Genomic DNA, 72,089 nt, shown 5'->3' with positions numbered 1-72,089 from the left:
GAAGGATATCTGCTGACCCGAGCTGTCCCCCCTCATGTTGTCAATCAGCTTCCATATTTGGAAAACACTACAGGCTACTCAGCCATTCAAACAGTCCACAGGTTCATCAACCTTTGTCCAGTATGGCGCAGGGTAGGATGTGTTTGCAAAGTAAAAAGCTTAATGAAAAGGCCCAGCAGCAGCAGCAACAACAACCTTGGCCTCTTGCTTGCTGCCTTTTGCCAAAGTCAACAACCATCGAAGAACTTGGAGAACGATATGCATGACTTTTTTTTTGTTTTGCTGTTGTTTTCTTTCCATTATATACAGGCAGCTATATATCTATAGCTGTCCTTTACACATAACTGTACCTGGAAACAGATATTTCATGTTATTACACAGCTCACACAAACTAAAGGGACACTTTTTATTCAGAGTAAATGCCTTGTACTTGTATGGCACTTTAATTAGTCTGATGACCCCAAAGCGCTTCACACTACAGTCAGTCATTTACCCATTCACACCCTGACGATGGTGAGCTATGTTTGTAGCCACAGCTGCCCTGGGGCAGACTGACAGAAGTGAGGCTGCCATACATCGACAGCACCGGGCCCTCTGACTACCGCTAGCAGGCAAATTGGGTGAAGTGTCTTGCCCAATGACACAACAAGTAAGACAGTCAGCGCAGGGGATCGAACCGGCAACCCATCAATAGCAGGACAAACTCCCTAACCACACTGCGCCACTGTATAATATCATATCAAGTCTGGAATAGTAGGTGTCAAAACTCATTCACAATAACTGAGGAACAGTCTGGTTGCTCTTGATTTAAGCTGTAGTACATATATTGCCATCACATGGATGGCTAATAATATGCACAGGTATTCTAGACTATTGATCAGGTCAGTTTAATATGAGAGGGGTGTTAATGAGTGTCGGCCATTCTGGTGTTAATGACATTAAAAACAGGGACACTAAAGCGGCAACAATGAGATGAGTCCAAAAAGACAGGTGGAGGCCACAGACATTATTTCCCTCCTCGTCGTTTGGCTGCTTTTTCAGTAGGCTTGGCACTGGTGCCTTGTTCTCTTCTGAGGCGCTGTGGAGCCGCGGACCAAGATGGCAGCTTAGGGAGAGAGCTCCTCACAACTTCACTAAAAAAGTCCTAGTTTACCAACTACCAACACTTCTGACTGACTCTAAAAGATGTCTAAACAAATGACGATTAAAGACTGTGAAAGCAGCTCCAGACCTCGCGGCTCTCAGAGACCAAGAACTAATGCGGCAGCCAATGATGCTAACGATGCAGCTAACCCAAAGAGCGACCTAGCTGCGGTACTTGATGAACTGCAGTCACTCCGTACGGCCATCACTGCGGTGAATACCAAGATAAGCAACCTGGGTGGCCTTGGGGAAAAACTCGATAGTGTGGAGAGACGAATAGCGGAGATAAATGGTTCTGTCGATGCTGTGCAGAAGCGTTTTGCGGACCTCCAAGGACATCGTTGCTAACGCTAACCGGCTCAAGGAGGCCGAAGGACGCATCGGAGACGCGGAAGATAGCCTGCAGAGTGTGCAAACACAGCTGACCAAAGCCGCTAAACGCGTTACTTTTTTGGAGTCTAAGACGGAAGACCTAGAGAACCGTGCACGGAGAAAGAACCTAAGGCTGGTAGGGCTCCCTGAAAATGCTAAAAAAAACCCAGCCTATGACTGATTACATCGAGCGTATGTTGCCGATTTGGCTGGGGGTCGATGCTGCTAAGTCGTTTACCTTGGAAAGAACGCATCGCACTTTGGCAAGACCAAGACCGGATCAGAGTAGAGTCGTAATCATTCGCTTCCTATGATTTCAAGACCGTGAGTTTGTCTTCAACACATCCAAACAACGCTCACTCACTCATGATGGGCACAAAATCTTCTTCACTCAAGATGTATCAGCGGAAACCATGAGGGCACGGAGCCCGTTCAATGCAGTGAGGAAAAACTTCATTGAAGCTGGAACCTTCCAGGGATTCACCCTACGTCCCTGCAAGATGAGGGCCCTGCACAACGGCAAGATAGTTATTTTCTCCACACCAGAAGAAGCTGAGGATTTTATCCTAAAATCCTGAATCTCTGAGTGCCGGGGAGTAAAGGTACCCATAGAAAGTCTCATATGGACAACATAGGTACGCAAGAGTTTGACATAGGTTCTGAGAAGTTGGATTATATATTTTATACTTTATAATTTAGCAGAGACATGCACAGAGCTACTACTACTGTTTGTGGTTTGTGTGACAGTTAAATACAGAAGTGTTAATGATGCTATGTTTATTTCTAGGATATATAAGTTTAAATGTTCAAATCTGGATGGGGGGTTGTGGGGGGGGGGGGGGGGGGGCACATGGGCTGCCTGAGAGAAGTGCCTACAGCTAAACCACTCCTCATTAGTGTTGTTGTGCAATTATACACTGTTTAAAGTTATTTAATGTTTCATAAATAACTCTCTGTTAAGTATTGTCTGGTAATGATCAGCTCTCAAGCTGATATCAAGACAACGGTTGAAAGGGATGAATTCGAGCACTAGCAATCTTTTAGCAGCAAAACCTACACACACGTAGAATAAAGGAGTGACAACTTCTTTTCAAGTTCAAGAATTTAATAACAGAAATAAAATGAACATCCAGAGAACATCACTATGTAATGCTGTTTATCCGAATTAACACCATATTTCGATGAGTAAATTCTCTCTACTAGGCTAGCGAAACTTAACTACTAAGCAAAGTGAAGATAAAAAAACTAAGCTAAGGAACTATTTACATGCAAAAACAAACAAAAGACAAACAAGAGTGGTTGATCATGATCAGAATAACTCAGTGAATCCTTGGAATGGAGTTAAAACATTTGCCATGTATTTCAATCCATTCACAATGCAAAGCCCAAGTTAAACAAAACATTATTTGTCGAAATAATATTCTGAGGTCCTATAAAATCATTTAAACCCTTACGACCGAGTTTCTTAATGCGATTCTCCCTCTGGGCATCTGGGTTCGCTGTAGCAGCTCGGTGGCTAAGAGGTTACAACATCAAGTTTTCAAAATTGCCTTTACCAACATTAATATTCGGTAGTGATGCGGGGATAAGACTCATAACACCGAGCAGAATAGTTACGCTTTATGCTTTAAAACAAACTCCTTTTGAAATGTCCAAAACCGGATGTTAGCAAGGCTAATAGCAGTTTGGCTAGGGCGAGCTACTTTTGTTCTAAACACCATGGTTTACAAACATTTCCCAATAAACCTTTTAACTTCATCCTCAGCTGGCTGCCCAACTTGTTGATGCCTTATGTGTGAGTTTTGTCCACTTTGGCCGTTCCAGGAAGAAGCGTTGAAGGAGGAAGTAGTTGGCTAGGGTTAGCAGGCTAGCGCTTGGCTCTGCTGCCATGTGGTCGGGTCGGAGGCCTGGTGTGAGCACGTTCTCTGAACCGGTTGCAGTCACGATTTAAGCAGATTTCTCCTCGGCATGGGGAAGGCTCCGCTGTCGGCGTTTCAGCTCTGCGTTTGCCTGGAAACCAACTCCGTCAGGGGTCCGCTAAGAAAGCAAAACAAAGCTGGCATAGACGGATTCCTTCACTTCGGCATCTGTTTTTAGCAGAAGTGAGAGACTTATCTTTGAATCGGCTGGCAGTTTCTCCCTATGCCAGGGAGGAACTGAGTTTCAGAAAGGTTCATTCTCACTCAGCTCGGGGCCTGTTCCAGCCCCCTGCATGGCTCCTGCAGGCTTCCAGTCACATGCACCCCCCTCTCTCTCTCTCTCCTTGAGAGCTGGTCCTCTGTTGATGGAAGAGTGTGTGGAGAAGAGAGCTGAAGAAGAGAAAGTCTGTGTCTGTGTTGTGACTTGTATCTGTAAGGAGGGGTCACAGCTGACCCCTGGTGAGAAGAAAGGCCGTCCAAGCCTTGAGGGTCTCATGTTGCAGTAGGACAGAATTCCTGTTAAACTCTTCCACTGTTCAGAATCCAATCCGAGATCAATTATTTATCATGGCGTTATTGCATAACAGTGTGGATTGGTACTTGCCCTCACATGTTTAGTCTAAGTAAGGGAAGGGGGTGGGGGGTGGGGGATTTCAAAGTTTAAGTGTGTGGTTTTTTTTATTTTCAACATGGACATTTATCTTATTGTATATGAACCAATATGGAAGGTCCAAAACTGTCTGACTTGAGGTTGACGAGCTGGACGTCAATGGACTCAATAAGTTTACTAAACTGAAACAAGTAATGAATAGACTTAAAAACTTACACTCGAAAAGAATCTTTCTTCAGGAAATTCATATCATGGCCACTGAAATTAAACAAATACAGCGTAGGTGGCCAGGACAAATTATACATGCCACATATAATAATTACGCTCAAGGGGTACTTATTCTCATCCATAAAACAATTCCTTTTGAACTTATTAATACTATTCGGGACCCTCAGGGAAGATTTGTAATTGCCCAGGGTAGGATACTGTCTCGTGCATAGAACTTAGTCAGCATATATGGCCCTAATGAAGACAACTCCAAATTTTTTGACGATTTCTTCTTAACCTTGTCTTCATTACATGGTCTAAATATTGTTGAAGGAGATTTCAATTGTACTTTGAACCCGTTGGTAGATCGCTCTACAAAACTTGATCCTCATAAAAAACAATCTAGAAAAACGATTTTGCAATATATCACAGACTTAAATTTATCTGAAATCTGGAGAAGACTTAATCCAGATAAATTAGAATACTCCTGATACTCAGGAATACATAAATCCAGGTCTCATATTGATTATTTTCTGGTGTCACAAGAATTGGTGTCCAGTATTAAGAATTGTTGGTACGACTGTATAGTTATTAGCGATCACTCCCCCATTTCTTTGTCCTTACAAATGGAAAAACTTCAGCAATTTCCCACCAACTGGCACTTTCAAGTAACCTGACTTCCGGCAGATGTATGTCGCTCCGCCTAGCTTCACACACATACATCTGGGACACCTCCATAGGAATTGCCTTTATTGAAGGTTGGGTCTTATCAAAAATCCTTGCATATGATTTAATAAGCCACTTGTCTGTCATCTTTATCGACGTGCTATTTCAACTACTCACACCGAAGCCAACCCATGACGCTGATGAGAGCTACGCAGGAAAAAATTATTATTATTTTTTTTTTTAATGTGTTTGCGGCTCTAGTGGCACGCGTTTTATTGACAGTGAGCTGACAGGAAGAGGGGGGAAGACAGGCGGCAAAGTGCCGCGGGTCGGAGTCGATCCCGGGCCGACCGCGTTGAAGACTAAAGGCCTCCTAATATGTTTAGCGCTAACAGCTCTGGTGAAGGTCACTAATGATATTCTCATGGCCTCAGATAATGGACTTGTGTCTATACTTGTCCTGTTAGATCTCAGTGCTGCATTTAATACAGTTGATCACAATATTCTCCTACAAAGACTTGAGCATACTGTAGGGATTAAGGGAAAAGCATTAGGCTGGTTTAAATCTTATCTGTCGGACAGATTCCAGTTTGTTCATGTTAATAATAAATCTTCCTCAAACTCTAGGGTCACTTGTGGAGTACCACAGGGTTCAGTCCTTGGACCAATTCTATTTACTATATATATGCTTCCGATTGGCAAAATTATCAGACAGCATGGGATTAATTTCCACTGTTATGCTGATGACACTCAGCTATATTTATCCATAAATCCTGATGAATCCAATCAATTACTTCGACTGCAGTCATGTCTTGATGACATCAAAAGCTGGATGACTTTAAATTTCCTGCATTTAAATTCTGACAAGACAGAAGTTGTAATCTTTGGGCCAGAGTCTTCAAAAAATAAAGTTCTTAATCAATCCCTTAATCTGGATGGCATTAACTTGGCCTCTGGTAATAAAGTTAAAAATCTTAATGTTGTTTTGGACCAAGACATGTCATTTAAATCCCATATTAAACAGGTTTCCAGAGTTTCCTTTTTTCACCTCCGGAATATCGCCAAAATTAGAAACATTCTGTCCAGGAGTGATGCTGAAAAACTAGTCCATGCATTTGTTACTTCAAGGCTGGACTATTGTAATTCTTTACTATCAGGAAGTCCACAAAATGCAGTTTGAAGTCTTCAGCTGATCCAAAATGCTGCAGCAAGAGTTCTGATGAAAATCAACAAGAGGGATCATATTTCTCCAATTTTAGCTTCCCTTCATTGGCTTCCTGTTAAATCAAGAATAGAATTTAAAATTCTCCTTCTAACGTATAAAGCCCTTAATAATCAAGGTCCATCATATATCAGAGCTCTGATTACCCCGTATGTTCCTAACAGAGCACTTCGCTCTCAGACTGCAGGTCTGCTGGTGGTTCCTAGAGTCTCTAAAAGTAGAATGGGAGGCAGATCCTTTAGCTATCAGGCTCCTCTCCTGTGGAACCAACTCCCAGTTTTGGTCCGTGAGGCAGACACCCTATCTATTTTTAAGACTAATGTTAAAACTTTCCTTTTGACAAAGCTTATAGTTAGAGTGGCTCATACCCTGAGCTATCTCTATAGTTGTGCTGTGATAGGCCTAGGCTGCTGGAGGACATCAGGGTCTAATTTTCTCACTCTACTGATTTCTACTGTTCTTCAGTCTACTGTTCTCCAGTTTTGGATTGTATTACATTGAAATGACTGTCGTCATTTCAGCTTTTAACTTTTTGCTCTCTCTCTTTTTCTTCATAGTAGGTACACCTGGTCTGGCGTTCTGTTAACTGTGACATCATCCAGAGAAGACGGCTCACCCGCTACTACCATCTAATGTAGAACAGATTACTAGATCAATGTGTGCTTCTGTGCTTGTTTGTCTGTCTTGTTGTGTCTCTGTTCTGTCTTCTGTAACCCCAGTCGGTCGAGGCAGATGACCGTTCATACTGAGCCCGGTTCTGCCGGAGGTTTTTCCTTCCCGTTAATGGGTGGTTTTTCTTCCCACTGTCGCTTCATGCTTGCTCAGTATGAGGGATTGCAGCAAAGCCATGTACAATGCAGATGACTCTCCCTGTGGCTCTACGGTTCCCCAGGAGTGACTGCTGCTTGTCGGGACTTTGATGCAATCAACTGGTTTCCTTATATAGGACATTTTTGACCAATCTGTATAATCTGACCCAATCTGTATAATATGATTGAACTTGACTTTGTAAAGTGCCTTGAGATGACATGTTTCATGATTTGGCGCTATATAAATAAATTGAATTGAATTGAATTAACCGCTAACCGCTCCGTGGGCACATCCGCGTCCTCTGTGGATGCGCCCCGGAAAACAAAACTTGCCAAATCCGGCAAAACAACAAACCTCTTCCTCAGAAACTCTGTAGATATATGGTTTAAGGCTCATAGACATATTGGTGATACTCCCCCCATCTCCCAGTTTTCACCTATTTGGAATAATGCATGGTTTACTCCTGCCAGGGCAGATGGCGGGTTTCAGATGTGGGCTGACAGGGGAAAAAAAAAAATTGGAGACTTATATGTACAGGGCACTTTAATAACATTTAATGACCTCTGTTTGAAATATTTAATTCCAAAAAAACATTTCTTTAAATACTTGCAACTGAAGCATTTTATCTCATCGATGCAGCACCAGGCTACGCATGAACCACCTCTGTCCTGCTTGGAAGACATTGTGCTGAAACACATCAATGGGAAACGACAAATATCTACACTATATACAGCACTTGTTTCGCATGATGAGGAGTCTAACCATGATAGGAGAGCATAGTGCTTAGATATTAAGGAAGAAATTGGTGAAGCTGAGTGGATGTCGGCTTGTTTAAAAGCTCAATCACAAACTATTAATACTCAAATGAAGTTACTACAACACAAGTGGCTAATGAGAACGCATATAGCCCCTGAGAAACTCAATAAATGGTCACCTGACGTTCCAGACTTGTGCGTGAAATGCTTGACTGAGAAAGGCACTTTGATCCATTGTGTATGGGAATGTCCTAAATTGATGGATTTTTGGAAAAGGGCAGTCTGCACTCTGAGTACAATCACAGGTACTCAGGTACCTTGCATAGCAAAACTCTGTATTTTAGGAGTGTACCCGGATCACTTTCATGTGAACTCTAGGTGTAAGACCCTGATCAACTTTGGCCTCCTACAGGCCAGGAGGAGGCCAAAGGAGGCTTGGAGAGAGTCTGAAATGCCCTCTACAAAATCCTGGATCAAAGAATTGTCGATGTGTGTCACATTAGAAAAGTTAACCTATATAGTCAGAGGACAAGAATTTGAAGAAATATGGACACCCTTAATGGACTTTCTTAAGCAACAGTAGATTGCGTTTATTTGTAAGGCTATTGAGTGTAGTAGTTTGATTTATTTGTTTTACTTATACATTTTATTTCTACATTATTATTTGCAATTGTAATTATTTTTATTGATTTACGTACGTATTTTGTAAAATCTTAATTTGAATTAATTTAAATCAATTATTTTTTTGTTTTATATATTTGTATGCAACCAGGTTGACCTGCTTTTCATTATGCAAACAATGTAACCCGTGTCAACATGTGTTTGTATACTCTTATTGGAAATTAATAAAAAACATTGTTAAAAAAAAAAAAAAAAAGCTCCAGGGGATTGATAATTTCCATCTTCATCAAATGTTCCCAATACATTACCCCTTTCCATGGCAGTACAACTGAGATCTGATGTGTTTTAAAAGTATACATTTAATTCTTTTTGAGCAGTGTATAACTCTGTACAATATAATAAGGCCAAAAATATGTTAATCTGTTCAGGATACACCCTGTTTCTCACTCCGCAGTAGCAAACTCTTGTTGCTAATAATACAAATTAGCAACAAGAAAATAACACAAATAAAATATTGACAAAGATCAAGAGGGATTATGCGAAGTCCCACAATTTCAAACAAAAGCACTCCCAAATAGTTATTTTGTCAAACGCCACACAACAGAATTTTCTAAATAAACTCAAAATGTATAAACAAGCTAACATGAGAACGCCTCTGATATTTTTCAGGAAGCCCACATCCAGGAAGATTGCACCTTCAGAGAGCAGATCTTAGCAGACGGGTACAACGTTTACACGTCTGATGGGCACGGAGCCCTCCTCAGTTTTGGAAACAATCAGCAAAGACTCCATGGCTTAGACCGTGGTGCTCCAGCCCTGGCTCGGTTTCTGCCAAGGCTAAACACCCTGCAACAGACCGTCCCCACTGGACTGGATATTCCCGATCAGATCATTCCAGAACAAGCAGAAGACACTGTGGACACAGTAGGCTCATTTGGAAAGCTCTCCCAGACAATTCACAGTCCTAGCTTCCAGAAGAGATGAAGTAGCAGGTCTAAGACAGCTGTGAAGGGATGTGTCCAGGAATGTCCAAGCACTACCCCCTGCATGTTTTAAATTCATGGACAGACACGAGGTCCAACTGGTCAGCCCAAAGAAAGGCATGCTGAGTGGAGCTTGTAAGGACTGTAACCCTCCATCCTGTATTTGCATCCACTGAACTAATGTGGAAGATGTTCATAATTTCTGTCCTTACAAAAGCCTTTTCCACATGGAGAAGAAGTTTGTTTGCTCTGACATAAGAACAAAGAAATTATTGAAGCGGACCGGTAAACTGGTGCATTAGCAGAAGGCAGGCAAAGGGAAGAAACTGCACAACATTTGTCTGATAGTCGTAGATTCAATGCAGCAAGTGAAAAGCTCAGCCACTGACGATAGAGAAACGTTTGGTGGCCCTTTAGATAAATGGCTCCCATGAACTGATCAGGACGACAAATACCTCTTTAGGGGTTTTGCGCCTCTTAAAACACCTACAGAGAGTGTGAGTTAATATGTTACTAATAGACAAAGGTGTTGTTGTTTAGCTATACTTGTATTTATTTAGTTATTTAAATGTTTTAAATTTAAAGCTTTGGTGTTTATCTCCATTTGTACTGGATGTGTGACCATGTCCAATAATGTAAGTGTTAAAACATGTTTTGCAATACATTGCTAAAATGAAGCGTTGCCAGCTAAAATGAGAATACTGCATGAGATTAAAAAAAACATCTTTAAACAATTGTATAATTTCTACACAATTGTTTTCCTACACATTGTTTCACATCATTTGATTTAAGATTAGACCCATTGGAAATACAGCAGGTAAAAGAAGTTCTGAACACATCAATATTTTCTCTGTAAATATATTTCTTCTATTAACATGAAATTCAAACCAGAGGCTGACAACAACTAAAGCAATGCAGACATACAAAACAAATCTATAGTCCAAAAATGTTGAACAAATAGTGAAAAGGATGTGTAAAAAGCCCAGAAAGGCAGGAAACCAAATCAGTCAGGATTTAGAAGTTATTGTTACCTCTGTGTCCAATATACTAACAGATGGGCCATGAAAGGACTTCTCATTAACAAAGTATTGCACAAAGTGCTACAACTAGTAAAGTATAGAGAGCTTCATGAAAACTGTTACCAAACATAATAATGGCAATTTCTAGACTTCTTTTATTTTCCCATTGAAGCCAAAATCTGAAAGTGGAAAGAACATCATTTTATAATAAAACCAGCATGCCAGCCATCCCTCATAACATGTCTGACAGCAGAGTCAAAAGATGAATTAAAACAGCTATCCAGGGGCCAACGAGACCTAGCAGGGAACTTCAAAAAGAAATAGCAGGTAGCACATTTTTTCCAGTGAAAACAAAAGGTACCATAAACAATATCCTCTAAGCACACACTTCGCAAGGCTCCACTGCTGAAAAAAAGGCATGCTGAAGCTTGTTTAAAGTTTACCAAATAAGATTTGGAAAAGTCAATGAAACACTGATATTATGTGGTCAGATAAAGCCCAAGCTGAACTCTTTGAAAATCCTGGCACATATGCTGTTTTGAGGAATAACTGGTCTGCACGTCACCCCAGAAACAACACGCTAAAAGTAACATTTAAATAAGGGAAGGCTTTTTTCACAAATGATTTTATACATTTCTTTAAGTGTGTCCAACATTTATTCCCTGTGTCATTCCAACTTTCCATTGGAAATACATTTGTGGAATAGTTTGCTTGGATGTGATTGTATGAGTGGATTACTTCTGTTGTCAAAATCAGCTGGGGATGTCATGGTAACTAAAAGATTAGAACTACATTTACTTAAAACCGTTGACACATCCAATACTTTACCTGCTGCTACTATGCTTAGCTATTCAGCACCCTGGTAGTTAAAAGTGAAGTTGATCAGAGCCAAACACTCTCTGCTTTACATTAAACATCCTCTTTCCAGAACCAAAAATCATTCATTGTCCTGTTGTTGTTTGGCACACCTCACACAAACACACAGCCTTTGCTTCTCCAGACTTAATACGCAGTTGGTTCTGTCTGTTTTTGTGTCGACCTTTAGACTAAATATCACTTTTGTGCTACATGGCAACTTTTTTGATGAGAACCATGCAATGATCTTTTGATCTCCCCTTGGGCTCAAATTACTGGAAAGACAAGACATGGCAAACGTTTTAGGTGTTTCAAAGGTTCTCAAATTGCAAACTAAGTTGTATTATTGGTTTATTGGTGCTAGGATTGAATATTTTTAGTGCAAAGAACCTGTTATTGTTACACCTTGCCAGGTCCTTCTTAGAAGATAGATTTTTAATCTGAATGAGGCTTTACCTAGTTAAATAAAGGTCATATATACCTGCAGGCACTTTGGGCTTCCAAACCCTGAATTTATTTTTATTTTCGACAGAAACGTAAAACACAGCAAAAACATGGAGGTTGAGGTTAAACCTTGCAAGATAACGATCTAAAACACACAGCCAGCACTACACTGGAGTGGTTTAGATCAAACCAGAAACATGTATCGGAATAGTCCAGTCAAAGTCCAGACATAAACATATTTGAGGTTCTATGGTAAGTCTTGAGAATTGATGTACACAGATGAACCCAATCTACTATAATTGAATTTGAGCTATTTTGTAAAGAAGAGAAAGCAGAAATGTCCATTTCCCGAATGCAAAGCTGGTAGGCACATATCCAAAAAGACCTGGAGCTGTAACTGCAGTGAATGGCAATTTTTCTGACTCAGTTGGACTCAATTAATACAGTATGAACATTTCAGATTATCTTTGTACAAAATGTTGAACACCATGTTGGGCTACACATAAAGTTCCAATAAAATACATTTTAATTAGTATTGTGACAAATGTGGGTCCCTCTGGCAGTCATTCCTTAATTCCGTTCCTAGTACATTAGTGAGTTAATAAAAAACACAATTGGATGTCATAAGGAGAAAAAATCTGTTTCTGTGCCACTCCTGTGTGAGTAATAGTCTCGGTCTGAGCACCCCAGTGAAATTAACCTGGCTCTGCCACTGCCTGCAGCCCTGCGGGGGTTCAGCAGGTATAAATGATTGAAGGAATGATTGATTGAACAGGCCCACAGCTTCATAGATCCTCTACTATACTTAATATTAGACATAAGGTGCTTTAAACACATCCATCATTTGTTTCACCCCACCTTGGGCCTGTCTCCTGACAAAAGCAGACGGTTCCAGTTACGGATGGATACAAGTGTGTCGAGACGTTCTACTCTCAAATAACTGCTTTTCTAATTATTTTTACACACTTTGCACTTTGTTGTTTTTTAAATCAATATTGTTAAAATTACCACAATTCCATCAAATGTCTTTGGTCTGGAAGTTTTGGTCTAATGGTTAGAGAGCCAGGTATTTGTGTCTTGGAGAGGCTCCAAAGGTTGGCGATTTGAAACTCAGTCTGTCACTGGGCCCCTGAGCAAAGGCCATGACCACAGATTGCTCCCCGTGTGCCACTTAAGTGTCGGCAGCACATTGCTCCCTGAGGGATGGGTTAAACACAGAGACAAATGTCCCCTCTGTGGGATTAGAAAATTACTTTTTTTACCCACCCTGTGAAAGAAACTATGTAAGACAAAACAGGAGTGTTCAACATCAGTTCTTGAGAGCTACTACTTAGCAACTTTTGGCCGTTTTTTCAACACACCTTGTGATGGACCGAGCAGCAAGGACAGTCAGGCACAGGTATATTTTCAAAACAGGGTTCTTTTATTAAACCTAAAAAGGATAAAATGTACAAAAATGGATCCAGAAAAAAGGTCAAAGGAACAAAACTAATCAAAATAACTAATAACAAAACTAACTCGAACAAACTGACCTGCCTCAATGGAACAAAGAGGAACTTAAATAGTGGCTGAGCAGTCCACAAAAGAAACACATGGGGTAAAACATACACAAACCTAACTACACCAAATGAAGCAAAACCCTCATTTCCCCCCATAGACTGATTTGGTATGGTCCAAATCAGCTCAGCCCCTTGGCCACCTGCTGGTTCCTCAGCCAAGGGACTAGAGCAACTGAAAAACTCAAACAGTCATAACAAAAACGGGGTAAAGCAAAATGTGCACACTAATTTTGAAATACAGTGTTATGGTGATAAATAAATTCCAAATAATGAAGCCCTATATGAAAAAGAAACTAAATTACATAAATGGTATTTTTACCACATCTGTGTGGCTGTAAATGCAGCCATCACACACCTGGATGTCTCCTTACCAGCGCTCTGCAGAGCTGAAGGACATGCTGAATAGGGAGTGCAGCCATTAGATAGTAGTTCTTAGGGGCTGGAGTTGCAATACAAGCCTTCTATAATTCTCCAGGAGTACAACCAAAAATCTACAGCTGTTTTTGCGTGCAGTCATGGAAAAGATATATTAAACGTCTGCAACCGCTTGTACAACAATAAAGTAGCTGAGTCATAAATTGCCTGTTATGTGGAGGGGCCTCCAGGGGCCAGTGTTCTGGATTGCACATCCCAGAGATGCTTGATTAGACTGAAATCTGGAGGCCACATCAAGTGCTGAAACTCACCACATAATTCCTACACTTGTTTTAGCTGTATGGTGGTTTACACGAGCTAATTTAGAGGTCACATTTGTCTGGGAATACCATTTTCATAAAAGGACGATTGTATACACAGGACTGCTTCGGTATGTGTATTTATATAGTCAGGTGACGCGTGTCAAAGATGGATGCCAGTATCCCGATTTCCCAAAGAAATACCGCATCCATTGACTTGACCTCTCCCTATTGTTTTTCTGGTTCGCCTAACGATTTATCTGATGTCAAAGAAGACATGACTCATCAAATCAGAGCACATTCTTCCATGGTGAAGTTCTGATACTCAAGCACTGGTGATTTAGCCTCGTGAGACCATCCTGATCTCGCGAGCTTTCAAGGTTTCACTCGCAGATCAGTCTGGCTACTCTCCGTTAAAGAAAATTTGGAGCCGTTCACCAAACGAACGTCCAATCAGCGTTGGCTTTGAGGCGGGTTGAGGTGTGACGCAACGAGAAGCGCGACAGTTCAGTCTAAAGAACATGGCGGCTTCAGCCGATGAAACTAGCGTTAGCGTGGCTATCGAGCAAGTTTTATCGGAATTACAGGGTATTTCTTTGCTGAGCTAACAAGCCTTTACCTGCAGCAGCAAGAGTAGCTTGGCTTGTGGTTGTGTTTTCGTCGTCGCTCGTAACAGAGCGACGACGAAGCATGTTGACGAGTACATCATATGCTGCGTTGATCTGATTGGTTTATTTGGCCCGTCTATCACCAACATAGGCCAATCAGCTAACCAGTATTTTCGCCCCTTCCCAAAATACTTCAACGGAAGGTTTCCAGATGGATATGCGAAGCAAATCTATCTGGCGGCGTCAGGTTACTGGTGATTGCCACTTTCAGCAGTGAAGAGGGGACAGCTTAAGCACCCAAAAAGGTCTGCAACTATGCAGTGTCAGGATTTGGTTTTGACTTGGCTTTTGTTTACTATTAGTTTTCAGTTCTTCCTCCTTGTTAGGGTTTAGTTATGATTTGACTTTATTTTCTGTTAGTTTTCAGCTCCTCCTCCCCCTCACTCAGCTTTCCCTTCACTCCCTCTGCAGTCAGTCACACCTGTTGGTCATTAATCACTCAGACTCACTTCACCTGCCAGCCTCCCTACTTAAGCCTCCCTCTGCTTTCACTTCTCTGCCGGTTCGTCATCAGACTAGACTTACTCCTCGCCTGTCTGCCTGGTTTGCTCCTGCCTCAGTTTTACTTTGTTGGTCTCTGCCAACTGCTGGATTTAACCTGTCTCACCTCTGGACTTCAAGTGGAGCTGCTATCCTGTTGTCATTCTGGCCTACAAGTACTTACCCTGCCTGGTCGCTAATCCTGCTGTGGTTCTGGCTTGCAAGTATTTTTCCAGCCTAGCTGCTAATCCTGTTGTGGCTCTGACCTACAAGAACCCTTTCTGCCGTGCTGGTGGTTCCGCCTGTGTATCCCTGTCTCCACTCAACTCCAGCCAGAATTCTCTCCCTCTCCGGACCGTCCGGACCGTCAGCTCCTGCTCTCATCTACACCTTGTTCCAGTTCAGTTCTGCCTCTCTGGTTTCATCATCTACCACTCCATCAACCTTTTCAATAAACTGTCAATTTTAGCTCCGTGTGTGTTTATGAGCTCAGCGAAGACAAATCGTGACATGCAGTCCCATAGACAAGAAACTGCAATGCACTGTGTAGTATGAAACCTTCTATCACAAGGTTGGCATCTTCGGTAACCTGAGTAACAGTAGCATGAATGTTTGGAACCAAAAGGCTGGGCCTTCATTCTCAAAACGCGCCAGTGAGCGTTAGCCTCCCATCATCACCCTGTTGCCGGTTCAACATTGTTCCTTCCATGGAGCGGTTTTGTAAATATTAACCACTACAGTCCAGGAAAGTCCACTGACGCTGGACTTTTGGAGACTGCCTTGCCATCACCGTATGGCCCTTGTCAAATGAACTCAAGTTCTTGCCAATCTAATTTTCGTCTTTCAAAATTATCACTTGATGTCAAAAATGGCAGTCACCTCTTAGGCTTCATAAAGAAGAGACAATCGGAGTTATTAGCTTAATCCGTCAGTTATTACAACAATAAGACTAATGAATGCAATGTGAAAAACCATTAAACAGGTTCATTTTACAATTATTTATTCCCCAAACAACCTCCCAAAATGAAAATATTCGTGATTTATTTTTAAGCATGTCATCACATGTAAAATACACATACAGTCTAACAGGGCTGTTGAAGCCTGTGGGGAAAATAAAATGTAAAAAGTTTTCAAGTAATAGATTTTCTTTAAAGAAATTTATAATTTTCCTGCCAAAAATACGGTGAGATTAGGAAACAAGTAAATGCACTGACAACATTCAACATGAAGATATTCCATCTCTGCAGACACAAAATTCACAGTGCAGGTAATAATTATTCATACAATTAGGAATTTGTTTTGATTTTTTTAAGTAATTAGGTCACATTGTTATAAATTCACCATTAATAATAATGCCCATCCAACTATAGGCTGGGCCTTACAACTTCAACACATTGCACTAGCCTTAGCGATGTCAATAATAAATACCATTCATTGTTTAACTCACTGACAGTTAAACACGAAGGAGTAGAATCTGATTAGGATGTAGTCGGGTCCGTGTGAAGAGCAGCAGTAGGTACGAATTGAGCTTTGGCGCCAATGCGCGACAGAGGAGCTGCATTTTCTAAACCAGTGGTTTTCAATAGGTGAGGCGCACCTCCCCTGGAGGGCGCCAAAAAGTCACAGGGGAGGCGCAAGAAGACAGAGAATAAGATAGAAGAAGACAGCGCTGGCGCTCAACTTCTGTTTGAGCACGCAGGAATTAATCCAAGCGCACAGTGAGACAACTCTCAACGCTCAAAACCGGTCTGGCGCGCACTCAACTCTGAAAAACTCTTCTCAAACCAGAGTTCCATCACGCTCAGTTCCATCTCTGCTCGCTTATGACTTTGCTTGCGCGCACCTGCTCATTCCACGCTCAACACCAGCTGTGCCGTGCGCTCGCTCGGCTGTTTCTGCGCTCGCGACTTCAAAAACTGTCCACTCCACCGTCCAATCACAAACAGTTTTTTTTTTCCATCCAATCACAGTATGGCTTGCAAATACTGCATTCAGATGGATTAAATCAAAATCCTGCAGCCTTTGGCAGAAATCACTAAACATAACCATGGGATTGAAGAAAAAAAAGAAACAAATAAAAAGTTAATATTTAGCCTAAAATATTTAGTCAAATAGTTACACTAAAATATTAGAGTTACTAAGAGTCATTAAGTGAGGTGTGAAAACATTTTTGTCTCTTTTCTTTCCAGCCTCTGGGAGGTGATGCAAAAATATATTCTGATCATAATCATCATCATTGTCATCATTATTTAAAGAGCACTTTAACAAAAGGTAAAACAAAGTGCCAAACATCAGAAATACATCAGATAAGAGATAACATCTAATAAAATGCTTGTTTGTTGAAATAGCAATATGTATAAATTGTGTATAATTAGGCTAAAAAGTAAATCGGAATATCGAATATGCTGACGTCTGTTAAATTCACGTTTTCGTTTTTTATTATTATCATTTCAGTTGACGTCTCTTGTTGACGTGAGTTCAGTTTGACATTGCCGTCTGTTTATTTCAGTTTGTCTGCTGTTGAAAACAATCGTTTATGAATTTGCTCTAATAACAGTTCAATTTTAAAACTAAGCCCTCTGTCCGTGATGTTTCAGTAAAAGTAGCATGTAAAATGGAAATATTTGGATGGATATTTTATGAATAGACCTTTTTTATGAATGTACTTTGTTAAAAGAAATATAATTAAAAAAACATGTACTAGGCTGTCAGTTGTTTTTGAAACACAGCATTCCAGGAACACAAAAGAAAGATGCATTTACTGCAGGGACCTGTGTGGGGTAGGTTTGTGGTTGGGGGGGGGCATGGTTATCTTTACCTATTCCAAGGGGAGGCTCACATTCAATGAATTTGAAAACCCCTGCCTGTGGGCAGGGGTTTTCAAATTCTGTTAGGTTAATTGGCTTCTCCAAAATTGTCCTTAGGTGTGAATGGTTGTTTGTCCTGTTTGTCTCTCTGTGTTGCCCTGCGACAGACTGGCGACCTGTCCAGGGTGTACCCTGCCTCTCGCCCGGTGAACGCTGGAGATAGACACCAGCATCCCCCGCGACCCCATGAGGGATTAAGCGGCTTGGAAAATGGAAATGGATGAAAACCCCTGTTCTAAACCATCCCAGTCTGAAAGTGAATGCAGGTCACCAGACATGATAGGCAGCAACGTGCCATTTTCTGGCAAGCGCACTCCTTGCATCACCATATAGGACCAGACATGCATGGGTGCCCTTACATAACCTCTGATCCAACATTGTGCAGCTGTGACATTTGTACACCACACAAGAACACCACGATTGCAACCTACTGCCTGGCACCATGCAAAGCCTCTCTTTGAAACTCTAAGTAGAGGTTGTGCCATCTGGTAAGTCCTCCCCGTGTGCTGACCTTCACACACTGTTTTCATTGACCTTTGGACAACCACAAAAATCCACTTCCTCCCCTACTGTGCCTAATCTGGACATGCCCACTCCACACGAATCAAACCCTTCACATACACGTTGTTGGTCTGCATGTGGATTGCACTGCTTGTTAAAACCGGATTCAATGCTTTTAAGGCTGTCTTTAACAAAAGCATTTACATTTTTTTAAAAAGCACGTAAAAGCTTTTAAGGCAATTAGAAGAAAAAGCGTGGCATAGGTGGAAATTAAGTAGAAAAACAGCAACACAGACAAATGCACTTAGTAGTAATCTTTGGATTCAATTTATGAGCTGCATGCTGAATGTCTCCATGGAGGCGGTTTGTCAAGGCTCAGATTGTTCTCTGCAACATTTTGGCTCACAGTGAAGATGGCTGGAAAAGAACTGGGAAAAAAAGTTTGCCAACAACTTTTATTTGTGCGCTATAGAGCAACTAAACAGATACTGTTAAATCAGATACTATTTGGTATCTGATTTAACAGTAAAATGCGTCCTTCGAAGGACGCAGCCTGCAAATTGAGACACAGCTCTGCTGCAGACATTTGGGGATGGAGTGGGAAAACAGGGTAAAATCAAGGTGTGGGATGCTGATTGGATGCTTACAGAGAAGACCGAATGCTGAGACTGAATCAAAAGGCGGTTCAATAAAGTACGAATTACCAATGGGCACATTTATGATCTCAAGATAATTTATTTTTTTATTGTTTTTATCTTCTAACAAATGTGTTTATTTCAGTTATATTGTAAAAGATGTAAATTGTTTAAAAGCAGAACATTTTTTTTGGATTCACTCTGGTTTCATTTTACTTGCATCCCAAATCCTGGCATTTTCAAAGGGGTTTGTAGACTGTAATCAGGCAAAATCAGGCGAGGCATTTAGGCAGAATCCTCCAATCACTGAGCTTCATCTCTACTCGAGCTCAAACTCGCATAAATACATGAGATCACATCACGTAGTTCTTCCCCTGTATCCCACAAGAAACAATCTCAACTCATTAACATCCCAATCTCTGCATCAAAATTTTCAGGACAGATTCAGATAAATATAACTGTTAAAAAAACAGTTGATTAGTAATTTATGGAGGGTCCCCAACTCATTCCTGCACATTACAGCTGAGACCCAGAGTGACCTCAACAGAAGACTGAGCTGAGGAGGACCTGGGAGCCTAAGCTTACATAGTTTCTGTTCATTATAAAACATCTTAATAAAAAAGATCATTCAGAAAAGGTATTGCTGTGATTTTCTTTTCAAAGGTGAAGTGAAGCACTGATCTTTGGTATTTGATCCTGCTCCTATCACTGGACTTACTGGGGCCAAGGAGCCCATCCAGCTTATGATACAGGCAGAATCAGTGAACACCATCACAGCTGGTGGTAGCGATGCATCCAACATGCCAGTTTCATGAGTCACTGCAGGAGCTCCAATAAGCAGTTGATGAAACAAAAAAGAAAGGAGATTCTGACAGCAAAAGTACTCTTACCTTGTTGGAACCCTGAAGCTGAAAAGGTTTTGTATCTCAGTGTACGGCACCTGGCCCCCTATTGCTAGCCTATATCTATATATAAAAATTTTATGTTGAGGAATGATTGTTGTTAAAGTTCCAGAAACTGTCCTTATAACCATCCTTCATGTTTCCAGGATGAGACGTGAGAGAGTTGGGACTTTCAGCGTTTCATCCTGTAGTAAACAATTGTTGCTACAACAACAACAGATGCAACAATGGCTGCATTCCTCCATCGTGAAAAGCTGTGGATCACGCCAACCTGGAAACATGAAGACGGAACAGGTTAGGAGCTTGCCATCACGCCACCTTAACACATAGCTGATGTCAGATCACTCACCCATCCTCCCTGCTGCACTAGCCAAGGGTAGAGCAGCTCTCTGATAACCTGAAGAACCCAGCTGATGACTACTCTGATGGTCTCCAGATGGTTGGTGGTCAGGGCCTTTAAAATAAACACTGGTAATGTACCTTAGGAGACCGGCAAAGCATTTCAGTCTCTCTAACAATACCTTGACTGTCTGAACTACAGCGCAGCTTAAATACAACTGTGCTTTCAATTTTTTTATAATTATTTTGTAGATAATTTTCCCATTCTAACACAATCCTTTAGTCATCTGCAGCTATAGTAAATGAATCATATAATACTTATCCTTCTTTGTGAAATATGGGAATCAATGTGCAATCGTTAAATATAGAAATATTAATTCTGCTCATTCTAGACAGATACCGACTTTCATGACTAAGCACTGCCCCCTTGTGGTCATGCTGAACACATGAGGAGCAAGAATTAAGCTAGAAGTAACAACAAGGCGGGCATGTTGTATTCACATGTTATTTTTGGCTGATCTTAGCCACTGAACAAATAAGACAGTATCATGACATCAGTGGTAACATGGACCATTAATCGTCTGGTTCCCTGGATTAGCTGTGCTCACTGCTATTTTGACATACGAAGGAATAAATAAGATCAGTTACCCTGTAAATGAGTCTGTAGGCTAGATGGAACAGAGCCACCACTCGGCCCCAGTTGATGCCATCAATAAAAATGCTCCTGGCCACCATCATGAAGACTTCCTTGGCACAGTTTGCCTGAACCTGGTTGATCAGTCTGTCAGGAGGGGAAAAACAAGAGAATCTAATAAAACACACGATTATTAAACAACAGCACAATCCGCTGCCTGAAACCCACCAAGCAGCGCTACATTACCACCCGCCGATGCTGGGGCAGATTTCAGAGAGAAACACAAAGCAAGTACAGTTACTTCCAGTAACTAGCTGTTTCAGCTGGGCACCAACTGGACTTCATCTTCTCCATCCTAATATTGTTTTATTTTTACATTTTATTACACTCAAAGGTTAAAGTATATTTTGTATAAATCAAACCCAGACCACTCTTGTAGCTGGATTGCATTGGTATTACTTATGGTTCTGATTATTTTACCTTTGGAGATACAGCAACTGTATAATTTCAACATTTAACACATGTGCCATTGTTGTTTTCAGTGATTTTTCTATACACACCTGCAATGCCTTCATACATTACTTTATTGACAAGGTATTCCCAAGACCTCAACTGAGATTATTCATAATTCTTCTGTACATGTTTTTGACAGTTTTGAACCTATATCTCTCAAAGAACTCAAAAGATCAGCCAAATCTCTAAACTCCACCAACTGCCAATTGGACATAGTCCCTACTTGAAAAAATTTGTCCTGTCACAGCTGCAAGATTATCTCTTGCTGTATGAAATTGTTGAATAGTTTCAGTCAGGCTTCAGCTCATAATGATATCCTCACAGCACTAGATGTAAATAATTCAGTTGTGCTTGATGTAAGACCTCACAGCTGCCTTTGACACTGTAGAGTTTCTCTAGAGTTTCATGCAATTCTTATTTCTCATCTGGAACACTGTGTAGGCCTGCATGATCCAGTGCTCCAGTGGTTTGACTCATATCTACATAATAGATAATTTTCTGTTGTGATTGATGACTTCACCTCTGAAACAGGCCCTTTGTCCTCTGGTGTGCCACAAAGCTCAATTCTTAGACCAGTTCTGTTTTTGTTGCAACTAGGACTTATCATCTCCAAACACAAGGTCTCGTTTAATTTTTATGCTGATGACGTACAACTTTACTTACGAATGAAACAGAATGACAACAATATTCTTTGTTTGTTGCAAAACTGTCTGTTTGACATCAAGCAGTGGTTGTCTCAAATTTTCTTCACCTAAATTAAGGGAAAACTGAGTACATTCTCTTCCATTCTAAATCTTGTCAGGCCCCAAGCCTTGGTCCCATATCTCCACCTTTTACTTCAGCTGTAAGAAACCGGGGTGTGATTTTTGACAGCACTCTGAAGTTTGAAAAACAGGTTAACTCAGTCGTCAGAGCAGCCTTTTTTTTTATCTAAGATTTTTTCATCAAAAGTCAAACCATTTCTATCTTGGGCTAATCTGGAAAAAGCAATACATTCATTAGTTCAAGGCTGGACTATTGTAATGCATGTAATGCAGGTAGTGCAATGCATTGTTCCCAGGAATCAGCCAGTCCATTCTCCATAAACATCAACTGATCAAAAATGCAGCGGCGCGCCCATATTACCTCCATTCTCTCCTCTCTCCACTGGCTCCCAGTTCGCTTTAGGATAGACTTTAAAGTCCTACTGTTTGCTTTGTCTGAGCTTTTAACTGTTTGCCACGTCAGGGCTCTATGCTCATCGGAGCTTTTAAAACTGCATGTCCCCAGGACACGTTGCAAAAGATTGGGTGGTCGTTCTTTTGCCGTTTTTGCTCCTAAATTTTGGAACGCTTTACCACCATACTATATAAATAAACTTTAATTGATTGGTTGATGTGTAAAGACATGTTAGGCCATCAATAGGATGTAAATAACACTGCCAGAGCTGCATTGAGTTATTTGTACATATGTGAAGGATCAACAATCAATATTGACTGAAACAGAGGGCCCATCAAATTTTGCTTAGGGTCCCATGGAGGCCTGTCTCAGATGTTCAATCCACTGAACTTTCTGACTTATTGGTTTGCATATATCCAAAGAAAATGTTTGACCACCATTACTTTCATTCATGCCATCTGTGGCCAGTTTGAGATATTGTTCCAAAAGTTGAAATGATCACTGACAAACTTCAGACTAGCAGATGTCCACTTTGCAAAGACCCACCCTACTCAATTTCTGATTGGCTAATGTCCTGGCTCTGCCAGGTATCATTGGTTGAGAGCAGTTTCAGTTTGAAACCTTGAATAAAAAGGCTAAACAGAACCAAGTGGATCTATTTTTTTGCTCTCATTTTCCAACTGACGGAAATCTGTCGCAGCAGAAAACTTTAACAGGTGTTTTAAGTAGTAAAAAACCCATGGAAACAAGAAACTGTAGTCTGTACTTTATTACTTCCCTCGTGGATCTCTGTTCACTGAAATTTGTTCAATTCAGGTCAACTTATAGCCTCAATTCACAACAAATATATCAAGTCACTTAAAAAACAATTCCATACAATCAGACAGGCTCAAAGTCTACTGATGTAGCTTTTGAAAATAACCTTGAAGCTGGTATTAAAGATACTCTCTCACTGAATTGAGTAACTGAAATAAACGAGCTCATCTACAGAGAGAACCAGCTGTGGAATTGCATCTTCATCTTTATGGCCCGTTCAGATTCTGGACTCCTTGTCGATCCCATGTCACACCATGTAGTCCAGCAGAACGCTGTGTTCTCCTCTCTGGGTGTTCAAGATGTTCATTGCTTGGCTTTGTGGATAGAACTACACTGCTCAAAAAAATAAAAGGGAATACTTAACACAATGCAACTCCAAGTCAATCACACTTCTGTGAAATCAAACTCTCCACTTAAGAAGCACCACTGATTGACAATCAATTTTACAGGCTGTTGTGCAAACGGAATAGACAAGAGGTGGAAACTAGAGGCAATTGGCAAGACACCCCAATAAAGGAGTTGTTCTGCAGGTGGTGACCACAGAGCACTTCTCAGCCCCTTTGGTTGTTTTGGTCACTTTTGAATGCTGGCAGTGCTTTCACTCTAGTGGTAGCATGAGACAAAGTCTACAACCCACACAAGTGGCTCAGGTAGTGCAGTTCATCCAGGATGGCACATCAATGTGAGCTGTGGCAAAAAGGTTAGCTGTGGCTATCAGCATAGTGTCCAGAGCATGGAGGCGCTACCAGGATACAGGCCAGTACATCAGGAGACATGGCGGAGTCCATAGCAGGGCATCAACCCTGCAGCAGGACTGCTACCTCCGCCTTTGTGCAAGGAGGAACAGGAGGAGCACTGCCAGAGCCCTGCAAAATGACCTCCAGCAGGCCACACATGTGCATGTGTCTGCTCAAATGATCAGAAACAGACTCCATGAAGGTGGTATGAGGGCCTGGCGTCCACAAGAGGGGGCTTTGCTTACAGCCTAACACCATGCAGGATGTTTGGCATTTACTAGAGAACACCAAGATTGACAAATTCACCACTGGTGCCCTGTACTCTTTACAGATGAAAGCAGGTTCACACAGAGTACATGTGACAGACGTGAGAGTCTGGAGACGCCGTGGAGAACGTTCTGCTGCCTGCAACATTCTCCAGCATGACCGGTTTGGCAGTGGGTCAGTAATGGTGTGGGGTGGCATTTCACTGGGGGGGCCACACAGCCCTCCATGTGCTCGGCAGAGGTAGTCTGACTGCCATTAGGTACAAAGATGAGATTCTCAGACCCATTGTGAGACAATATGCTGGTGTGGTTGGCCCTGGGTTCCTCATAATGCAAGACAAAGTTAGACATGTGGCTGGAGTGTGTCAGCAGTTCCTGCAAGACGAAGGCATTGATGCTATGGACTGGCCCGCCCGTTTCCCAGACCTGAATCCAACTGAACACGTCTGGGACATCATGTCTCACTCCATCCACCAACAGAGGTGGATGGAGCGAGTTGCTGGATGTGTTAGTCCAGGTCTGGGAGGAGATCTCTCTGGAGACCATCTGCTACCTCATCAGGAACATGCCCAGTCGCTGTAGGGAGGTCATACAGGCACGTGGAGGCAGCACATGCTACTGAGCCTCATTTTGACTTATTTTAAGGACATTACATCAAAGTTTGAGTTTAATTTTGAGTGTGGCTCCATATCCAGGCCTACAATGGGTGATAAATGTGATTTCCAATTATACTTTTTGTCTGATTTTGTTGTCAGCAAATTCAACTATGTAAAGAACAAAGTATTTAATAAGATTATTTAATTCAATCAGATTTAGGATGTGTTATTTCAGTGTCCCCTTTCTTTTTTGAGCAGTATATTTCTATGTGGAGACTGCTTGTTTTCACTGTGCATTTCTGGGGTTTGATCCTGTTTCCTCTCAGAAAAAACATGCATGTAAGGTCAATTGGTTAGTCACTGCATCGCTCCTAGAAGTGATTGTGTGTACATGATTGCTGTTTTGTGTGGCTCTTTTCTGGGCCATGTGGTAGACTGGTGATCTCTAAATAGCTGCACTTGTGCAACCATTCATTTTATTTAAACACACTGGCATGGACAGAAAATAGGTATCCCACTTCCCAAAAGAACCATACTCCATTTCCTGTCTTGATAATTTGACCTGTTTGCATTTTCCCTCCATTTTGTTTGGAGCTGTACTAAAACTGAGAGCAGCTGACTGAATGACCAGTAAGTTTCCCTGACATTCCATAATGAACAAGCTTTTTGCAGGAGGTGGGTGGGTATGTTAAAATGATCAGACAACGTGATTGTTTATTTCGAGCCATGCAGAAATAAATACATTGTTCTTTGAACAATAAGCCACAGTGGGTTGAAGAAAAGGAAAGAGAGAAAAAAATTATACAATAATGACAATGACCATAATACCAACAGAAATAACAAAAAAATGACTATCACACAAGTATACGTTTCTCACTTTCTAACATGAGAGAAGTAAGATCATATGCTACATACCATTCTATATATCTACAAATTTTACATTTGCATCTACAATCTTACTACACATTTCTGTACTTATGACAGAACCATAATATATAGTTAAATCAGACTGCAATTATGACATATCCTAAATTCTATAGTTACAGCTATAGTGTCAATTAGTGTACAGTAGAACTGTTGGTATATTTTAAATCTGAAGATTTATCAATTTTATAAATATGTATATATTTCAAAAGACCCGTCTTATAATATTTGTACATAATCATCATTGATATTTTTGACTACCGGGAAAAACAAGTAACATTCACACAACCCTCTCCTCATTCATGAATTGAGCCAGAACCATTTCTTTGTATTTTGTTTTGAACTGGTTAATATTTGAACATTTCTTGAGCTGTGGTCCTAAGCGAGTCCAAAATTTTACACCATACACAGACACACACAAACCTTTCCTGATGGTTGTCACTGCTTTAACTTTAAAGTTACCACATCCCCTAAGCAGTGTCTGAAATTAACTTCCTGGTTCACCAGCCAAGTTGGCCGGTAGATGTAAAAATCAAGCAGCCAGGCATATTTTTTACTAGCAAAAATATGAATCCTGACCAGACCTCAACTTTTATAAAAATTAAGAGTGAGATTATGTTAATTTTGGGGGGCGTGGTTGGGGATGTGGCTGACTGGACCCTTGAAGACAAATCTTTGTTTCCTGACTTAAAAAAAAAGAAAATATTGTAGTTGATTATAAAAGGCACAATATGAATGATCAGATTCACATCCAGGCAAAAAAAAAACAAAAAACTACAGATTATCTTTATTCTATCCATGTTGGTCTTATTTGTGAATGAGGCAGAGTTTCATCAAGCCTATACGGTCCAACATTTTCCCCTCAGTTGCAACACTTAAAGCACACAGGGGTTCACGCTGCGTCTTTACGCATGATCCAGCAGCTAGATTTTACCATGGTGTGCTGCGCGCGAGGGATAAACAGTGGGGAAAATGCATAAATAAAGACTGTAAAAGGGCTCCTTTAGGGAGGAGAGAAGGAATAATGGGTCTGAGCTGATGCCCCGATGTTACAAGTTCCTTAAAATTACCCTTAAAAGTGCGCACCTAAATTACATTTAACGTAATTTTGTGCACCTGAATTCAAGTGCAAGGCACCTAGCCCACCGAAGCACCGCTGGTTCTGTGTCGTTAAAAACCAAAGAGCATGAAACAGCTACTGACTCTCCTATTGACTTTAATTGGGACATTTTGGTCGGAGTGGAAGGACATTACACGCAGTGATTTAAGTTTTGAAGGCTGGCCGTTGATAAAAGCACCTGGGTCCGAGAGGGGGCGCAGTAAGAGCGGTGAAGCACAGAACCACACAGCATGTAGTAAAAAAAAAATCTGAATAAATAAGAACGAAACTTATAAACAGACTAATTGGCGTTTTAGACTGTATCTGGTTAGCAGATCTGTTTTCTGATCCAGCATGCAGCCATGACTGGTTCTGAATGTGAAAGAAGCTGAACCAGCTCCGTAGAAGGCGGGTCTAGACTGAGCTCTGGATGGACAGAGCTGTAAACGGATCATCCGCAGCCCAGGTGGTCTTCGTTATTTTTATTTTATTTGGTACAAACATTTACTCGCCATGTGGCAGCTAGCCCTCTGAAATTCACTTGCCAAATGGGACGTTTACTCGCATTTGGCGACTGGCGAGCGTTAATTTCGGACCCTGCCCCTAAGATTGTTGCTCCCTTCTCTCCTAGTACAGAGACTTTTAATATTTCTCGGTAGGGTTTTTTCACTATCTTTATATAATAGTTGTGCAGTATAGAACCCACGTAAATCTGACATTTTCAGTAATTTGGACTGCAGAAATAAGCGATTTATGTAATCAAAATATCCTACCTTATAAATGATTGTTACTGCATGATTCTGATTACCTGACTCCGCCAGATGGATTTGCTCCGCATATCCATCTGGAAACCTTCTGTTGAAGTAATTTTGGGAAGGGGCGAAAATACTGGTTAGCTGATTGGCCTATGTTGGTGATAGACGGGCCAAATAAACCAATCAGATCAACGAAGCATATGACGTACTCGTCAACATGCTTCGTCGTCGCGACGACGAAAACACAACCACAAGCCAAGCTACTCTTGCTGCTGCAGGTAAAGGCTCGTTAGCTCAGCAAAGAAATACTCTGTAATTCCGATAAAACTTGCTGGATAGCCACGCTAACGCTAGTTTCATCGGCTGAAGCCGCCATGTTCTTTAGACTGATCTGTCGCGCTTCTCGTTGCGTCACACCTCAACCCGCCTCAAAGCCAACGCTGATTGGACGTTCGTTTGGTGAACGGCTCCAAATTTTCTTTAACGGAAAGTAGCCAGACTGATCTGCGAGTGAAACCTTGAAAGCTCGCGAGATCAGGATGGTCTCACGAGGCTATGATTCTGAAGTATGCAGTGGGGATGTAGCAAACTTTTGTAATTATTACCCCAAACTTCTATTCCGTACGTTAGATACGGCACAACTAAAGAACAATAGAAGAAATATAATGCATTATGGTCCAGGAAATATTTTGCTTTGTACATAATTGAGACACTCTTGGAATTTTTTTTTGTATGTGGCTGATATTCAATTCAATTCAATTTTATTTATATAGTGCCAAATTATTGAAACATGTCATCTCAAGGCACTTTACAAAGTCAAAATTAACCATATTATACAGTATACAATATGAGGTTTCCAGCTAAGTTTACTATCAATAGTTATCCCTAAGAATTTAATTTCTGACACATTATCTATTACAACATTATCTATCTAGGTTTCTTACTAAATTAGTTTGTTATTTACATCATTATTAAGTTTACTATAATTATCACTGGAATAGAATATGTTGGCATCATCTGCAAATAATTTTAATAATTGTGATGCATTAAATATGTCATTTATATGTAAATTAAATAATTTGGGGGCCAATACAAATCCCCACAGGACCCCACAAGCAATACCAAAACACCCTGATTTGAACTTGCACATTTGCAAATAATGATGTCTCTCTTTTAAATAGCTTTGAATCCAGTTCCAATCCACTCCTCTAATACCGTATTTCTTAAATTTTGAGTAATATTGAATGATTTAGAGTGTCAACAGCTTTTTTTTTTTTAAATAGATAAATAATCCAACTGCATATTTTTTACTAAGGTGTTTGTGGTCTCTTCTATTGTTTCAAGTATCGCTAAATATATTGACCTTCCAGACCTAAACCCATACGAACCTTTGTTAATCATCTTACATTTTTCTTTAAATTATTCTAATATATTATTAAAATTTTACAAAACTGAGGGAGTAGAGAGACTGGTCTGTAGTTTGTAAAGATGCATTTTATTTCCATTTTTGTATAGTGGTATTACTTTTGCAGTTTTCATTTTGTTCGGAAATGACCCAGTTTGAAATGATAAATTACATAGTCAAGGGTTTTAGGATACTATTTATTATTCTTTTGACTAATATCATATCTATGTCTATATAACAATCAGTTGATGTTTTATTATTGCATTCTCTAACAACATCTATTATTTCTGCTTCACTAACTCTTGAGAGAAACATTGTATTCTTTACTACCACCTTTAGGAATTTTTGCTGCCAAGGCACGTCTCACATTTACAAAAAAATTTATTAAAATCATTAACTATATTATTTATAATATAGGCGTCGCTTAGCATTATTTTTAATTATGATATTAAGAATTCCCCAAACTCTTGATATTTTCATTATTATTTAACAAGCTGGTATAATATAGTTTCTTGCTAGTTTTTATTATATTACTTAATTTGGTTTTATACAATTTATATCCATGTTAAGATTATTCAGTCCGTAACCTATTAAATTGTCTATATAGCACATTTTTCTTTTTGCAAGCATTTTGTAAACCCTTTGTTAACCATGGACATTTATCAGCAGTGGTGTTTTAGTGACATTATATGACAGTTTTTGTCATATAATGAACTAAAAATATCTAGCAATATATTGAAGGCACAGTCCACATTATTCTCACTATAAACAATGTACCAGTCCTGCTTTTTAAGTCATTATCAAGTGAGTCTGTTGCTTCTTTAGTTCTTACTTGTTTGAATGCAGAAAATTGGGGTGTTTCTTGATAATTACAAGTATAGTCATACACTATGAAAACAGGCAAGTGGTCTGTTATGTTGCATATCAATAGACCACTTACATTTATAGTTTCTACATTATTTGTATGTTTTCTATGAGCATTCTGCTTTGTCTGGTTATAACTGGGTATAAACTGATACTATACATTCTATTGATAAACTCAGTTGATTATGTTTATTAGAATTTATTAGATCAGTGTTATATTTTCCACATATGAATTTCTTTTGTTATTTATTACTGAAAACATTGTTCATCCAGTCTGTAAATACTTCCAAAATCGAGCCTGGAGACCTGTATAAACAACTAATAAAATTGTTCATATTTCCATTGTAAATTTCTACTGATATGCATTCTAACACATCTTTTATTGTTAAAGTCATACTTTCAATTACTTTAAATAAAATAAAAAATTGCACATATATATAGCAACACCTCCTGCAATAGACTGCGGACCTATCCAGGGTGTACTCCGCCTCTAGCCCATTGACAGCTGGAGATAGGCACCAGCACCCCTCGCAACCCCATAAGGGATGGATGGATAGCAACACCTCCACTTAACTTTATTTACTCTATTAATGTAATTTAAGTTATAACCATCCAACTCAAATGTATTGCTTTGTCTATATTAAACCAAGTTTCAGAAATTCTTCAAGGGAATTTATGTCCAAGTTAATGTCCTTGGATGCCAGGAATGCCACGACCTGTTGTTCCATGGAGCTTACCTCCATTTCCCTGGGCTCTTGCTCATTGCCCACGTTCACTGTGTGGGCAATGAGCGAGGTTTGATCTTTAGTTGAGTCAACTACAACATTAATCCTGAAATGGTGCTCTAAGTCCACTACTTTCTTCTCCAGATCCGCAATCTTCTTATTTTTCTCCTCTACTTCCTCCACTAGTTTGAAAAACTTATCCTGTTTGGAGGCATTGTCACAGGATGTATGTGATACAATAAAACAGTGTCTTTCGGATGTCCTCCGACTTCTCAACCACCATTGTTTTCTTCAGTGCCATTTTATGCGCTACGGCGCCCACAGGCAGCAGTTACAATCTGCTTTGAACCCGCTAGTTAGGTTTCCGGCTCCAGTCCCCGGAGCCCTGTTTCCACTGCCCAGCTAATAGTTTTGTGGCTAACTGTCCGCCCCCTTTGTGATAAACTTCCCCTGGTGACACTCAGCTATATTCCTCCTTAAATCCTGATGAATCCATTCAGATACTCGGACAACAGACATATCAAAAACCTGGATGACTCTAAATTTCCTGCTTTTAAATCCAGGCGAGAGAAGTCATCATGTTTGGACCAGATTCTTTGAAAAAGAAACTTCTCTTCACCTAGATGTCTTTAAATTGGCCTTTGGTAATGATGTAGAAAACTTTTTTAACTGGGGCCTGGATGAAGCCTGCGTACGCACAAAAATCTTGCTGTGCAATAGTTGAAAGTGAAAGTATGCGGTAGGCCATGCACACTTTTGCACTGCTGTGAAAACGTTTGGTAGTAAAACAAACATTCTACGAAAAAAAAAAAAAGTACTAAAACCCACCCAAATCTACTGAAATAGAACTCCATTTGATTTAACCCAGGAGCATCAAAGCTGAAGTTTTATTTACAAGTCTGAGCTTTCATGGTTTAAATTTGTCCAAAGAAATGGAATCACATTTAGCCTCATCTGATAATATAACACCTAAAAAATTATGGAAACAACCTCAATCAGATAGAAACTGAATATTCCTGTTTTTGTCACATGGAAATGCACATCAGTCTGTGTGGAGAGGCGCATGAATTATAATTATCTAAAAAGCTTTTTGATCCTCAGTGAAAAAGAAAACAGGGTCAGATCAAGAGATTAATTCCTAATAAGTGAGGCGAGATTATTATCCCTGAGGTGGAGACAATCACACATGTCCATAAAGGTGCCTTGAGGTGCGTAAAGTTGTGCATAATTGTGGAATGATGGCAATGTTAGTGCTGCTGGAGGACATCGCCAATGGAAGAATGCAGAGGCAGTGTGTTTTCAGATATCCCGCTGACCTGCTGGCACATGATGATGAGCGGTTCATTAGCCTGTTTAGATTTAGGGAAATTATTTTTGAACTGGCCCCAGCATTACAGGACCTGTGCATCACCTGTGTCATTTCCTAACTCCGCTGCGGTCAATGCAACCGGAGCTCTGTAGATTAAGCTGACAGGTTTGGGTAGTTAGCATCCCTGGACTGTCCCAATGCTGCCCCCCTGGGAAGACCTCATCCATATTGTTCCACTAAACTGTGGCTCTCAGTTGCAGCATGGAGCTATAAACCTGCTCAACTCAGGATTCGCCAATACCATCATAACAATAATTATTATTCTGATGATAATAGTTGTGTCTGAAACAAAGAAAGAGCAGGCGCTGTGTACAATTGCTGACTCGTTTTTATTATGTAACATCCTGACTGGTTTTAAATATTTAAAGTACTTCTCATAGTGTTTGTGGGAACAGACTTCCTCATCAATATATTGGAGGCATATTCACTATAATACAATGATTTGGTTCATTACAATGATTATCATTAAGCTATAACTGAGCTCTCCCATTTCTCTCCCAAACGTCGCTGTTGACTGAGCTTTTACTGCAACTTCACCCTCTAGATCTGAAAACCAACACGTCTAGAGGACGCTCATCCAGGAGGAGAGAATGCTGTGACTCAAAGCAATCTACTGGGTTTGCTTAGACAGAAAACTTCATATAATGAATTCAAGTTGACTGGATTGTTTGAGAGCTTGGATCAGTTGGAATACCTGGAGTTGACCTGGAATTTCTCTGTATGATTTGACTGAGTTGACTGAGTTCTGCTGCAGCCAGGTCTCTATCAGTCTGAGTGAGAGCGTAGCTTCAGGAGGGGGATAGCAGCCGACTGGACCTGCTCGTGTTTACTGCTCTTAATCTTGGTTTACGTTGATGCACTAACAAAAAAAAACTAGGATATTTCACACTTTTATGTGAAATTCTGAAATTGTGCCCAGATTTCCCCCACCAAGGCAGTGGTCTGAATTGATGTGCCATTTGCTGTAAAGAAGAGGAGACAGTGGGATTTTGGCCCATCCCTTGTGCATGGCATCATGAACGCTTTGAAACGCACATATTTTCAGAAATACCAGAAAATGTTTTATATAAAATGTGGTGGCTTCTACTAGTGCAACATAAACTGGGTCATCATCAAGGATACTGCTCCAAAACATGTGGTCAAACACAGAAATTGTTCAGCAGATACAAAATCAACCTTCTTCCATGTACCACGTTTTGGTACCTAAATGCATCATTGCCACACAGAGTGGAAGAGCGGGCGATTTTCCATGCCCAACATGAACACAGCATTGCAGGCACAAGAGCGTAAAAACATCAGTAGTCGCTGGTCCCTTCAACAAAGCAAGCATGGCTGATAGAAAGCGTTCGACAGATCACACTTGCGGCAATATTTGTGACCCAAAGCGTAAGGCCAGCAGCGGGAATACTTCTAATTTGAGGAAGCACCTGGTCACTGTTGCCAATTTAGCAACTTTCTCACGACTTTGCAGACCCATCCAGCAACCTTTTTTTTCCAAAAGCAACTAGCAACAAATTTAGCAACTGTTTTTCTGTGTTATTGGTGACTTCCTGTGAAAGCACTAATCATTCTGCAATTATTGTCTTGAGGCAGCAGCAAGTGTTCCCGCTTCCCACTGTCTCAGACAGCTGCAGCCTCGTCCTGAAACCTGCCTGTAGTCGGAGCAAAGAGAGCAGAGAGAAGATCCACTCCTTTACCACATTGCAAATTTCTATGAAACTGTTGGACTAAAAAAATTCCCTAAATTTGATTCACACATAGCTTCACTAGCATCACTTATTCACCTTGTTCACTCTGAGCCTCTTATCACTGTCCTATTGGTAAACATTTATTTTATGTGGAGTGGATTTAGGCAATGTGTTAAAATTAATAAAATATTTCATAAGGTTTATTTGTAGATCCAAACCAGTTTATATATTGAATGATAAACATGTTAACTTGAAAACAGATTTTATTGTTAACATTTATTACCACATAAATGTTAGCATATTCACTCTAACAATATCCCATCAATATCCCATCATCCAAATCCAATAGAAAACCTGAGGATTGAACTGAAAAGCAGAGACTAAAAACAGTAGCTCTAGGTCATCCACAGTTTTCTGCTCCAATCTTCCAAACTCTTGTACAAATGTTTACAAAATAAGGCGCTGTTCCATTGGCAACAATGAATTAAAGTGGTAAATATGCCACAGAACATAATAAAATACAGCAATTATTAATTGAAGGGATCCACAATTAGTTGAACATGATGGCCTAAATATGTTTTAATTTTCACATTAACTTAAAGCCCCAGTGTGTAAGACTTTCACACTAGTGCACCATCTAGTGGTGCGCTAAATGAATTACAAACGACCTCATGCAATAACTACTACATAAACCTCCCAGTATCATAAATGTGACAATGTCCACATGTCCTCCATGTATTAGCTACTGCTAATAGCTACAGTCATTGTGTGAAATATGTTTTGGCACTGTTCCGCTTGTTTTTTTCTAATGTCGCTTGTACGTTAAACTTAAAGGTTTTAATGGGGAGTTTTTCTTTCCTCTGTCGCTTCATGCTTGCTCAGTATGTAGGATTGCTGCAAAGCCATGGGCAATGCAGACGACTCTCCCTGTGGCTCTACGCTTCTCCAGGGGTGAATGCTGCTTGTCGGGACTTTGATGCAATCATCTGGTTCCCTTATATAGGACATTTTTGACCAATCTGTATAATCTGATTGAATTTGACTTTGGAAAGTGCCTCGAGATGACATGCTTCATGAATGGTGCTATATAAATAAAATTGAATTAAATTAAATTCTGTTATGCCATGTTCATGACGTGACAGACTGCATTTCCCATGATGCAATGTGGTCAAAATGGCCACCAACTCCCATCATGCAACACCTCCCAAAATGGCTACCAACCCTAACAACGAAACTATGAGATAACGTTACTATGGAGGGTTTTGTAAGCGATGGACGCGCTGCACTCATCCTTCTTTTTGGCACCCACCATCCCAAGAAGACACCACAGCTGTTCAACCCCCACACGCCACGTGCTCGAAAGTTCTTCGCTGGACCGAAGATTTTCGAAGCAAACTCCTTCCCTGCTCAGATGTGCAGGAGGTCGACTTTAGAAGTATTTTCTGAACCCACTTCGATCGAAGATTGAGAGCCGTTATCTCCCGGTGATCGTAAAAGGGACCATGCTTTCGTTTTGGCCAAACAAAGCATCTGAAAAGCCCAGAGAGAGACGAAGGGATTTCTCCTCCCGTTCCCCGCTGTCCAACGCACCGGCCCACCGACGATGTACCAGATAAAGAAAGATTTCCACTTTTTTTTTTTTTTTTCTCTCTCTTTTCACCCATAAGGTGATATTATTTTCGTGCCTGGGCAGAAACCTAATAGGATTTAGTTTAATGCTTAATTACTCCAAGACGGAGTTTTGTTTTAACTGCTGAATATTTCTGATGTATGTGCATGCATTTTGTAAGTGATTTTGGCTGTGTTGATGTGTGGTTCATAAATGACTTCGCCAAGGGTCGATTTTTGCATCTTTTCCGTTCCTCTCTTTTTTCTGTCCTCTTATCACAAAACCAAAAAATAAGTAACAGGGTGAGATTTGTCATGGCATTAGTGCTCCACAGTGATACAGGAGCTGAAACAACATAGAGTCATTGATGAGACCGATGGGAGCTCAACCACAGGGTAATTCCTTACAATATCTAACGAAATTATGATCATCCCAAAATGTTCTGTGGTGCAAAGTGGTGTGGCCCCATCTTCCACATGCATGCGCAGTAAGTTCATGAGTTAATTGGAACAAGTATTTAGATGGAAGCTAATCGGATTATGGATCATAAACCAGCCCTCTCAATCAGAATGCAATTTCATTCTGATGGTAATAGTTTGTTGATTAAGGTTTAAGTCTGAGTGAAGCAGGGCTTTAAACTAACTTCTCAAGAATCATTCTTTATTGTTGTTATGTAACCATTTTGGTTCGACTGATTTATCCATTGTAATAACTGTTAGTTGCAGCCCTAGCCTAAACCCCACCGCCTCCTGTGTCAGTGGCTTCTGAACTTCACTCCACCAGGGCCTGCAATGAATTTGCTAACTTCTTTACTGAGAAAATCCTAAAAATTAGAGGATCAGTTTGTACATCCACACCAACTCTAGAACCAAAGCCGTACTCAGCTGGAACTTATCCTGACAAAATGTCCCAATTCAGCCAAATAAACCACAAAAGCTTAGAGCAGATCATTCAGCAGCTAAGTTCCTCTTCATGCTGTCTTGATGTTCTACCCACAGCTTTCTTTAAAAAAGTTTTACCTGTCATAGCGTCTGATTTGACTCAGATAATAAACACCTCCTTTCTGTCAGGTGTTTTCCCCCAGTCCCTAAAAACAGCAATTATCAAACCACTGCTGAAAAAGAGCAATTTAGACAAACTACTACTCCAGAACTACAGGCCCATCTCAAACCTCCCTTTTATCAGTAAGATTATTGAAAAAGCTGTGTTTCAACAATTAAACACCTTCTTAACAACGACCAGCTGCTTTGGCGTTTTCCAGTCAGGTTTCCGCGCTCACCACAGTACAGAGACCGCCCTTATCAAGGTGTTTAATGACATCCATATAAATACAGACTGTGGAAGAACCACCGTGTTGGTTCTATTGGACCTCAGTGCAGCATTTGATACTGTTGATCACTCCATCCTGTTAGAATGCCTGGAGAACTGGGTCTGCCTTTCTAGTACAGCTCTTAACTGGTTTAAATCCTATTTAAAGGACAGGGACTTTTTTGTATCAGTAGGTAACTTTACATCAGAGATGACAAAAATCCCATTTGGGGTTCCCCAAGGGTCCATTCTGGGTCCCCTCCTTTTCAATATCAACATGCTCCCTCTAGCTCAGATAATAAAAAATAACAACATCAGCTACCATAACTATGCAGACGACACACAGCTCTACATCACTATGTCACCAGGTGACTATAAACCAGTTCAGGCACTGAGTAAATGCCTAGAAGAAATCAATACGTGGATGTGCCAAAATTTTCTTCAATTGAATAAAAACAAAACAGAAGTAATAATATTTGGACCAATAGAGGAGAGATCAAAAGTTAGCACACAGCTTCAGCTGCTTCAGCTAAAAGCCACTGATCAGGCCCGGAATCTGGGAGTAGTGATGGACTCAGACCTGAACCTCCAAAAGCATCTAAAGACAGTTACAAGGTCGGCTTTCTATCACCTGAAGAACATTTCTAGGATTAAAGGACTGATGTCTCAGCAGGATCTAGAAAAACTAATCCATGCGTTTATTTTTAGTCGAATTGATTACTGCAACGGTGTCTTCACAGGTCTGCCTAAAAAGTGGATCAGACAGCTGCAGCTGATCCAGAACGCTGCTGCCCGCGTCCTCACTAATACTAAGAAAGTAGAGCACATCACACCAGTTCTAAAGTCCTTACACTGGCTCCCTGCATCTCAGAGAATAGACTTTAAAATACTTCTGTTAGTCTATAAATCCTTAAATGGCTTAGCACCTAAATCCATCACAGACTTGTTATCAGTGTATCAATCATCCAGACCACTAAGGTCATCTGGCTCCAGCCTTCTCTGCATACCTAGAACCAGAACCAAACATGGAGAAGCAGCTTTTAGTTCCTATGCTCCACTTATCTGGAACAAACTTCCAGAAAACTGTAAAGATATGGAAAACCTTAGTTCCTTTAAATCAAGATTAAAAACACATTTGTTTAAAATTGCCTTCAACTGTCCTAGTTAACTGAATCACCACTTTTTTGTTCTATTTTCTATCTATATTTTATTCCTACTTGCTTTTATTCTGTTTTATTTTGCTATATTTTAATCATGTAAAGCACTTTGCATTGTCTTTGTACTGAATTGTGCTATATAAATAAATTTGCCTGGCCTTGCCTTGCCTTGCGAGTGAAAGACGCTGGGAAAAATATCAGTGACAGGCAACACTGGAAGCCCTTTTAAACCATGAAGGTACTGCAACCGGTACCGAATGTGAAATCACGGACCCAAGACCAAATTGAAGACCAGACCCTCAACAGGTGTTAACGGACCGATCAGATCTTAAGCAAGTGTTATTGGACCTGACACCAGACACAGAGCACTTCTTGCCAGGATCACAAAGTCTTATGAGCGGTACGTGTCATTCATCGTTTATTTATTATTATTATTATTATTATTATTATTATTATTATTATTATTATTATTACTACTACTACTACTACTCCTACTACATTGTGATCGCGCCCCCGTTCAAACTCAAAAGTTTAAAGTTACTCATCGATGTTTTGGGTGGACGCACCAAAGGGCAGGGATTTGTAATAGTTTTGTTCCTGCTCTCCTTCCCCTCTGTCCCTCATGTTCTGGGGGTATCACCTTATCTACTGGTTGTCCCACAATCATTCTGATGTTCTCACGTAACGGCAGTCCGTGTTCATTCCTTGTTAGTTTCCACTTGCTGGCTGAGCATGCGCACTTCTAATGTTTATGTATCCGGTTAGCTTAGCTTTTAGTTTTGCTGTTAGCATTTCACTGTACATTTTGAACATGGCTGAGAGTCTGAAGAAGCAAACCACGTTCATGTTTATGAGAAGAAGAGGAATGGCTCAGTAGAAAGAAATCAGACCAGGGTGGGTTTGGGAGATTTTTTTCCTGGGATCCCCTAGGAGCGGAAGAGCAGGTAAGACGGTCTTGATGCGCAGTTGTTCAAAAAGGGGGAAACTTTCAGAAAAAACGGAGACCCTAGCTTTAAGCTGTTTATCAGGAGTCAGCATAGACTTGTCTGCATGTGTAGCCGATGGTTTGGTGTTTTACAGCTGAACTGTTTCACTGAAAAGTGAATCTTCTCCAACAATAAATAAATTAGAAGAGATTCTGTTGGGCTGAGGAAGCTCAACAGAGGAGGGACTGCTTCCAGGGCCCCATTCTTCGTATGTTGCTTAAAACATCCGAGATCACATGACACATCCAAGATGACTTCATCCAGCTAATCATGATCCGGTTCATTGCGATCTTTGAAGACACCTGTTTTTGAATAGTATGGCTGGATTCAGTTATCTGAAATAACTGCGCGTTCATGCGTCGCTTTAAAAGGGGAAATGTATCAATAGTAGAAACAATGATCAGCAAGGTTGCTATTGGCTTTTCAGCATGGCCAAAGAACGCCCAAGCAGAACAAGAGCTTTTAATGGAAGGTTATGTCGAATTTGAGTCACTAATTAAAACGACAGGTAACACCTCAAAGTCTGCTAAAGCCAGGAGAGAGGGTTGACAAAAAGTAGCAGACAAATTAATGCGTAAATACTGTCCATGGTAGATGTTTCTATCACTTTCTACAGTATGTATTTTTGCTTTTTAATAATTTCATATTTACTTTGTTCTTTTATATCAGAGCCTCCACAGGAGCCACTAGAACATGGGGACAAGTAAAAGTGAAATACAAGAATATCCTACAAAATGGTAGCCTTTAATTATTATACTTTATTTTAAAAAGCCACTTGTTATGGCAACAGGTCCAATATAGGTGTTATTCCTTAGACACTGGAAGTAAAGGACGTGTGCAAACTGGGAATTTTAACAAAAAATTCTTTATCTATATAAAAAAAAAAAGTTTTTCCTTTTCCAAGTCATACACAGTTTACACGATCAAAAACTGTATTGCTCCGTGTCTAGATAATTTGTCCATTGTTTTTTTTCTAATACAATATACGGCCCGACAGGAAGCAAGCCTTTCAAAGTAAAACTAAACTTCACAATAAAATGGCCTGACCAAATCTTCTTACTGAATATGATAAAAAATAAAAAGCAAACCATCATACAAATAACTTAAATATTTTCTATTTATGGCTCTAACAACTTTTTCCTCTTTAAAGCCACTCTTAAATGATGTGTTTGTCTGTTTATAACAGCCACCAAGAAAAATCTCTCTACAATTACACTGTCGCGCTGCGCTATAGGATCCTGTCTATTGCGCAATACGCGATTAATTCGAAAAGCTCTGAAATTATTCTTGCACTTTCCGCAACATGTTGCTGTCGTAAAAATGGACATGGCATGTTTGACATGTTTACATGAAATAAGCCCTCTGCTCTCGAGCAGGCTTAAGCTTGCGCACATGTTGCCATGACAGCAAGTCCAGAATGACATTCGAAGAACCAAACGATCCAAGATCATGCCAAATTGTCAACAATCAAATCCAGCTAACTGAGTTAGCGACGTGCGAAGAACGGGCCCCTGGTCAGTGTCTCAGCTGTGCTTCCAAACGGCACAACAAACCGAACTTCACTGTAGTATGCAGCTAGGACTGAAAATCATGGAACTGCATTTAAATCCAGCTCTGTGATTAGACCAAACCAATAATTTCTTTATAGAAACTGCTTTGAGAAACAGTTTGTTGCAAATGTATGAATGCACTGAACTGAAATTAACTCAGAGCTTAGGCATGTATTCAGTAACGTGGCTTGCTTACCGCTGGAACTCTGCATTTCGATTCAGCTCATCGGCTATTTTTAACAGCTGCTCCACCACTTCTTTTACTTCAGGATCATCTTGTTCCTGCGGCCGTCCTCCCAAATCCTCAGAGGCAACATGCCGATTGGGGTCCTCCGTGTTTATACGCTCTATCACGTACCTGAAACACATGCAATCATATCACAAGCTCAGGCAGGCGAAGCAGAAAAGGGTAAAAAAAAATTTAGGGTGTCAGTTTCACCAATGCAAGGCCTTTAAAAAGCAGACACAGATTTAAATCATCTTTTATCAGCAATGTTGTTTGCCTTTAATGTGATGTAGCAAAGAGGACAAAACAGGCTCCCATTTATTAAACCTGCCTGTATAAAGACGGGGTTAGCTATATCCTGTTCTTGTTGCTGAAAACACATCTAGACAGAGATATCCAACCACGGTTTTAGAATATTACGGGCTTTTTTTAATCTTTTTTTCCCAACTGCAAGATCCTAATCATGTTTTGGTTCGACAACCATTTACAGATCCTCCTTTGCAGAAATCAGACTGCTTTTCTTGTCTCATTCAAATGTTGTGTGTTTAGTTTATTGTTGATTAAGAATCCAAACTTTGACATGAAGTTGGTCCACACAGGTCGCTCAGTGAATACTGCCTAGTCTTTCTAACATTCTCCATAACCCTGAGAGATAGGGCAGGACGATATTTCAGTAACAATATATATCGATCGATAGACGTGTGGCGCGATAGGGAAAAATAGGGTCGATAAAACTTTGATAGAGTTTTCCTTCCTTCCTTTCAGCCTATCATATTAGTTGATGCTACAGTCACTACTTCCTCTCGACCAATCGTAATGGCGGACCCAGGCACGCCGTCACAAAGCGCCGCCCTCTCAAACCACAAAACAGAGCACGTGAAAATGTTGCAGTAAGGAGCAGCGGAGGAAACGGTCCCAAAACGGGGTTTTACTAGTTCGCCAGCCTGACAGAAATAAACCACAGTGATTTATAAAGTTTGCAAGGAACCGGTAAAAACAAAGTCTGGTAACGCAACAAACTTATTTCATCACGTAAACCGCTCACACACGCAGCAGCGCGAGCTGTGTCAGCCCCGCGTTGCTTCTGCGCGTCTTCGGACTAGGAATCTTCTGGAAGTTCTTCTAAAACAAAGCAGGTATAGCAGCTAAACCAGGCTCCCTACTTTGTGATAGAAAAAGTCTTCCTACGAAGACACGCAGCAGCAGCGCGGGGCTGACACAGCTCGCGCTGTCCTTACACGCCACAACCTCGGACCTCAGCCCTGCGTCAGCCTCTCAATTATGAAACCTGAGAAGTAACTAGTGTACTATTCCCACCTAAATATGCTATTTTACTTGTTTATTTGGTATATTTATTTTGGTCATTTTCACTTTAGTTCATTCTTTGTCAGCATTTAATAACATTACTCAGGTCTCTTAAGTTATTTTTCTTAAAAAAATTCTGTAATGGTTAAAAAAGTTGGTTAAATAAAGATTTAATTGGAATTCAGTGTTTGTGTTCTTTATTAAAATTAAATCATTTAGCAATATCATAAAATGTCCAATGGCAGAGCTGCACATAAAATATGGTTTTATATAGTTTCAATAATTATCAATATCGATCAATATGCATTTTTTTTTTTTTTTATCGATAAGCTTTTTTTCTATATCGTCCAGCCCTAGTGCCCAGTTCCCATGAAATCAGCAGCTGGGGAAATGCTCCACCTAGACCATTTGGCACCAAGAACCACACCATGTTCCAAGGTTCTTCCCCACTTTGATGCTTGCTTTGAACTTCAACGTCCCATCTTCACCATGTCCGGATGTTGAAATGCAAAGAGGTGATGCCATGTGATTGGCTGATTCCCCTGGTTGTGTTCAGCACTTACACAGGTCATTTGGCAGGGGGCGGGGCACGCCCTGGACAGGTTACCAGGGCATGTCAGGCCAGGATTCAAACCCAGGGCCTTGTTGGCAACAGTGTCAACGACCCACTGCTCCATTAGGGTGACGGCAGGGAGGTCTTCCACCACAAACCTGTGGAGCTTATTCCAAAGGACGAAATTTCTTCTGCAGATTCCCTATCAAACTCAAGTTGGGACTTGTCGCTCCAAAGTATTAATATCAAGTTGGAATGAAAAATGAGGGTGTGGACAAAGCTGCAAAGCAAGGGTGATGAACCAGGTGACTGAAATTAAGACAGAAAGCATCGACGGACAGCTGGTGCCAAATGAAACAAGTCAAACAAGTGAGTATTTATAGGCATCGACTTTGTGAGGAAGTGGCCATAACCTGTGTTTCCACTACAGGAACCAGGACCAAATCAGAGAAATCAGGAGAAAATCTACCATACTATTTATACATTTTCACACAGGAGTGCGTCGTTTTTAAAGAATAACCGCAACAAAACAAATTGAGACTAGTGCTGCAGTGCAACAGTTCCCAACCCTGATCCTCTTGTCCAGCATGTTTTCCATGAGTCTCCATTCCAGCTCCCCTGATTCAAATGACTGCATGACCTCCTCTGCAGAAGCCTCCCCAGAAGCCATCTGTTTAAGTCAGGCGTGTGGCAGCAAGGAGAAAGCTAAAACATGCAGGACGGGGGTACTTGAGGACCAGGGCTGGGAACCACCACTGTAGTGGACTGGTTTCACTGCTTTAGTAACATTCTGAAGTCTGTTCAGGTGGGCAGAGACCTGCGTTCTCGGGTTGCAACAGGATGAGGAGCTGCTCAACGTCAGCCGATCTGCAATTTAGAGCCCACAGGGGAACCACACCCCAGGAACAGTTCAGGTGAATAAAAAGTTCCCAGAGGTGAAAAACATGGCTGTGGGTAAGATAAGCCTAGAATGAGACTCACCCTCTGAGCACCACCACTCCTTGCTCCAAGATGGGATCATCAATCACATCTGAAAGAATCACAGCAACAATCATTAATACAATGTTTGCTTATACCCAGGCTGCAGAACTGTAGCAGAATCTTTAACTGTACAGTTACAATAAAACACAACTGGGTGATAAAACATATTTCACAGCAAAATGTCCCTAAAACATGAAATTGATTAAAAAAAAAAAAGAAAAGAAAAAAAAGCTCCAAAACACCAAAGCTTCTCATCTGTATTGTGTTCAAGCAGCAACTGGTTCGTAAGGTATTGGACTTGTAGCAGCAGGTGGCTAGGTAAACAATTTATCCCTTATAAAAACATAGCAGCAGCCGCTGTCAAATTTGCGCAACTTAATGACTTCTGGGATATTCAGGAACCATCGAGCATCCCGAGTCCTGAGACTGCTGCAGCTCCACTGATGAACAGTCCCAGTCAAAGGTTTGCACTCACCTTCTCATTCAACGCCCTGTCTTTATTTTCATTGCTACCTCTTAGAACTCTTTCAACAGGTGGAGAACAGGGCTGTGTCAAAAAAAATCCCATTCTGAATCAATTCTCATATTGGCAATTAGAGATCAAATCATATAACCAAAGCTCGATTCTTTAAAAAAAAAATGCATTTTCCACTGTGAACATAAATGTGTGAGCCGGCATTTCTGCCTCACACTCAACCCTGGGAGGGGACTTTTTAATGTCATATTTTCAATAATGCACCAGGTTAGTGGCCAAAGTTGGTGTCCCTTTGGGATTAATAGAGTATTTTTGAATTGCATTGAAATAGCAGCTGAAGCTATCTGTTTTCTACCCTGGATCCGTTTGGGTATTCTGCCCCACAGCATGTCTGTGAAAGTTATTGTCTCAACATTCAAGAAGAAGGTTTGGTCCTTACAGCCACCATTAATCAATTTTCCGTTGAATGTTAAAAAAAATACTAGTATCAATATGTTGCACAACTACGCAGTCCTGTAATTCAGGTAAAAACAAAAAAAAGTTTTTAATATCAGCAATCAATTTGAAATCAGAAAAGAATTGATTCTAAATCTTGAGAAATCAATACACAACCCTAGTGGAAAACCTGTTCAGGTGGCTAACCTCATGAAGCTCATGGAACCAAGGCCAAGCTTGACCAAAGCAGTGAGCAAAACAAAAGCTAAAATACAAGATGTTTTGAGTTATTTCACCATTATGTGTTTTCTTCATAGTTTTATATACTTTTGAGACATAGTTCTGATGTCTTCACTGTATAGCTGCAATGTAGAAAGTCATAATGAATAAGGAAAAGCCATTGAGTGACAAAGGTGAGTCTAGAAGTCTGACAGGTAATGGACATGGACCTGGAAGTCCTGCCATCTCCACCCAGGGAGCACCAGGAATGGTGACGATTCCCTGGCAGATCTGATCCACGACTCCAGCTCCAGGCTATGATGGACCCAACACACCTGATCCGAACAACCAAACCCACGGAGCGACCATCCGTCACCCATAGCGATCCACTAGCAGAAAGCCCGCTGTGCTAGAGATCCGGACCTGTTGATCTCTCCTTGAACCCCTACAGGCTGCCGAAGGGCCGGCGCCACGATCAGTAAACCGGTTTTACTTTCCCTTCAAGTCTGACCAAGTAAAGGACTCGGGTCGCTTCGACGGCTTTCCGTCAGCCTCATAAAAGCGGCGGTTCCGTCCAGTGAGACATGAGCCGCTAAGGTCGAGCAAACACAAAGCCAGGCCGGCTCACATCAGCCTGGAATAGTTCAGAGAAGTTAGTCTGGCACAAGTTGGCGAACTTAGCTGGTGAAGAAGGTTTTAAAGCAAAGAGAGCGGAAAGCCGGAGGTTACTTAGAGTATGACTGATCTGAGTGGGTCTAGTTCCGTGTCCGCTCCTGGTCTGACTTTAGGCCGCTGTGTCCAGGATGAAGAACCAGCGGCTCCATACATACCTTCTCCTCCCTCAGCGCCTTGCACTTCCTGCTCGCCCTCTGCCTCCTCGTCTCCCCGGCTGTCAGCCATGACTCCGAACGCTTCTCTCGGCTCAACTGGGCTTGGAGAAGTCAGTCTGCAGCACAGGTCAGGACCCAGTCAGGGAGGGGAGGGGAGGGGGGGGGGCGGTGATGACTCCGTATAGTCTGAATGAACACGCCTTCACTTTCCTTCCTTCCACGGAAGTAAGGCGGAAGCGCCGGGGGGCAGCGAAACCACGCCTTCCTTTTCCAAGAACTAAATGAGTTTGGATGAAACCCACTTTACAGAACCTGACAGAAACCTGGGGGTCGCCTCGTCACAGCGGCGCTCCGCCACGTTTCTAGCTGAAATTAAGCAGAGTATTTGCGGCCAAATTCCAGAACATCTACCCAGAGACGACGCTGCTCCAGACATGGCTCCAAGTCTGGGCCAAAATGTCTCCACAAACAGACGGCCAGAAACCATCGGCAGCACTCACGCCGTTTCTCCGGTGAACAGAAAGCACCACTACATCACTTCTGCTGTCAGCCCGGTGAAGCGAGCTTAGAGGAACAGTTCTCACTTCTGCAACTAACTGCTTGGGATTTACATAACGGCCATAATTAAAAATAAAAGAATGAATAAATTGTCTAAAAAATAAACCAGTACACTTAATGTACAATAATTTTGAAAAATCATACCTTTACCATTACACCTTTTTATAACTTAAACAACTTCTGCATTTTTTCCGTTTACTTCCAAGACATTATTTTTTTAGGGATTGATTTTAATTTTACTCAGTCATGTTTGTATTTAAGTAATTGAATGCAATTATGCAGTTATGTTTTATAGACACATTTTCAATTTGTCTATGGCCCTTCAGACAGTTCCTGATCTATGGAAACAATCCACAATAGTTCCCATAGCGAAAAATATCCACCCAAAGACCCTGAATGACTTCAGGCCCATAGCCCTAACTTCTCTTGTAATGAAGTCTTTTGAAAAGCTGGCCAAAAAGAACATTATCTTGAGAACTAATCACCTGCTTGACCCCATGCAATTTGCATACAGAACCAACATAGGGGTCCAGGATGCAACTATAACCCTGTTGAATCTCATCCTCAAACATCTTGAGGGCCCCAAAACCCATGTCAGGACAATGTTTGTGGACTTCTCATCAGCTTTTAACACCATCCAGCCCCACCTACTGGTGCAAAAGCTCCTACACAGCTTCCAACTGGATTTCCTTACCAACCGTTCCCAGCGAGTGAGAGTAAACAACCATTATTCTGGACTTTCTTTCACATCTACAGGCTGTCCTCAGGGGTGCGTTTTATCTCCACATCCTCTACACTGATGACTGTCGTTCTGAAACTGACAATCGCCACATTGGCAAGTTTGCGGACGACACTGTCCATAGGCCCGTTTACACTACACTTTTTTAACCGAGCCGAGACCAGTCCGAGCTCGGTAACCGAGATAACTCTTGTGTGTAAACGGTCAGCAGACTGAACCGGACCGCGCTAAACATAACCGGACCGCGCTAACTGTGGACCAGTTCCCTAGTAGGTCTGGGACTGTTTTTTTTTTTTATCCCGGTTATCTGATAACGAAGAGCGCATGAGCAGACCGCGTCATCCCCTTACAGTCAGCTGACTGTCCGCGGGTTTTCCGGCGTGTCTGGCTGTACGTCCCGATTCACACTCCATACAGACAAATTTCAGACATTCATAATAATACTAGCTTCCTTACCGTGCCACACGGTTTCCAGAGATGATTCTGCTTAGCAGTGTGATGAACCTCAGTGTCTGTTGTTTCCTGCGTCTGTAAATCCTTATTAGACGTTCGTTTGTCTTATCCACGTCCCAAAAGCCGACTCCATGTCTAACCATAACATCCTGAATGTTACGGGTGCCGCCATTTTGATTTGCTCGGTCCCGCCTTCAATTCCAGAGAGCGGTAGTATCGCATATCGCCACTAGGAGGCGAGGAGCAACCAAGGAACCGGGATAACCGAGATAACTCTTGTGTGTAAACGGCTGTTTTTATCCCGGTTAACTGATCCAAGCTTGGACTGGTCTCGGCATGGCTCGGTTTTTAGGTGTAGTGTAAACGGGCCTATTGTGAGCCTGCTGGAGGACAGTGAAACTGCACATGGCCCCATCATGGACTATTTCACAAACTGGTGCCAGGAAGCCATGCTGGAACGGTCAGGATTTGTTTACGGATGGACCTAGAACCACAACACACGGGACTAAAATTAAGAGTTTTTATTGAAGGATTGATGGGTGGTGGATGACGTGATCGGGGAAGCAGGACTGCACAGGAACAGGGGTGTAGGCAGTGTGCGATTTGCAGAAAAAAAAACAGAGGGGGGGATCATTTCAAGTGTTTTATAAACGAACATAAATGAACATAACAACAAGGTTATATGGCCCGCATGCTTGCCACCAGACCGCTTTCCATCTTAGAAAGCGGTCTGGCTGGAGACAGCATGCAACCTGTCCTGGGACGGAGGGTGGAGAAATCTAACCTTACTCTGCCAGATGGATTTGCTCCGCATATCCATCTGGAAACCTTCCGTTGAAGTTATTTTGGGAAGGGGCGAAAATACTGGTTAGCTGATTGGCCTATGTTGGTGATAGACAGGCCAAATAAACCAATCAGATCAACGAAGCATATGACATACTCGTCAACATGCTTCGTCGTCGCTTCGGTACGAGCGACGATGAAAACACAAGCCAAGCTACTCTTGCTGCTGCAGGTAAAGGCTCGTTAGCTCAGCAAAGAAATACTCTGTAATTCCGATAAAACTTGCTCGATAGCCACGCTAACGCTAGTTTCATCGGCTGAAGCCGCCATGTTCTTTAGACTGAACTGTCGCGCTTCTCGTTGCGTCACACCTCAACCCGCCTCAAAGCCAACGCTGATTGGACGTTCGTTTGGTGAACGGCTCCAAATTTTCTTTAACGGAGAGTAGCCAGACTGATCTGCGAGTGAAACCTTGAAAGCTCGCGAGATCAGGATGGTCTCACGAGGCTAGGAGAAATCGGCTGCTGCTGCTTCTTGTCTTGTGACGCTGCCTGCAAATCTTTATCACCAAAGTTCGTCCTGTAACATTACCATGACTGTTTGTCCCGTCATCTACTCTTGACCTTTTCTGTTGATTTTTCGGGCCAAAATATGACAAATACTTTGTTGACGTTCATGCTGCCACACGTTCTCATGCATTACTTACTTATGTTGTGATAGTACCACCAGGATCATCAAAATAATTGATCTATTAGACAAACGCTCAGCTGCTGCATTGAGCAAGCTTTGATATCGTTTTGTAAAAAATGAAGCGGTCTAAACCATCGGGAGCACAGGGACGAAAACGGAGAAAGGAGGATGAGGAAAAGAAAGCAAAGTATAGAGGTAAGTTTTCTCATCTCAGCCATTAACGTGTCAAACGAAATAAATTGCATCACCTAATGTTTCATTGCAGTCACTTAGCTATTGCTAGCTAACCTACCGTTACCTTGCTAGTTTGCTTTCGTAAACATTCTAATTACCAACCATTTCATTCGCAAATTCTAAAACAACAATGTTTTTTAATACTTAAATAATATTTGCTAAATTAACCTTAGATTTTTCAGTAGCCATAGATGTGTAGATTTGAACAAAATCTAGTTCGGTTCTTACCGGGGCTTTTACTGCCTGAAATATCCGAAATTGTTTCCATGCTCAGTGTTTAGTGGCACCAATGGTGATAGTGGTGCTGTTCACCCTTCTGCACAGTTCAGGAATATACTAAAATGTATATGTTTTCTTGTTGTTGTTTTTTTGCCAGATGCACAACACACAGAGTACACAACTATTGTTGCTGTTATTTGTATTGTTATTATTATAATTAGCAATTATTACTTTTATAATCACATCACATTAATACTACTTATTGTAATCAGTAGTATTATTTAGCCTTCAAGCAGCCAATTAGTAATAATAGTGGTGGTGGTAGTAATTGTAATTTATCTACAAGTTACATGGTCAGATAAAATGTATTTGTACAATGCAACTATGTAGTAGGAATATAGAAATGACCAAATGCAATTGTGTAACAAACAGCATAGATGAACTCTGTGTTTAATAGCTGCAGGAGAAGGGACATCCAGTTGTACTCCAGGGACCAGGGACACACAGGCCAACACACAGCCTGCATTAGGTGAGATTATTTTTAATAGTATTTATTCAGGCCACATCTATACTTTGAAGTACAATAGAACATTTTTAGCATGTGTCAAAATGCAGTAGCTTGTTTTCTTAAAGAAGTTCAACCACATCCATGATCATTTCACTTATTAAACACCGCTTGTCTGGCTATACAATATGCTGAATCCAGGTGATGAAGATGAAGGGACATCCAGGACCACACCAAGCACTCTGGGCGCCAGTGAAACACAGACAGCTGAGACCAGGGACACGCAGCCTGAAGGTAGTTAGTCCTTTGAATAACTAATTCAAGTCTACAACCATCTGACAAAATATACTAGAAATGAAAACACATGGATATCACAATAACATTCCATCCCTATGAAAGTAACTTCATCCACAGTTGTATTGAACACCACTGATCTGGCCACTGATCTGAAGGAGCCACATTCCAGGCACCAGTGAAACACAGATCTACCATTATACTCTATATGCTGGTCTATAGTATAGTAATGTATAGCTGAAGCACAGCATAGTAATAATGTACATTTTTATATATATTTACTGTCTGTTGTATTATAACTTATAAGATCATTGACGAATCTCGGAAAACAGCACAAACGAATTAAGAACATTTTATGGATATGGATAAAATGAAGAGTACATTTGTTATTGCATTTCTGCTTGACATTGACTCTCCTTGACTACAGTAGCCGACTGGCGCAAATGACATTTGCAAATAGACAAAACACGATTAGAAATATTCAACACTTAATGTCCATTTCAAGGAATTGTAGCCATGTAATTACTCATGTTGTTGCCTTTTGTAAGCAGTAGGTGACAGTATAGGATAATGAATAGTGCAGCTCATTTACTTCAAGATAATACGAATCAAAGGAAGACAAACAAAGTAACATGTAATGTGCGAAAGTGATATGTTCTTAGTGCAGTTCATTAGATAAATGAAATCAGCACTGTTTTGTTTTGTGAATTTTGTTTTGTTTTCTGAATTTGCAGCATGTTTCTGAACTGTGTTGCGTAGTGCGAATTCATAGTGCTTTTTTTAAAGATTGCTGCACATGTGTTTTCAAATTGATGAAGATGTTTTCTTAAGTTGCTCTTGTCTTGTCTATTTGCAAATGTTTTATGGATTTGAATGTTTTGTCATAAATTGGAGGTCGCTTGCACCAGTCGGCCACTGTAGTGTACCCCTATTAAAACATTAACATCCATTTTGCATGTATGCATTTGCTTTTAGGTGAAGGAACATCAATCACAACATGCTCTGCTACTACACTGCCACCTGCAGACACCTCACCCTCCACAATTCCTGATATCCAGAGAGAACCTGTAGACCCTGGTGACTGGCCAGCCCTCTGTGATGCGGTAAGGACAGAGTTAGTTAGCAGAGGACCATATCAGACCAGTCCAGACTTTACATTTCCAAAAAGAGATGATGGGAGAAGCTGCCACTACAACCACTTCTACAGGAAATTAGTAAATAGGGAGAAAATCAAGAGAAGCTGGCTTGTATATTCAAGGAAACACAATACTCTGTATTGCTTCTGCTGCAAGCTCTTTTCACAGAAGAATTACAACCTCATTAGTAGTGGCCTAAATGACTGGAAGAATTGTAGTGAGCTCCTGAAAAGCCAGTCCAGAGCATTTGGGGCACATGACCGCATGGAAGGAATTGGAGACTCGACTTGAACAGGGCCAGACAATTTACCAAATAGAAATGACACTCCTTCAAGCTGAAAGGAGGAAGTGGCTTAAAGTCCTGACCAGGTTGGTAGCCATAATACAGTCTTTGGCCGAGCAAAATATTCCCCTGCGGGGGAACTCAGACAAGCTATACCAGCCAAATAACGGATGCTTTCTTAAGGAAGTTGAGCTCATGGCCAAGTTTGACTCTGTCCTCAGACAGCATGTTGCTGATGTGGAGGAAGGACACAGCCATACAACATACTTATCAAAGGATACTCAAAATGAACTAATTGATTGCATTGGTGAAAAAGTTTTACAATATATGTTAAAGGAGATAAAGCAAGTCAAATATTATTCAATTATTTTGGATTGCACCCCAGACCTCAGCCACATAGAACTGTTATCTGTTATAGTTAGAATGGTTGCAGTAGATGACACAGACACCCCTACAGTAAAAGAACATTTCATGGGGTTCCTTCAGGTGGAGTCATTCACAGGAGAAAGCCTCTCCAACCTTATTCTGAGGAGACTAGAAGAATTCAACCTTCCCTTTGAAGATTGCCGGGGACAGTCTTACGACAACGGCGCCAACATGAAGGCAAAGTCAAAAGGCGTCCAAGCCAGACTTTTGAAACAAAATCCCTGGTCTTAATTTGTCCCATGCGGAGCACATACTTTAAATCTTGTTGTTGCTGATGCAGCAAAAAGCTCCACAGATGCAATGAACTATTTTGGCTACCTACAGAGAATTTTTACACTATTCTCTGCCTCCACACAAAGGTGGACCATCCTAAAGCACCATGTCAAAACAACTGTGAAATCCTGGTCAGACACAAGATGGGAGAGTCGCATTAACAGTGTACAGGCTGTGAGATTCCAGACAGCGGAGGTGAGGGATGCCCTTCTTGAGATCAGGGAGAAAGCCACAGATTCCATGATTCAAACTGAGGCACAGTCTTTGGCTGAAGAGGTTGGGTCATACCGCTTCTCCATTTGTAGCATTGTGTGGTATGACATGCTGGCCAAAATTCATCATGTCAGCTGTTGTGCAATTTACCTGAATTAACACAATATTTCGATTAATAAATCATCTACTAGGATAGTGAAACTTAACTAAACTACTAAGCAAAATGAAGATAAAAAGAAGCTAAGCTAAGGAATAACTGTCACGAATCTCTGGAGGTGGAGCTTTAATGAAAACATGAACGCTTCTAGCTGTTGTTTTCCAAATAAGCTTTAGTTTCTCACGAGATGAGGGAAATGGCAGGTCAAAAAGACAGCATTCGACTTCCTGCAGATAATTATGGATGTTGGAATCATGATTATCTGGGTCGAACTGTTCTATGTCCTGAGCAAGATACTCAAGTTGGCGAAAACGAGTCAGGTGTGATGTCTGCTCATCCCTCCAATCTGAACCACCTGTGTCTGCAGAGTTGTTTACCTGGCACTCTTTGAGGCTGTCCACTGCAGCAGAATGAAGCACGGCTTCATTGTGGACAGTCTGACTTCCAGCATCTCCCATGGAGGCTGTGGAAGTACTTCCTGTGAACTCAAAATTTAGAGGTTCTGTTCTAAATTTTGGCAAGACTGGTTCTGTTCTAGATGCTGTGTTAGAAACTGCAGAGCTGTTCTGTGATTCCAGCTCCTGCAATGATTCAACCTGCTGAGGTTGATCGTGTGAAGATATCACCTGAGGGGTGGAGAACTCACTTCTCTGGTGAGATGCAGCCTCGCTGACATCAGGAGCTTTGAGGTCCTTGGTCTCAGCATCAGCTTCCTCCATCCTCACCTCGGTCTCTGAGAGCTCCAGTTTGGCAGCACTCACATTGTCTAAAACCATCTGATGCTCAACCTGTAACTGAAGAAACTGTTTAGCTTTCAGTTGGGATCTTTGCTGATGCAGCAGGGTGATCTGGCAAAGAACATCTGTAATCAGAGCATCTTTAGTTGGGTTTGCAATAAAATCCATTAGTTCCTTAATCATTTTATCGCATTCAGCAAGGTTAAGATTGTTTAAATTATTTAACTCATCTGCAGATAACTTGATGAGGTCGCCAATGACAACCTTCTGCCTCTCTATGTCTGCTTGGTCCACCACAGGTGTAGCTTCAGATGTGAGACGTTCTGGCTCCATCTTGCTAACACAAAACAAAACAAGTTATGACAAACTTTCAAAATAACATAAGATCCAGTCGGTGCACGCTTAGCTATGCTTTTATGTTTAAACATACATATTGTAAATACTTATTTGTGTGTGTAGAAACAATTGCGCAGGTTGACTGTTCAACGTGCGACTTATGACGACACTATTCTTTCAGTGTTAAGAACGCTATACCTTTAGGACTTACGAGCTCTGTAGCGACTGCTTACCTTTCTTTAGGAATTACTAGCTTTTGCGCAAGGCTTCACCTTTTAAGGAATTACTAGCTTTTTAGCTTGTGCACCTTTCTTTTGAGGGAAATTAGCACTTTTAGCTTTAAGAGCATCACCCCCCTTTCCACAAATAGGGTGACACCTCAGATTAACTAGGAGTTAAATCTGGAGACAAATATGTTCCACACAACACAAGTAAGCTCTCAAAATGTCTTGTTAAACAAATATGCAAATCATCTTAGGTTAGATATTTGAGCATCTAACTTTCCTGGACTGGCAGTTAATTTTGAAAGCGCATAAATGTGGACTTTCATTTAATGCTTGTGGTTTAAGCAAACATGAGAATAAGTCACATCATCTGGAGACAGATGTGCAACATTATTTTGTTCAGTCAGTAAGCTTAACTTTACAGTTAAATCTACTCTGGGACTATTGGTTATGACAGATACCTTGATTGACTCAAGCATCTGATTTTAAGCTCTTGTAGTACAGTTTTTTAGTTAACTTTTATTTTCCTAAAAGTCTAAAAACGTCACAGGTTATATTCTGATATGTGTGCAGTTCAAGCTGTGTTCACGAAGGCTCACGGAAGGGACGCCATAAATGGTGTGCAATTATACACTGTTTAAAGTTATTTAATGTTTCATAAATAACTCTCTGTCTGTTAAGTATTGTCTGGTGATGATCAGCTCTTAAGCTGATATCAGGACAATGGTTGAAAGGGATGAATTCGAGCACTAGCGATCTTTTAACCGCAAAACCTGCACACAGAAGTGACAACTTCTTTTCAAGTTCAAGAATTTAATAACAGAAATAAAATGAACATCCAGAGAACATCGCTATGTAATGCTGTTTACCTGAATTAACACAATATTTCGATTAATAAATCCTCTCTATTAGGCTAGTGAAACTTAACTAAACTACTAAGCAAAATGAAGATAAAAAGAAGCTAAGCTAAGGAACTATTTACATGCAAAACAAACAAAAGACAAACAAAAGTGGTTGATCATAATCAGAATACTTCAGTGAATCCTGGTTCACTGCAGATCTGATTAACAAAAACATGGAATGGAGTTAAAAAAAACATCTGACATGTATTTCAATCCATTCACAATGCAAAGCCCAAGTCAAACAAAACATTATTTGTTCAAATAATATTCTGAGGAACTGTAAAATCATTTAATTCAGAATCGCTGGTCTTTGTTTATGCGATTTTACCTCCACCCGCTAGGGGGTGCTACAGCGATCGTCACTAACCTGGTTAAAATCTATAGTTATCAAAATTGTCTTAAAAACCGGCATTAATATACCATATTGATGCGGGAATAAGGCAGATAACACCATCGGAGGATGGCGGAGCAGAAGAGTTACGCTTTATGCTTTAAAACGAACTCCTTTTCAAATGTCGAAACCGGATGTTAGCAAGGCAAATAGCATGTTGGCTAGCGGACGCTCGGCGTTAACAAATGAAAGCTTTTGCTTTAATTTTAGCCATATTGAGTGGCTGGATAACATAAACATTAATGTCCCATCAATGTATGAAACCCTTGTGGAGGTTACCTTTCTGGTAAAACTTTAAAACGCACTCGACAGTGACACGGTACCAAATGCTAGCAATGCTATATTGCTAGCCTTTGTTCAAAAACGCCAGGTATACACGGTTTAAAAGACATTTCCCAATAAACCTTTTTAACTTCACCCTCAGACCGCTGCCCAAACCTGCCCTTTTCAGTTCTGTTCAGTTTGCCCATTCACGGAAGGGATGTTGAAGGAGGAAGTTGTTGGTTTCTTCATGGCAGGCTAGCGTTAGCCTTGCAGCAGCATGTGGCTAACGGCGTGGTCTGGATAGCTTGGAGGCCACGTTCTTTGACCGGGATGCAGTCCGATGAGCAGGGTTTTTCCTCAGCATCCAGCTTTCAGCTCCATTGGTGTTCACTTCCCTGTACAGGCTGAAGAAAAATACACAGAGCTGTTTCAGATGCAGGATCTTTTCCCCTGCATCTGATTGTGAAGTTAGGACTGCAACTTAGCTCTGTATTTGCCCGGACATGTTGTTTGTCCGGATTCAGTCAGGTCCTCTGCTGAAGCAGGCAGTCGAATCTAGCAGACCCTGGATCAAGCGTGGTGTGTCCAGGCAATCTTTCAGATGTTCCAGCAGATGAGGCCATATGGACCCATGGTTCAGGCCTCCTCCCTTGTCCTGCAGAGGTGATCTGTGCAGCTGCTGAAGAGGTCTGCAGAAGTGGGGGCTCTTTGTCTGTGGAAGAAAGGTTTTATAGCAAGCAGGGGTCACAGCTGACCTCCTGCTGGGAAGAAGGGGGCCGTCCAAGCCCTGAATGTCTCATGTTGCGGCCAGAGTGGAATTCCTTTGTTAAACTCTTCCACTGTTCAGAATCCAATCCGAGATCAATTATTTATCATGGCATGTTATAACCTGACAAAAGCCAGCTGTATGTTGCTCCGCCTAGCTCCACTCACATACATCTGGGAGACCGCCATAGGAATTGCCTTTACTGAAGGCTGGGCCTTATCAAAAATTCTTGCATATGATTGGATAAGCCACTTGTCTGTCATCTTTATCGACGTGCTATTTCAACCACTTATACCGAAGCTAACCCGTGACGCTGATGATAGCGACGCAGGAAAAAATAAAATAAAATAAAAATAATAATGTGTTTGCGGCTCTAGTGGCGTTTTATTGACAGTGAGCTGACATGAAGAGGGGGGAAGACAGGCGGCAAAGCGCCGCGGGTCGGAGTCGATTCCGGGCCGACCGCGTTGAGGACTAAAGGCATCCTAACATGGTTCGCGCTAACCGCTCCGGGGCGCGTCCGCTGCAGACGCGGACGCGCCCCGGAAAACAAAACTTGCCAAATCCGGTCGGGAGAAGGCCGAAAACATCGTTTCCACCAACAAAAGCCTTCAGAGGCGTTCTCTCATGTTCTTTTAATGAAACAGTATTAGGTAGATTGGACAACACGGAAGAAATAGCAGCATCAATGTTAACGCTTGCTTCCTCGACGAGCCGCCATTGCTATCAAAACAGTCTCACGTCATGGTCGCGTCTCCACTACGTCACATCTATGAAATGCCAGCACTGCGTCCTGATTGGCCAGAGTATAAAATTGGTTGGAGAAATCACTTTCTACCGGCGATGTCCCAGATGTATGTGAGTGGAGCTAGGCGGAGCAACATACAGCTGGCTTTTGTCAGATTAGGCATGTTATGGCACAACACTGGGTAATATCCCAAACCACCATGTTGACAACCTATGGGAAACGTATGCAAGAACTGTAATCCAGCAGCATAACAACACTGATTGCTACGTGTGTTCTGTCATGCCTAAATCTACCAAGCAGCCTACCTTGTACATAACTCCCATGAATACCTCACAGGCTATTTGTTTTGCATCATATGCAATCCAGTTTATGCCTGCTCAATTAATGAATGCCACGACTGGGGAGATTATGATGGAACAAGTGTGCAAAGAAGTAAGGTCGTCACTGTTCTCTTACAGCTAAGTTACAGGCTATCCCACCAAGATGAAGGCTGTTATGTCTAAAGGAATGAAACATCCAGTGTGTACTTGCTCACCTAGAGGGAATAATACGGTGAAGGTAGGACATGCAGCAGGATGCCAGAGTATCATCACTGACCTTTACTCTGACTTTGTCTACGGCATCGTCCCTAATGGAACGTACACCAGCTGTTCTATTTGAAAACCACAAGTCAACTTTCCTACAGAGAGTGGCTGGTTCCTGTGTGGAGGAGACAGCATCTATCCATCGTTGCCTGTTAACTGGTCAGGTACATGTGCTCCTGTTTTAGTTTCTGACCACCGTCATCATCTCAGCTCAAGCTGTGAAGGAAAATCATCCTTCTAATAGGAGGAGAAGAGAGATCAGCTCCAGCTCAGTGTTCCAACCCCATGATCCCATATGGGGTTCCAACGTTCCCTCTGAACATAAACACTGGAGCACAGCAAATAAAATAGGACTTTCACTTTTCCGTGGTTTGGAGTTGGTAAATCTATGCTGATGATTAAAACATTGGACTACAGAATGAAGACCCTAGTGAACATGATGATGGACATTAATAAAGGACAAAACAAACAATCAAGTGAAATGCGTTTAATGGTACTACAAAACAGAATGGTTTTGGACATGTTAACTGCTAGCCAAGGTGGCGTATGTGTAATGATTGGAATGTCCTGCTGTACATACATTTCTGATGCAAATGAAGCTCATATTACTGAAGCTATGTCTGCTTTGAAGAATCTGCAACAAGCAATGTCCCTGGATGCTGTTCCTTTAAGTATGAACTTTCTCTCCTGGAATGTCAATCAATGTCTGCTCATACAGACATTGTTTGACATTGCTTTCAGGTTTTTGAAGTAAGGTCATTAAACCAATTTCTTAAAATCCAATTTTGAAATTAATAACTACAAAATTTCTCATCCTAGGTCACCGAAGGTCTGTTTCATACATATGCAAATCAGATGGATTTATCCATAAGCATTTACATCATGAGTTATTACACTGCCTGAGTGATACTTTTTGGGGAAAGATCACAACTTGCACGACAAAGTTTGTCAAAGGTAATTGTAATTCAAGTGTTTCACTCTTCAATTATTGACCAGCATTAATTAAGTTAGTTTGTCACTGCATTTAATCTTAGACTGTTACAATAGTGTTCTTACAAATACAACAAAGGCTGCTGCTGATTTCCGGGTCAACGCTGCAACAAGACGGCCGCATAAAAACAGGCTCATCCGTGTCGGTAATTAAAACTCTCCCCCTCTCTTAACTCAGAAGAATATCAGAACCCTAGGCAAAACCACTTAGAGGGAGAAGATGCCGAAAACCAACAAGACCGAAAAGAAAACCTCTAAAGCACAAGATTGTGGTGACCAGTCGGGAGATGCTAGTGAAGACGATGCTAATGCTACCTCGACGAAAGCTGGCGTCGACTCACAACAATACACTCTGTTGCAGAGTATCAAGACGCTTTCGAAAGACTTAAGAGAGTTTAAAAACGAAATGAAACACGATATAGAAGAACTCAAAGAAGACGTAAAGGCTACGATGAAAGAAGACCTCAACAGATTCAGGGAAGAAATGATGCGCGAGCTGCAGAACCAGAAGGGTAACATCACTGAGGCACAGACACAAATAGCTGACCTGGAAACTGCGTGCTTGGAAATGAAAGATGAGCTGCTTGAGACATTAGAAAGAAATAGAGCTATGAACGAAAAAAATTGTGGATTTGGAGAGTCGAAGCCAGAGAAATAATCTTCGTATCTACGGAGTTCCGGAAGGAAAAGAAGGTAGATTGGTCTCTGATTTTGTCACTGATTTGCTAACTAAACAGCTGAAGCTATCAGACGGAAGTGATCTCCGGATACAACGAGCCCACCGAGCATTGGCACCCAGGCCGCCTCCCAACACAGCCCCGAGATCTATAATTGTGAACTTTCTACAATTCAACACAAAAGAGATGATTCTAAAGAAAGCCTGGGAACAGAAAGTGGAGATGGATGGCAAACGCCTTTATTTTGATAACGATTATGCTTTAGATGTCATGGAAAGACGCAATGCATACGGCCCGTTAAAGGCAGCCTTGAAACAGAAAGGTATCAGATTCCAGACGCCGTACACGAAGATGAGAATCTTCTGGGACTCGGGGTACGGACTTATGAGAACGCGGACGAAACAGCGTCGGATATGATTAAGAGAGGCTTCAATCTGACCTGGGCTCCAAAAGAAAACAAGTTAAGATTGGCCAAGGAGAGGCTGGACTTGCTGCTGCCATGGAAACGGACCAACAACACAGAGACAGGTCAACGCGCGAGGGAGAAGCTTACTGAGTTCAGACGCGTGGACCAGTGACTCTGAGCATTGAATCACAGGAGGAGGTTCATACAACCACAAGAAATTACCGACTTTTCCAGCCTGATTTAAACCAGTTTTGGATATTAGTCTCCCTTCTGTTACCAAAACTATACGATATGGGTCTTTTGATAAATAATTATCCAATTACCGAACGGAATAAATGTTGTAACGTTCACCAAATGTTGGACTTATCTAGTACAAGTAGACCTCAGGCTACTACAAGAGAGGGCCTCCGCCCACCAGCAGGGACCATGAGGGATGTCCCCACACATCCCTACCTTTGGAAGCTTCTGTCTTATTTGTTCATTTATGTTCTAATAACTTGTTCAGTTATTTGTTGGGGGTTCCTTTTTTGATGTCTCATGGTGTCTTTTCTAATCTAAATAATGGTTGATGACATCAAGATTGTTTCGTTGAATGTGAACGGTATGAACAATCCTATAAAACGCAATTTTTTTTTTTACTAAAATGCGTAAAGAAAAAGCACAGATAATCTATTTACAGGAAACGCACCTGTCTAAACAGGAACATGAAAAGCTTAGGGGCTTTGGCTACTCCAATACATTTTATAGTTCATTCAGACATGGAAACAAACAAGGAGTTTCAATTCTAATTCACAACTCAGTGAAATTTGACTGCAGCCATGATCTGTCAGACAAAGAAGGCAGATATGTGATAGTGAAGGGGACTCTTGAAAATGTTAAGGTAACACTAGTCAATGTCTACAATCCTCCAAATGTCAACATACAATTTCTTACTAATCTTCTCAGTAAAATAATAACAGAAACAGAGGGAATACTGATCTGGGGTGGGGATTTCAATATGGTATTGAACACGAAGCTTGATTCAACTAATTATAAAAAACAGCAAACTTCATCCACAAAAAAATGTAAATTAGCACTTGAGGAGTTTGGATTTGTTGACATCTGGAGGGAATTGAACCCTAATATAAAAGATTATACCCACTACTCAGCGCCCAATAAAAGTTACTCCAGAATTAATTACCTTTTCATTAATAAAGCTGATTTATATAAAGTAAAGGAATGTAAAATAGAAGAAACAAGTATATCTGACCACTCTTCCCTAATATTAAAACTTAATTTACCTTCCAGAAAACGTAAAACAGCATGGCGATTAAATGTAGGCCTATTGAACTACAAAACAATCAAAGCTGAAATTTCCCATGAGATAAAAACTTATATAGAAGAGAATGATGGTGGACAGGTTAATCCGGTAATACTTTGGGACGCGCTTAAGGCAGTGCTAAGAGGAAAATTGATTTCAAAAACTGTGGCCTTTAAGAAATCCAGAGTGGTAGCCTATGATAAAGAAAGAGCTAAATTAATAGAATTAGAAAAACAACACAAATTAACTCAAGATCCCAACCTGTTTACTAAGATAAAAGAATTAAGAAACAACATTGATAAAACACTTACATACGAAATTGAAAAGAAATTTAAATTTATCAGACAATCATATCATGAAGTCGGATTCAAAGGAAATAAACGACTGGCAAAGAAACTGAAAAAACAACAGTCAGGTAGAAATATCTATAAATTAAAGGATGGTGATACAAATCAAATGACACACGACCCTGCAACTATTGGAGATATAGAGACCACTAAGAATACACTTGAGAAAGTTGATGCTATTACCAGTTTAACCCTGGGCAAATGGTTACATATAATCCGGAAATGTAAATTAGAGGAACAATTGGGTTTGATTCAGTGGCCAGCCTACAACAAATATTTTACACAGGACCTAAGATTTAAACAATGGACAGAAAGAGGTTTAACAGCGTTTTGTGTAGTCCTTAAAGATGGGTACTTTAAAGGCTTACTATGCAACATTTTTCAGTTAATTAATGTGTTCCATACCGTTTTGGATGATTAAATGAGTCATTTCAGGTCGAACTAAGGTTTTCTCGGCCGCCCTGGTGGTCTGTGGGGGAAATACCGCACTTGCAATTGCAGGAGCCCTCGGCTCGCACTCACAGGCTCAGTAGTCTCGTGTGCATCACGAGAGTCGGTCTTGCTTTACGGCGAGAACTGCTACACGCCCCCAGTGAAAGGCTTGCTCGTTGCTAGATTTGTGCAGTTATTATGGCGGAACCAGCGAGAAAACAGCGAAAGCCCATGTCGGAGCAGGCAAGAAAGAGGAAAAGGGCTCTGGACAGAGAGAAGAGTCCTACATGGGTGAACATCAGGGAAGCTTTTTCAGAATGGCGAGAACTAAAAGAAAAAGAAGACTGCAAGGCTGACGCGGACCTCGCGTTTCTGCTGATGCGATTGTAAGTAACATTGTAGGGTTTTGTGCCCGGCAAAGCTTGTCTCCCCCTCTCCGCCGGTCGCGAAAAGCTTGTCTCTCTCTCCCCCCCCCTCTGCCGGTAGCGCAAACCTTTTCTCCCCCCCCCCCCACACTCTGCCAGTAGCGCAAAGCTTGTCTCCCCCCCCCCCGCTCCATCACGCTAAGCATGTCACCCACCCCCGCTCCGCTCATCCGGTAAGCAAATTCCTAGGAGAAACACTGCATTGGAATGGTTTCTCTCTCTCTGTGTGCATGTTCATACTTTCACTGTGTTAGTAGACATGGTGATTCGTTGCGTTTGCCTGTCTGCTAAGCTCAAAACAACCGCGCCTGGCTTGACGGAGAAACCAGGAGAACAGCTGAGCATCTTTACGACAGTGCACTTTTACTTTCGCCCTCTGGGGGGAGCCTCGCTGGAAAATCAACCCCGGTTGCATAGTATATCTTTAAAAGCTTCCAGGAACTACAACAAGAATTTGCCCTTGGAACTCAAGATCATTTTAGATATCTACAATTAAGGGACTTCTATAACAAAGAGATAAAACACAGAGTAGGCTAGATCAAAAGGAAAATGGAATTGTCAAAATGTTGATGGAGATGTATAAAGGAAAAAAATATAGAACAAGTGTCCCTGATCTATAAATATCTGTTAGAAAACAGAGGCTCTAACACTCTAGATATTAAAACAAAATGGGAAAAGGAATTGGGAATTCAGATAACGGAAGACGATTGGTCGAATATCTGGAGGACCCAAACTACGACATCCTCTTCCAGAATTTGGAGAGAACGCTGTTGGAAAAATATAATCAGATTTTTTATAACACCTAAAATTATCAGTAAATTTAAATCTACTTTTCAACCTTGTTGGAGAAATTGTGGAGCATCTAATGTTAACCATGCACATATTTTCTGGCTCTGTTCTAAAATCACTCAGTTCTGGAACGAAATACACAGAAAGATTGTAACAATATTAGGTTACACAGTACCTAACACTGGTTTGGTTCTATATCTAGGCCTTTTGGACAACGTTGTTCTTAATAATGACTGTAATTTGTTTAAAATTCAGTGGCTGCCAAAAAGGTAATAACCAGGAAGTGGGGCCAATCCGATCCCCCCACCACAAAGGAATGGATACAGACTGTGAACACATTATATGAGACGGAGGTTCTAACACATAGACTGAGAACACAGGAAGAAAAATGTCAAGCCAAATGGGAAAAATGGACAAGCTTCACATCAACGTTACAGGACAAACTTGGGTTATGAAGGATGCCCTTGATCTTTGGGATATTGGAATAAGAGTTTCCCCCTAGTATGTTTGTTTTGTTGGTTCTATATTTTCTTATCTTTTGTATTGTTTTGACTGCCTTATGTCTGTATTCTAAAAAGCTCAATAAAAATAAAGTTAAAAAAAACAAAGGCTGGTATGTTTTTTTAGAAATACGTTGCAGAACCCTAGACTCATTTTCATGTAATTTTAGTTTTGCGTCATAGGACTTAATCAAAGTATATGTTGGTTTGGTAGAGTAACACATTTGTTATTGAAAGTGTATTGCATACACATTTCTTTTAACAACTTGTTATTATATGTATCAGGTTAATATGGAAGTGCATTGACCTTTGGAGAATTGCATTAACTCAAACCAATATGTATCAAAGCAGGAGATCAGGCACTGGCTCTGTATGTACCTTTTTAACATTATTTCGTGTAAACGTTTCACAAAAACAAGTTACCCATTGCATATATAGATCTCAGTAGTCGTCAATGATTAAACTTCACCTTTTATTTAAGGAATCCCAATATGAGTTTTTAATATCTGATACAATACCTATATTGCAGCTTGGGGTACTGACAGATGTGGGTATACACCAGATAAAATATCAGCACAAATCAAATATGGTTTTATTACTTATTTTTTAGTGCTAAATCTTATGTAATTTTTGATCAAGTGAAAATACTCTAACTGAAAAAAAAAAAAACTTCCAAAATAATAGGTATGAGAATAACTGGCACAAGTATTATTACCTAAAGGGTGGCATAAACTGTAAATCGAAGACTGAAATTACACATCAAAATATGATATTTGACATGTAGGATGCCACATTTGAATCTTCTTTTATGTCTGTTCTTGAAACGATTCACTCTATCAATATTGGATTTGGACATCCTTACCAGTAATACATAAAGAAACTTTGCTTCATGATAAAATATGGAACACTACTAGGTGACTATCACATGGTTTCACATGTGCATAGATAAACGTAACAGTGTGGTGCCTTAACTATCCTATCAAATCATGTTCTGTATAAAGAAAGAAATTAACCTGTAATTGAAAAAAAGTAATTGAAATGTTATGCTGATACATCACACTGAGTGGAGATAAGGCTAGTAGCTACAAAACACAACCTGACTTCAGAGCTGCTGCTTAATGCAGCAAGTGAATAATAGTTTTTCCAACTTAGCTATGATTGTATGTTCAATCTATACTATAAGCACCGAAATAGCTGTAATAGCTGAATTTCTTTTATCAAGAAAAATGTGCTAAACTATTTCATTGTCCAAACTTTTTTTAAAAATCCTTACAATGATCATAAATGTCAGTAACCCTTCCGATAAATAAGTAACAGAGCTAGCAATTGGTGAAAGAAAGTTGGAGTGGTCAGCACTTTAAAGTTATAAAGTTAATAACCTGAATAGTTCCACCCTCAGGTGTTTATGGGTAAATGTCACTGTCTAGTGACATTCACACTACAAAGAAAAATGCATGTATTTGCAAGACAGTAAAGAAAAAAAAATATGTATTTGAAATTTTGAAATATTTATTTAACTAATGTAATTATAACATGTTTTATTTTAATCTGCATTTAAAAATGAAATTGGCTATCTGCTGATGTCATTTATTATATGTTAAGTTTAAATAGGTTTTTGATCTTTATTTATTTTACACGTGTAATTATTTGTAGAACACAATGTAGGTTGTAAATGAGTATATGTTGTCCTCATAAGTCTGAAATTACAATGCTAGCATTCTAAATGTCATTATTTTGCAGGTAAATTTTGACAGATACCGTGCCATTTTGACATTTGTCAATGTCAACCGCTGTCACTGGAAGCTTCTGGTCAGTAATAAAAACTTGGACCTAAGAAATGCATTTTCTAATCTTACTAAGTTGTAAGGTCATGCACTAAATACATTATTTCTATTAGTACATAAATCATCATATCAGAACTGTTTGTTCTGGTGGATCCAGCTGCTACTCCGGCTGAAAAAGATAAATCCGTTTTGGCTGCAGAAAAGTTTACGTAAGTATTACGTATGAAGAGTTGAGTTTGGACAGTGTATCAAGTCAATATGTTTACAGAGGTTAATTGACATGAAATCATTGGCAACATAATCCATTAAAGAGTATATTTAAAACCTTTTATTATTAGAACTTTCCTAAAAGTGAGGAGAACATGGGAAAGATGACTGGGTGGACGTTAAATGGCAAGGAGGTGTGATGGCAGATCCATGTCAGTATGATAGGAATAGCTGCGGAGTCATCGTTGTGATGGTAAAAAGTCTAACAGTTTCTTAAACTTCTAATGTTAAACATTTAGAAATTACAGATCCTTGTGCTTTTTTAAAATTTTATTAAGGAAGATGTTGTAACTAACTAATATTGTACCTTTTTTAGATTGCAAGGGAAATCATGAAAGCTTTTCCCAGCATTCCAGCCATCAACTTTTCCACATCTGTAAATAACATGAAAAAGAAAGAGTTGCCATGGGAGAACAACTACTTATGGCATCAGGTAGGATCAGGCAGGGATTCTATAGCTAATACATAGAATATGCTAAATCATATCAAAAGGTGCACCCCAGAGTTGAAAAGCTATTTTTTGAGAGATTGACAGTATACTTTCATAATTACGAAACCATTTCAGAATCAGAATCAGAATGAAGTTTAATTGCCAAGTAGGTTTGCACTTACAAGGAATTTGACTTGGTGTTGATGGTGCAGACAAAGAATAAAAAATACAATAAAATAAAAAGGATATATATACAGAAGCTATATACACTCAGTAAACTGGGCGTTAATGTAACTCAGAAGCTTGTAAGTCCTGAACGGGGGAGAGAGGCAGTGTCCATTGTCACAGGTGGCTCTGGTAGCAGATGAGAAAAAAAAATTCTTGTGGCGTGAGGTTGTGGTCCTGATGGACCGCAGCCTCCTGCCAAAGGGAAGTGACTGAAATAGTCTGTGACTGGGGTGAGGGGGATCAGCCACAATCTTCCCTGCACGCCTCAGAGTCCTGGAGGTGTACAGGTCCTGGAGAGATGGAGAATTGCAGCCAATCACCTTCTCTGCAGACCGGATGACACGCTGCAGTCTGCCCTTGTCCTTAGCGGTGGCACCAGCATACCAGATGGTGATGGAGGAGGTGAGGATGGACTCAATGATGGAGGAGTAGAACTGCACCATCATTGTCCTTGGCAGGTTGAATTTCTTCAGCTGCCACAGGAAGTACATCGTCTGTTGGGCTTTCTTGGTGAGGGAGTTGATGTTCAGCTCCCACTTTAGGTCCTAGGAGGTCATAGTTCCCAGGAAGCAGAAAGACTCCACAGTGTCAATTGTGGAGTTACAGAGGGTGATGGGAGTAGCTGGGGCTGAGTTCTTCCTGAAGTCCATGACCATCTCCACTGTTTTTGCAGCGTTGAGCTCCAGGTTGTTCTCCCTGCACCAGGTCACCAGATGGTCAGTCTCCCACCTGTAGGCGGACTCATCGCCATCAGAGATAAGATAGATGAGAGTGGTGTCGTCCGCGAAGTTCAGGAGCTTGACAGACTGATGACTGGAGGTGCAGCTGTTGGTGTATAGGGAGAAAAGCAGAGGAGAAAGAACACAGCCCTGGAGGGAACCAGTGCGGATGAGCTGTGAGTCAGAGTCATGTTTTCCCAGCTTCACGTGCTGCTTCCTGTCAGACAGGAAGTTTGTGATCCACCTGCAGGTGGAGTCAGGCACATTCAACTGGGAGAGGTTCTCCCGAGGCAGAGCTGTGATGATTGTTTTGAAGGCAGAGCTGAAATCCACAAACAGGATCCTGGCGTAGGTTCCTGCATTTACTGTTTACTTAAACTGCATTTATTTATAATTCATTTAAATACAAATCCCTATCACATTTAAATGTTGAAAATAATGTTGTTCACAATTTTATTTTAAAATAAAGTTGCATTTGAAATGTTGTTATATCTGTAGTAATAAACATCACTTGCATGTGTAACAAAGACAGGCTTTTAAGTTACCCTTGAAGTGTTAAGCTTAACAGCAAGTTACACAGCAATATATTTAATGATGTGGGGACAGAAAAACAGCGTAGTTGCATCCTCATTGCCTTGGTGGTCAGATCTAGCTTGAGCAGGATGAATTTAGGGCTCATAAACTCTGTCAGACTTACATGTAATTGTTTTGAAATTGCATTGCTACATTATAAATGTGATTTGGGTAAAAAATAAAATGTATACTGTAGTTTAACATATTGTCCAAAACAAAAGGATGCAAGCTTGTTTTTTTATGATTATGTCCTGGTGTGACCATTTAATATGTAGTTGTTTTTAGTGTATGTAACACATGTATACATGATGGTGATGTTGCCTATTTTATGTCATTTTAGTGTTTGATTCATGGAACAACTGCTCATTATGTTCCATTGCAAAACCACCCGGAGCAGGGCGTCCAATTACTAACTGGGTGAGTAGTTTTGTTCTTTGGTACAGATTTTATGTCGTTTAGTAGCTGAATACTCAGCATGTCAAGCATTTCATGGTATCAGAACTGGCATGGGATCATGGTAATCCTGAGTAGTATTTGTAACATGAAAAGGGTAGGTAACTAAACACCTGTTTACTCAGGTACCAAGTCTGATGCATGCCTGACTGCACACTCAGATTTGCATTAGTAATTATTTTGTGATTTATATACATGTATCTCAATGACAACACTTATTCAATACCTATAGAGTTTGTGAATTAATTTAACTTTACAGCATAAAATAAGACAGGTCTAACAGTCATTGAGGGTAAGCAGATCATCAAGGGTTTTAAAATGTAACAGACACACATTGAACAGATCGAACAGATATTTGTAATGATCCAAGTTGTGTTCATGTGTTGTATGTGCCATTATTATACCTATCTCAGCATTCAGAATGCGCATTAGAAAATAAAGTTGACTACCGCCACATTGATTGTATTGCAGAATTTTCTTAAAAATGAAATGGATGGAAACATTTTTGTGTCTATCAACAAAGTTGTTTGGGAAAATTACCAGGGATTACCTCAGGAGTTTCCTTTCAATGTATTATAGATATAATTTAGCAAAAAAACAGCTGTGGCTTTTTAGATTAATTTGTCTGTGTTAGGAAGGAAGTATGTTTTTAGGCAGTATAAGTCAGTAGTTGGATGAATGACATTTAATTACAAATCAAAGTATATATGAATAAATGTGAAACTCGGATTAAATTTCATTATGATTTACTTTTTAAAATATCTGTGTTTCAAAACTGCCGTTGAGACGCTAATTTTAATCAGTGATTGATTAGATAAAAAAAGTGATTTTTTTCAAATATAGATTGAACAGTTGTGTAGGTCTCTGATGGCCGTATTTCACTGAGAAAAGATAATATGAACACAACACAAGGCAACTGATGATAACTATTTTTGTCAATCAGGATCGCTGTTAAAAATAAGTATCCTCTTCCGCTCCTTTTGTCTGCCTTACAACTGGTCCAGGACACCACCATTTTTACTAGGCTCGATTTGAGAAATGCCTATCATCTAGGCCGTATCTGCCGGGGAGATGAATTGAAGCCTTCAAGACACCTGTAGACCACTTTGAGTACCTGGTCATGCCCTTCGGCCTCTGCATTGCCCCGTCGGTATTGATGGGTCGATGAGGCGACATGAAGCGTTTCAACACATTGCCAAACTGTATTGATACTGTGCCGATACTATGTCACTGAATACTGACACCTGCTGGACCTTAAAAATCCCTACAGTCAAACTGGTTGACTGAGTTAACTGACACTGATTTGATGACCAAGTATACACAATACAATTTAAATCATTGTATGTTGCATTGTATTATTTTATATTTTCCTTTCAAACGACGCTCAGAACAAAGACGCACAGCTCTATGAGCTCGACACATGCGCGACGCATCGGTGTTGCCGGACCCATCACTACCCGTCGGTCTTCCAGGCCATGGTCAATGATGTCCAGTGAGATTATCTCAATGTCTTTGTCTTCGTCTATCTACACGACATCCTCATCTACTCTAGAAATCTCACTGAACACCAACATCATGTGCGCTTGGTCCTCCAGCGCCTACTCGAGAACAAGCTCTTCGTCAAGGTGGAGAAATGCAAATTTCACAAGCCGTCCGTCTCCTTCTTGGGCCTTATTCTCGAGGGTGGGCAGGTGCGGTCAGACCCGGAGAAGATAAGGGCCGTGCTGGAATGGCCCGAGACTGAATGCCGAAATCAGCTCCAATGGTTCCTAGGATTCGCAAACTTCTACTGCTGATTCATCCGCAATTACATTATTGCGGGTAATTATTATAGATTAATCACTGTAAAGATGGGCAGACATAGAAATGACTTCCTTTCTTAATGATCAATGCTGTGCTTAACCCTACTGCCATACTGTTACTAATATGTTAAAATTGTGTTTTCATTTCAATGATTTATAGAGAAATCGTCACAATTTCAACCTTATGACTTGTGTAATACCATCCTCAATGTTTTTTTAAAGATAAAAGTAGGAAATGGGCTGTCAGTCTTAAAATACCAGTTGGCACAGGTGGGCTAGCAAAGCCTGCCTTCTGAGCCTCCTTTGCCTCACCAATCTTCTCCTTGCTCAAATTTGCCTCCTCCTGTTCAGCCTCGTGGTAAAGCTGACCAACGACTAAAGCAACAGCAATATTGCTCATTTTGCTTCTAAGTGCTGACTTTTTTTTAAAGATTTATTGGACCCTACGAAATCTACTCCCAACAAAGAATTCCCGCCATTGCTGGTTTTATACCCACAATTCTGTATTTTTTTAGATATTGTTTTAGGCTTTTTAGATATTAAAAATATTGTTTTAAAAATGTTTTCAATAAGATATTATGGTGTAGTGTACAAATAGTTTTGAATGTTAAAAAAAGTCTAAAGAACTGTGCGTGTGATGACGTCACGAGTACACAAGCACACTTCTGTTTCAATACATAAAGATACTTTTGTTTGTGCTCGCGGTCTCCCCAAGTCCGATCTTCCTGTGTTCTTACCAAGACCAGACGAGTCCGTACTCACGGTCTTGTGAATTGAGCTTGCCCTTGCTGTCATGCTCAGTAACCGTTTCCGGGGGGCTAGGCCTTGGCCAATAATTGTGAAGCTTAACCGGTGACGCCCCCCTCCCGGCATCGTTTTAACATTGCCAGCTGCAGTCCGGCGGACCAGGTGGAAAAAGACGAGGTAGAAATAGACAAAGTGGAAAAAGGGGAGAAGGGGAAAAAAAGGGGTAAAAATTCTTTGGGTAAAAAAACTGGCACAGGGAATCATTAGAAGCTGAAATAAATCATTGTTTGAAAAATACAAGGATGGTAAAATAAAATAAAAATTTATGATGGAGTAAAACATGCTTTAAAATGAAACAAAAATAAAACCATCTTTTAAAAATGTTGATGTGAATAAATATGAAACAATAAAAAGGGTTGCGGCAGAAATCCGGAACAAAAAACTACGACGGAGTATTAGGGCCACACATGAAGAGAAAAAATATTTTTGCCATGACGAGATTAAACTCGACATGTCGACTTTAAAGTCGCCATGTCGACATTAAACTCAACATTTCGAGAATAAAGTTGAAATGTCATGTCGACTTTAATCTCGACGTGTCGACATTAAACTCGCCATTTCGAGAATAAAGTTGATATATCGTGGCGACTTTAATCTCGACACTCCAAAGTTTGGAGAAAAGAGCAACCGCGCTCCACAGCTGCAGTCTCTGCGTTTTGATTAAGTGTGAAGGTAGTCTTTGCCGTGCTGCAACTGTATAATCATCACCGGAAGCGGTGGCCTACCAATGACGTAACGTCTTTCCCTAGTGATGCTTACCCGGGTTCGCAGTTCTGAATTTGAGAGTCTCGAAATGTTGAGTTTAATGTCGACATGGCGACTTTAAAGTCGACATGTCGAGTTTGATCTCGTCTTGGCAAAAAAAAAAAAATTCCCTTCATGTGTGGCCCTAATACTCCGTCGTAAAAAAAACCCACTTGAATACACAAACAAAAAATAATGACTTCAAGAAAAATGTATAACAGAAAATAAGTGGGTTAAAAATAAGTCAGCATAAAAGCAAGACGAAAGTAAAAATAAAAGTGGAAGTTAATATCTATATTTTTAGATGAATAATCGATCAATTGTTGAAGAAATGTTTTTGTATTATTTTGTCACATTTAATGGCACACAAATTCATATTATTAGCTAGTTTTTCAAGCAATTTTATATTATTAAGTCCTTCATTCATTTATGTATGTATTTTTAATTATGGCAGGATTGGTCCTCCATAATCCCACGCATCATAATGAGAATCATGCGGGCAAACCAGCTAGGACGAAACAAAATGTGTTTTTCTACTCAGAAGACTGAGCTAATTAAATTGTTTATACTCTATAGGGCTGGACTATATAGAATAAAAGCATATTGATAAAATAGAAATCCTATAGATCGAAATCGATAATTATCAACAGATTTTAAGGGTAGCCCTGGTCATTTTATGCTGTTGCTTAATGACCCATTTTAGATACAGAACACACAAACACAAAATTTAAACACAACCCTTTATTCAACAAACTTTTTACCAAAACTGCAAGTTTTTAAAAAAAGAACACATGCCTCTGAACTCTTTGAAGGAGGTGGAGCTTGGTGACTGAGCATTCCTAGGTCTGCATTTGTGATTGGTTGGGAGGAGGTAATGACTGTAATGTTAACCTACCTGGCTAGAATGCAAAAGGAAGGAAAGCTGTTATTCTATTGAACTCTTTATTAATTTTTTTATTTATTTAATTATCATCCAACCCTACTCTGTAGTTTTCCCAAAGATAAAGCTCTAAGAAAGCAATGGGAAACAGTGGTCTTTCTGCTAGTCCTTCATACATGCTCTGTAG

The 72,089-nt window shown here is 40.6% G+C and overlaps 3 protein-coding genes and 1 long non-coding RNA gene across 4 annotated transcripts in view; 2 read left to right on the top strand and 2 right to left on the bottom strand.

Annotated features, from left to right (window-relative positions):
• The window catches only part of fgf19 (fibroblast growth factor 19), a 14,618-nt gene extending 3,351 nt beyond the window's left edge, over positions 1–11,267 (top strand). The window contains exon 3 of the mRNA XM_012850654.3: positions 8,995–11,267. Coding sequence (XP_012706108.2) covers positions 8,995–9,309 — 315 coding nt within the window. The 3' untranslated portion in view covers positions 9,310–11,267. The remainder of the gene's footprint in view (positions 1–8,994) is intronic.
• A 7,549-nt stretch (positions 11,268–18,816) lies between these two features.
• zgc:153993 (Bcl-2_like domain-containing protein) lies at positions 18,817–45,600 on the bottom strand. The gene is made up of 6 exons (XM_036140547.1): positions 45,435–45,600; positions 43,476–43,524; positions 40,607–40,768; positions 20,900–21,032; positions 20,262–20,366; positions 18,817–20,183 (listed from the first exon to the last, which is right to left on the bottom strand). Exons 1-6 carry the CDS (start codon positions 45,502–45,504, stop codon positions 20,085–20,087), a joined length of 618 nt encoding a protein of 205 aa, XP_035996440.1. The 5' UTR covers positions 45,505–45,600; the 3' UTR covers positions 18,817–20,084.
• A 3,832-nt stretch (positions 45,601–49,432) lies between these two features.
• On the top strand, positions 49,433–50,937 carry LOC118563975. Its single transcript, XR_004931554.1, has 3 exons — positions 49,433–49,639; positions 49,817–49,909; positions 50,885–50,937. It is a non-coding gene; the product is annotated as an uncharacterized LOC118563975 (long non-coding RNA).
• LOC118563974 lies at positions 49,646–55,805 on the bottom strand. The gene is made up of 2 exons (XM_036140546.1): positions 55,426–55,805; positions 49,646–53,467 (listed from the first exon to the last, which is right to left on the bottom strand). Exon 2 carries the CDS (start codon positions 53,465–53,467, stop codon positions 52,481–52,483), a length of 987 nt encoding a protein of 328 aa, XP_035996439.1. The 5' UTR covers positions 55,426–55,805; the 3' UTR covers positions 49,646–52,480.
• Between the last annotated feature and the right edge of the window lie 16,284 nt (positions 55,806–72,089).

The sequence above is a fragment of the Fundulus heteroclitus genome, chromosome 8 (genome assembly GCF_011125445.2).
Source record: "Fundulus heteroclitus isolate FHET01 chromosome 8, MU-UCD_Fhet_4.1, whole genome shotgun sequence".
In the NCBI taxonomy this organism is placed as follows: Eukaryota; Metazoa; Chordata; class Actinopteri; order Cyprinodontiformes; family Fundulidae; genus Fundulus; species Fundulus heteroclitus.
Note: the sequence above shows the minus strand (reverse complement) of the source record. Positions and strands in the feature narration are given on the sequence as shown.

Excerpts from the sequence above, each read along its gene's own strand:
- zgc:153993 (XM_036140547.1), bottom strand. The coding sequence starts at position 45,504 with ATGGCTGACAGCCGGGGAGACGAGGAGGCAGAGGGCGAGCAGGAAGTG. Across the intron at positions 43,525-45,434 it reads AGGCGCTGAGGGAGGAGAAG|ATGTGATTGATGATCCCATC; the intron begins GTATGTATGGAG and ends TGATTCTTTCAG. Across the intron at positions 20,367-20,899 it reads CCTACAGACTCATTTACAGG|GCCCTGACCACCAACCATCT; the intron begins GTAACTGATCTT and ends TTTATTTTAAAG.
- LOC118563974 (XM_036140546.1), bottom strand. The coding sequence starts at position 53,467 with ATGGAGCCAGAACGTCTCACATCTGAAGCTACACCTGTGGTGGACCAA.